At 40.5% G+C, this 72,089-nt stretch overlaps 1 protein-coding gene and 1 pseudogene across 3 annotated transcripts; one reads left to right on the top strand and one right to left on the bottom strand.

The window, feature by feature from the left end:
- Nucleotides 1-11,799: 11,799 nt before the first annotated feature.
- On the bottom strand, nucleotides 11,800-51,136 carry CD200R1 (CD200 receptor 1). Of its 2 annotated transcripts, XM_079763378.1 has the most exons (8): nucleotides 50,874-51,136; nucleotides 33,796-33,834; nucleotides 27,125-27,178; nucleotides 23,898-24,215; nucleotides 23,529-23,777; nucleotides 15,872-15,974; nucleotides 15,301-15,346; nucleotides 11,800-13,691 (listed from the first exon to the last, which is right to left on the bottom strand). In XM_079763378.1, exons 1-8 carry the CDS (start codon nucleotides 50,938-50,940, stop codon nucleotides 13,566-13,568), a joined length of 1,002 nt encoding a protein of 333 aa, XP_079619504.1. In that variant the 5' UTR covers nucleotides 50,941-51,136; the 3' UTR covers nucleotides 11,800-13,565. The 2 variants fall into 2 exon arrangements, with proteins under 2 accessions (XP_079619504.1, XP_079619505.1); XM_079763379.1 differs by lacking the exon at nucleotides 33,796-33,834.
- Nucleotides 51,137-69,315: 18,179 nt separating this feature from the next.
- On the top strand, nucleotides 69,316-69,587 carry LOC307096703 (non-histone chromosomal protein HMG-17-like; annotated as a pseudogene). Its single transcript has one exon. The product of its transcript is annotated as a non-histone chromosomal protein HMG-17-like (transcript).
- The last annotated feature ends 2,502 nt before the right edge of the window (nucleotides 69,588-72,089 follow it).

The following is a 72,089-nucleotide window of genomic DNA, read 5'->3' as shown; positions in this document are numbered from 1 at the left end:
GATAAAAATATAAATACCAGTAAGCAATTGTCTTACTCTGCAAAATTCTAACTGAATGTAATCAGCTATGCAAAAGAGCATGGAAATAGAGCTGCAGAGAGACAATTTGCATATTTGCAGTTCAGGTTGAAATAAGGAGGTCAGGCCCCTGGGAGCCAAGGACTGCACATCAATGGAAATATTAAAGATGATTCTGATTTCCTTTCACAAACCAACAAAACAAATATACTACTTTAAATCCCTTAGCACATACCTGACCCAGGGGATGGTGCTGACTGTAGAAACCACAGCGGTGGGTGTAGGGGATGTGGGCTGGTTTTCATTATTGTGATGATTGTTAGCACAATTATGCTTTTTGTTTTCATTACCATTTTTTCTTTATTATTGAAAGTACTAGAGGCCCGGTGCCTGAAAATTCATGCACTGGAGGGGAGGGGGGTCTCTCAGCCTGGCCTGTCCCCTCTCACAGTCCGGGAGCCCTCAGGGGCAGGAGGTGACCCAGAGATCAGGGGAAGGCAATGCCCCATCACACCTCTGCTGCTGCCACTGCTGGCAGTGCAAGCCTTGGCCGGCCCTGGTTACCTGAGCCTCAGGCAGCCCTGGGTGGCTGGGAAGCTGCCATCTGAGGCTTGCCTGCACCTCGGGCCGGCCCTGGGCAGCTGGGGGGCTGAGGGGACTGGGGGACTCTGGAGGCAGGCACCCCAGCGGGGCTTAGGGGACTGGGCGCTGCCATCTTGTGGCTGTGGGTGTCGCCATCTTTGAGGGTGTGGTGGTCAATTAGCATATTCCCTCCTTATTGGCTGTGGGCACCTTCATCTTGGTGATGGCATGAGGGTCAATTAGCATATTCCCTCTTTATTAGATAGGATTACAGATGCCCCTTTGTTTGCTCTCCCATTGACCCCCTCCACCTGGCACCCGCCCCTCCCAAGCCTTCACCACATATATGCATGTAAGTTCCTCATTATTCACTCACCACCAACCCCATCCATCCCACCTTCCCTCTGAAATTCATCAGTCTATTCCATGCTTCTATGTCTCTGGATCTATTTTGTTCATCAGTTTATTTTTGTTCATTAGATTCCACTTATGAGTGAGATCATGTGATACTTACACTCTCTGACTGGCTTATTTTGCTTAGCATGATGCTCTCTAGGCCCATCCATGCTGTTGCAAATAGTAAGAGTTCCTTCTTTTTTACCGCAGAGAAGTATTCCATTGTGTAGATGTACCACAGCTTTTTTTATCCACTCATTTGCTGATGGTCACTTGGGCTGTTTCCAGATCTTAGCTATTGTAAGTTGCACTGCTATGAACATCGGGGTGCATATATTCTTTCTGATTGGTGTTTCAGGTTTCTTAAGATATATTCCTAGAAGTGGGATCACTGAATCAAATGGCAGTTCCATTTTTAACTTTTTGAAGAAACTCCATACCCTTTTCCACAGTGGCTGCACCAGTCTGCATTCCCACCAGCAGTGTGCACGGGTTCCCTTTTCTCCACATCCTCGCCAGCACTTGTTGTTTGTTGATTTGTTGATGATAGCCATTCTGACAGGTGTGAGGTGATTATAGGATGCATATTTCCAGGCCACTTTGAAATAATTTTTAAACAAGTTATCCAACAATGGAATTGACTTCCCTAAAAAAAAATAGCGCTGTATTCTACAATAAGAAAATAGTCAAGTGGTATCAAAGCTAGGAAAAAAATAAGTATGGTAAGGGGGAACCTGGGGATGAGTGTTTCAGTGGGAATTGTAGCAATTTTAAATAGGATGGTCAGGTCAGGTGACCTTTGAACAAAAGTTTGAAAGAGGTGAGGAAGCTAACCATATAGATATCTGGAAAAAGAGCCAGTTATTCAAAAACCTAGAACAAAAGGGGGCTGGTAGGTTTGAAGGAGAGAGAGAAAGGCAGAGTCCAGAGCAGAGTGAGCCATGGGGAGAGTAGGAGAAGGTGAAGTGAGATCAGAGGGATAACTCAAGTGGGAAGCAGTTGACAGAGGGCCCTGGGGGACACTGTAAGTTCTGGAGCTTTTACTCAGAGTGAAATGAGGAGGCACAGGAGTGTTCGAACAAGAGGAGTGACGACATAACCTACCTACCCATGTCCGGACATGATCACTCAGGCTACTCTGTTAAGAAACTGACTGAGTGAGAAGAGGCAAACCAGTTATGAGGCTCCTGTAATAAACCCGTCCAAGCCTGGTGGTGGCTTTAATCGGGATGGTAGTTGTAGAGAGGTTAAGACGAGGTAGGAATCTGGATGTATTGTGAAGGCAGAGACAACAGGGGTTGTTGATGGATTGCACAGAGAATGTGACACAAAGGATTTAAAGATTTTTCCAAGGGATTTAGTCTGAGGAACTGAAAGAATGGCGTTGCCATCAACAGAGAAGTGAAGTATGTTTGGAAAGGGAGTTCAGTTTGGGACATGCTGAAACTGAGCTGTCTGTTAAACATCCAAGTGAATCTGTCAAGGACGCAGAGAGGCCCCGGCTGGAGGCCCAGACCCATCACTAAACTCCGAAGCTTTGATTTTGATATAAAAAGTTCAGTGCTATTCACAGCCTTTCTGACAATTCCAGTAATTGATCTCCCCTATGCAATGTCCAAGAGAAATTCATGTTACATTAAAATACTACTGTGTCTTCTTCTTCTCTTTTCTAATAAAAGGGAACAGGATAAAATGAAGGATAGATAGAAGACAATGTTTACAGCCTAACAGATAAACTAAAACACTACTACCTATAGCCTACCAACTTCTCTCAGGCTATGTCAGAACGCTCATCATGAAAAGGAGCAGAATCTAAACCTTAAAAAAAAAATAGTAAGCGTGGCCTCGTGAACAGAAGACATACTTCGGCATCAAAGAGACCACAGCTCTTCTGTTATCACGTACGCAGCCTTACACAAAGCCCTTGTCTTTTCTGGAAGAGCAGCTATGAGGATTTTAGAGGCATATGGTATAGCACCAGACAGTAGTAAACATTCAAATAATGACACCTATTGCTGCTTGTGGCTTGTTGCTGCTGCTGCTACTGTTGTAGTAGTTGTTGTTTCCACCTGTCTGCCACAAGCATTGAATATGAGGACATTAGAGGTAACACAGCAGGATCATAAACTTTGCTGCCTACAAATCCCCCACTTTAATACTTATACTTTGAGTGCACAATCCATTTTAATTAACAAACCAATACTTGCCTGCAGTAAATTTCCAGAAAGAGATGAATCTCACAACAGTCCGAACACCCAGAGGGAAAGAGAGACTTGTGCACAGAGTCTAAGGCAGGGATGGCAAACCTATGACACGCATATCAGCACTGACACGCGAGGCCATTTCTGATGACACGCGGCCACATGCCAAGGATGAAACATTTGCTGCTCCTGAGGATGAAACATTTGCGAAATAATGTTTTTTCCTCAAAGTGACACACTACCCGAGTTATGCTCAGTTTTTTGGCAAAGTTTGACACACCAAGCTCAAAAGGTTACCCATCACTGGTCTAAGGTATGGAATAAACTAGGGGCTCAAGACCTTTAAATACAAAACCAAGTAATGCCTTAGAGGTGCATGCCTGACTGACAAGTCAGTTTAACCTACAGTGCATTATTGATATTTAATAATACTTTTTGCTCAAAGTAACAAAGGAATCTGGAGAAAATTAGTTGCTTCATTTTTCTCTAAATAAATTAAGGTATTTCTAGTGAAATTTTGCCTAAATTGCCTATAAAAAGTTCCTTAAAAAAATTATCTGTACATAAAACATCAAATGTCAGCATTCTGCTCAAAAAAATTTTTGACCAAAGTGACATTTAAAATTCTTTAAAGAGTTTTATTCTTAGAAAATATATATTACATTATACAAAGTGGGGCAAAAGTAGGTTTACAGTTGTTCATATGGAAAAAGACATGCAGGTTAAGATTATTATAATAGCTTTATCAAATCTGTTTCATGTACTCACTACTGTAAACCCAATTTTTCCCACCCCTGTATAAAAGAACCTCAGTGAGGTATCTATATATATAAAAGCCTAAGTGACCATTGCAACCGAATGGATGACTGACAGGCTGTGTGGGACAACTAGGCCAGCAGGGGGGTTAGTGAGGGGCGACCAAATGACCAAACAGCAGGCTGCATGGGGCAACCAGGCCCATGGGGGGGGGGGGGCATTTGGGGGTGACCAGGCCAGCCAGGGGGGCAGTGAGGGGTGACCAGGCTGGCATGGGGGGAAGTTTGGGCCGAACAGGCCAGAATGGGGAGCAGTAAGGGGCAACCAGGCTGGCAGGGAGGGAAGTAAAGGGGTGACCAGGCTGCCGGGGGGCGGGGGGCAGTAAGGGGTGACCAGGCTGGCAGAAAGGGCAGTAAGGGGTAACCAGGCTGCTGGGGGGAGCAGTTGGGGGCAACTGGGCTGGCAGGGGGGGCAGTTGGGGGCAATTAGGCAGGCAGGCAGGTGAGCAGTTACGAGCCAGTGGTTCTGGATTGTGAGAGGGATGTCCCAGATTGGAGAGAGTGCAGGCTGGGCTGAGGGGACCCCCCCCATGCACAAATTTTGTGCACCGGGCCTCTAGTTTTAGAATGTTTTCTCATATGATTTAGAATGTTTTCTCATATGATTCATAATATTTTTAAAAGAAAAAAAATAGGAAAAGCTACCTGAAGATATAGCCCTCCCCATTCCTACATGGTGCCTCTACTGTTTCCACCACTCCTCTAATATTGCTTTTGTGACAGTCCTCAATGACCCACTGATCACCAATTCAAAGGATATTTTAAGTTCTTATTCTATCTGATTTTTTTTTAAACTTTTGCTGCTTCATTCCTCAAACTGTTCTATTAGTTTTCATTAGTTTTCTTCAACCTTGATCGCGTTATCTCTTTTACCAGTTTCTCTTTTTTTGGCACACCCTTAAGAATGTGATGTTCCCTAGATTCCATCCATTGCCTGCTTCTCTATCCAATGTAATGCCCTGCCTTGAAAAATTGCACTTTCTCCCATCCGCTTACTTATGACTCTCAAATCTGAATCCCATTCTCACTTCCTTTGCTTTAAACCTTTATTGTCCAATTCATCTCAAAAGCAGATTAAATTCAAACAAACCATCTCCACTTTTTCCCTTGCACTCCTTCTGAAATCAATGACATCATTATCTACATTGACTAACAGTAACTCCTACTTAACTCCCATATTTAATTCACACAGAAATCCTCTTTTTTTTAATATATTTTATTGATTTTTTACAGAGAGGAAGAGAGAGGGATAGAGAGTTAGAAACATTGATGAGAGAGAAACATCAATCAGCTGCCTCTTGCACACCCCCTACTGGGGATGTGCCCACAACCAAGGTACATGCCCTTGACTGGAATCGAACCTGGGACCCTTGAGTCCGCAGGCCGACGCTCTATCCACTGAGCCAAACCGGTTTCGGCCAGAAATCCTCTTGATCCCACAACTAAATATCTTCTATATATTTTACATTTATGTCAAAGTCTATCCCTTATCTCTATTCTAGACTATAAAAAATAGTCTCCAAACTGATCTCCATGTCACTAATTTGTTTTTATCCTAGTCCATGAAAACCATATAAAATCTCTTTCAGATTATGTCATTCCCTTATTCGAAATCCTTTAATGTCTTTCTATTGCCTATTTCATAAAATACAAATTCCTTAGAATGGCATACAAAGTTCTTTACAATTGGGCCTTGGTTTATTTTTCAAGCTCTGCATCTAATCCAGAGATTGGAAACTTTGGCCAGGTCTGAATTACAGATCCTTATATTTGTTTTGAGCTCATACAGTATTTTTTTTTAATGAGAAGATTTTATATAACAACCTGATGTCAAGCTCTTTTGAGAAACTTAAAGATCTGACAATAATGGGCCTTAATTTTCTAATGGAAATCATGAGCTGGACCTGAAAAGTTAGATTAGTCTTGCACATTCTCTCACCATTTAAGTGCAGTGTTGCTCATATTCACCCCAGTTCCCCATCAAGCCCACTTGGACTCATTTATGTTAGCTAGCTCCTGAAGCTCCTTAATACACTGCTCTAGTCAACACTCACTCTCCCCACACAGCGTTTTCTCCAAGGAATTTTATGAATCTCTGTCTTTGTATAATACAGTCATCTTTATTTAAAATGCATAGGCTCTAAAGTCAAATTATCTGGGTTCACATTCTGCCACAATTGATTCCTAATTTTAAACAAGTGACTATGCTTCATCAAGTAAAAGAATGAATTCATTTTAACACATGAATTATGAAACAGTAGGAGGCAAAAAGTTTCTGCCAATTACTTGTGACATGGTATCTATTGTAAGGTACATCCTGTATTCCATTTGCCCCTCCAGATCTATTCTCTATCCTTTCCTACCCTGCTCTGTGCCCTAGGAGGCTGTATTCTGTGAAATAGAAGTGAAGGAATACCAGAAGGACAAAGACCCAAAGAGATGAGAGATGAAAGAGAAGTAGCAAAAATAAATTAGGAGGGGTTCTTAATGAATATTGGTTTTCCTTCCTTTTTTTTTTTTTAACTAAAATTCCCTTTGTTCTGCAATCAGGGTAGTTGCAAATTTGGACTCGTGGCATTTCAAATTCTTGGTAATGCATCTTTATTTCATTAAAATTGTTCAGCTAGCAGCAAATGACTTAGAGAAAGATGGGTAGAGAAGTCCATCTAAGTATAAACTTCTACTAAATACTACTCATTAAAATACATTGCCAGAACGCATTAGGTAGTGATAAACAGAAAAAACTAAGTTAGCTTGAATGTAAAAATAGTCATTGTTTGTAAATATATAAACAGATTCTTCAAAAGATAAGATAGGGAAGAGGTACGAAAACTAATATTCATTGAACATCTGTGTGCAAAGCACTTCTAGACTGAAGAATAACGAATGTTCTAGGAGGGAGAAATGGCTATCCCCATTTTACAGATGAAAAATCTGCCTCTGAAGGGACAAAGCAAAGACTCATGACCATGTTTTTCTACATCACTCTGCCTCCGGAGTGCTTAAAAAAAAATGCCCCTGAAGTGGTCTACATAGCCTAAACCCACATTTAAGGACCTTTACATTTATGTGTGAATTTGTCCTTAGACTTTTTTTTTTTTGCAAATGACACAAAGATATAGTCTAAGAATTGTTACAAGTTTCTCTCCTTAAAGAACAGGACTTCCTAAAGACTTGCTACTCAAAGTGTGATCTACAGACCAGCAACAGCTGGAAGCTTGTTAGAAATGTAGAACATTGGGTCCCCATACAAGGACTGCTCTAAAATTGTTAGCCAGGGGAACTAGAAAAGAAGAATAAAATAGAGCATTTTAAAGACGTGGGAAATTCTGGTTGAAAACTAGCTAAAGCATCTTTCTCATCATGGTTTCCTTTACTTCATCTCAACACCTTTCATCATTCTCCCCGCTACTTTTCCCAACAGACTTACCAGCTATGAAAGGGAGAAAAAAAATGTGAACAGTATGTATCTTAAGAGTGAAGGCATCTTCCAAAAGGAGTTCCCTTCTGTTTATTTTTCTGTCCTTACCTCTGTATTTTACTTCCACCAGCCTATATACCTAGCTGTGCTTTTACTTCTCCTGCTCTGCCCCATAAGCACTGATGAGAAGTCCCCTTCTCTCTTCCTGCACTGTATTTCCTTCTGGTCATGAGCAATTTAAAAAGAAGCATTTCCTGTTTGGAGAGTTGAGTTGATAATGACTGAACTTTCTGGTTTGTGCTTTTATACATTTATTTCTATCCAGAGAAGCATGCACATTCGACTCAATATTCAGATCCTATTGTAATCTATTGAGCTATATGCCAGACACTGTCAAAACAATTCTTATGAGGCATGTATAATTACATTCATTTTTGTAAATAATGAAGTAGAGAGGTTAAGTACCTTATACTAAGACAGTTAATGACAGAGTTGTAGAACCAGGATAGATACCAAAATCTTTTCATGGATAGTTTCACTTCCCTTGCATTATATTTTATGTGTGTGTATCTATGTATTTTTGTTTGATAATTTGTTGTGTGATTTATGAGAGAAGCTAAACATGATCTCTCCCTCCAGAAGTATGCATTGTAATACAGAAAACACCAACATAGAAAGTGTTTAAGAGTAAAGCACACAAAAAGACCATAATACAAATAGTTCTTCACTCATATGACCCTTTTCCAAGTAGGCTTGGGCTGGGGTTAAGGGTCAGTCTGGAAACAAGAATTAAAGCAAAAGTAAAAGAAGGAGTTCTTACCATTTGCAACAACATGGATGGAGCTGGAAAGCATTATGCTAAACAAAATAAGCCAGGCAGAGAAAGATAAATATCACATGATCTCACTCATTTATGGAATAAAATGAACAACATAAACTGATGAACAAAAACAGATCCAGAGACAGAGAAACATCGATCAGAACGTCAAACCTCAGGGAAGGCAGGGGAGGGTGGGGGTAAGGGGGAGAGATCAACCAAAGGACTTGTATGCATGAATATAAGCCTAACCAATGGACACAGACAACAGGGGGGTAAAGGCATGTATGGGGAGGATTAGGGGGGTAATGGTGGAATAAGGACACATATGTAATACCTTAATCAATAAAGAAATTTTAAAAATAAATAAATAAAACAAAAGGGAAATTTTTACTTCAATCCATCAAGTACATCCAATGCACAAGCCCTGGACTTCTGTTTTGCTCAGATGGGGAGAGGATCAGGAACCAAAAAAAAAAAATGCTAGCTGTTCCTGATCTAAATGTTGGCCTGGCATTTCTCAGGCACCTCCGACCTAGCGCCACCCCTCTGCACATGCCTCTGCCTCACCTGCCTGTGCATTCACCTTCACACGTTCACATCCTGCCAGCATTTGGGGATAGGATTACAAAGAAACATAAGAAAATTTTTGGGGGTGATGACTAAGTTCATTATCTTGACTGGGCTGATGCTTCATGGGTGTAAAACTATGTCAAACAACAAATTGTACACTTTAAATTTTTGCAAAATTTAACAAGTTGTGTATCTTAAATGTATAAATTATGCCACAACAAAGCTGTTTTTAGGTGTTCATAAATAAGGCATAGCCATTAATATATGTGTGTTACAATGAGTAATTTGTAAACTACTGGAGTGAAAGAAAAGAAATTAACCATTCCAGCAAAGCAGAGTAAAAGAAATAAAACATGGTGGGGGTAGAAAACATAGTAAATAAGACATCTACCTAATAAAAGAGTAACATGCTAATTGACCGTACCTTCGTGACGCCTACCAGCCAATCAGAAGTGAGTATGCAAATTAACCCAAAAAATATGGTTGGTTAATTTGCATACACAGGCGCTGAGTGGCTGGGAGCGGGCATTCCACACCACCCCAGCTGCTGCGGGCCCCTGGGCAGAGTGGGAAGGCGGAAAGGTGGCTCCGGCCAGAGCAAAGGCGCTGCCGGCAGCCAGGGGAAGGAAGGCCCATTCTTGCATGAAACTTCATGCATTGGGCCTCTAGTATAAAATAAAATTGTAGAAATATAGCTAAATATGTAAGTAATCACAACAAATGTTCATGGCTTAAATTCTTTTATTTAAAGTTAAAATTCTCAAATAGCTAAAAAAAATAATCGGCTGTCTATATTTATAAAAGGTATAGTAAAGGTGTGCCTGAAATAAAATGTCACAGAAAAGTTGAAAATAAAAAGACAGATAAAAACATACTAGACAAATACTAACCAGTGAAAGGATGGTCTGGCAGTCAAGGTGGTGAGAAAAAAAGAACTAACCATATAGCTGCAAGGAGTATAATTAGCTGATGGTCACAAGTTGTTAACACCTTCAGGATACATTTCAGCTTTTGAGTTGAGGTCAAACTCTTCCCAGCCAATGACTAAGCCTGATCATGTATCAGGTTTTGGCCATTTCTGCACATGAAAGACTCTTCTTAGAAGAAATCTTTGCTTCAGGGCTTGTTATTGGTTTGGCCAAGACTTTGACAGTTCTATAGAGTGATCTTAGACTCTCCTTCTTTTATCCTGCTTCCTCCCCTCTTTCCTTTTAGAGGTATCATTCAGATCAGCTTCATGGTCTAAAGGCTTTCCCACCCATATCCTACCGTCTGCCCCTTAAATCTCTAACAAGTGTGATCTCTCTCCCACATTTAACCTTTATCACTCCTAACTCAATTTAGCCTCTGCTGACTGAAGATCTAATTGATACACCTGGTCCAATCTGTAGAATTTTCTGATTCAATGGGTCTAAGGTGGATTTGGGTAATCTATATACAGTAGTCCCCCTTATCCAAGGTTTTGCTTTCCTCGGCTTTGGGGTAACCCATGGTCAATTGTGGTTCGAAAATATTAAATAGAGAAGTCCAGAAATAAACAATTTATAAGTTTTAATTTGCACACTATTCTGAGTAGTGATGAAATTTCGAACTGTACTGCTCCATCCCTCCTGAGACATCCCTTTTTCCAGTGTATCCAGGCTGTTTAGGCTACCTGCCTGTTAGTCACTTAGTAGCTATCTCGGTTTTCAGATCAGCTGTCTTTGTATCACAGTGCTTTTGTTCAAGCAACCCTTAATTTACTGAATAATGGGCCCAAAGCACAAGAGTAGTAATGCTCCAAATTTAGATATGTCAAAGAGAAGCCATAAAGTGCTTCTTTTACATGAAAATGTATGTACATAGAGGAAAAAACATAGTATATCTGGGATTCAGTACTATCTGCAGTTTCAGGATCTATTGGGAGTCTTAGGACATATCCCCCATGGATAAAGGGGACTACTATAATTTTTCCCCCCATATGATTCTGATGTTCAACTACACTTAGCACCCTATAGTGGAAGATTTTAATACATTTTTCCCTGTACTATATAATTTAGCTTTTAAAACCCATCTTGAAATCTTTTCTATAGTGTCATTTGACATGGCTGTTTTGACATTATAAGGTGAAAATGTAAACACAGTTTTATTTTGTTTTGTTTTTCAATAATATTTAAACAGATGTTTTTGAACCTAACTAACTGTGAGCCTCATTCCAACTAGAGAAGATTGAATAATTAAGAAAAAGTCAAGACCAGGTTATGATATCTATTGTTTACACTGCTTGGTAATATTTATATGGGAAACTTAATGAATTAGGGTTTGGGGCCAACTCAAAATGGTATCAAAATGGCTTGGTCAAATATCATGTGCCAAGTGTTATTATATAAGTTTTTCATCCAAATAGATTAAAATTTATTTTAAAGATAAAGCCTAAAGTAACCAAAATGTCTGGAGGGAGGAAAGCATGTTAATAAGACAAAATAACTGTCTTAAATGTTTCAAATGCATAATTGAAGAATGAGTGGATTTTGTTTTTATTTCTACCATGCTGAAAATTTTAATGTTTTTCCTGCTGTGGAGAAACAGACTTAGTTTTTCATAAATAATATATATTTTAATAATATTAAAAATGATTAATATACATAGTCCTAACATTTTATTCCACAGAAAATAGAGGGGAGGGTCATGTCACTCCAGGGCCATTATCTTAGCACATAGAACCTATTTTATAGATTTCCAAGTCCTCCATAATGCATATTTAGCCACTTAAATAATCAATAAACATTTGTTATTTGATAAATACATCACAATAGAATATCCTACCTAATAAAGATGTAATATGCAAATTGATCATCACTCCAACACACAAGATGGCTTCCCCCACGTGGACACAAGATGGCTGGCAGGGGAGGGCAGTTGTGGGTGATCAGGCCAGCAGGGAAGGCAGTTGGGAGGGACCAAGCCTGAAAAGGAGGGAAGTTGGGGGGACCAGCCCTGCAGGGGAGGGCAGTTAGGAGGAACCAGGCCTGCAGGGGAGGGCAGTTGGGGGCAACCAGGCCTGCAGAGGAGGACAGTTAGGAGGAATCAGACCTACAGGGGAGGGCAGTTGGGAGGGACCAGCTCTGCAGGGGAGGGCAGTTGTAGGCGATCAGGCCAGCAGGGGAGGGCAGTTGGGAGGGACCAGGTCTGAAAGGGAGGGAAGTTGGGGGGACCAGGCCTGCAGAGGAGGGCAGTTGGGGGGAACAGGCCTGCAGGGGGGGACAGTTGGGGGGGACCAGGCCAGCAGGGGAGGGCAGTTGGGGGTGACCGGGCCTGCAGGGGAGGATAGTTAGGGTGACCAGGCCAGCAGGGGAGGGCAGTTAGGGGCAATTGGGCTGGCAGGGGAGCAGTTGGGCATGGATTAGGCTGGTAGGGGAGTGGTTAGGGGGTGATCAGGCTGGCAAGCAGAAGTGGTTAAGGGCAATCAGGGAAGCAGGCAGGTGAGTGGTTAGGAGCCAGCAGTCCTAAATTGTGAGAGGGATGTCGGGCTTCCGGGGATTGGGCCTAAACGGCAGTCAGACATCCCTCAAGGGGTCCTAGATTGGACAGAGTACAGGCTGGGCTGAGGGACACACCCCCCATGCATGAATTTCATGCACCGGGCCTCTAGTATGTTATAAAATACACATTTCTGATTTATCTGCAAAACTCTTAAGCATTAGATATTAGACATCAATACCTCTATAGAGATACAATGAGCCAAAATCTTCATACATGTTCTCATTCTCTCTCTCTGCCTATCATAAACATGATAGATATAAATCTGGTTTATTAAATAATATAATTCTTATAATTTTGCATCAGATTAGCTAACTGGTTGATTAACAATAAAAAGTGGGAATTTGTGGATATTAAAATAATAGTATGGGGACAGGAACATTCAAATACAGTTGGAGGGAATGTAAATAGATATAATTTGACAAATCAATCAATAATAAAAATACACAAACCCTTTGACCTATAAATTCCACTCAAGGACATTACTCTATAAATATACTCAAACAACTACAAAGATGTATCCAGAAGAAACATTCTGTATGATTGTTTATCATAGCAAAACAAACAAACAAAACTTAAAACAATTTAACTGTCCATCACAAGAGTTGTGGTTAGTTAAATTACAACACAACCATACAATGAAATATTATCTAACAATTAAGAAGAATGAGGTAGCTCTGCTTGTGTGGATAAAAGATAAAAGATTTACAAGACATATTATATTATTAGCTTTCTATAAGTACAGAACAGCATTGTAGCATTTTCTCATTTGTGCATCATCAAGTATATATGTATGTATACTAGTATGTAAATAGACATATAATATTCAAATATACCATGGGTATATAAATATATCATAGGCACACAGAAATTTTCTGAAAGAATGCATAAAACCTGTTAATGAATGTTCCTTCTGCAGAATTATTTATTGAGGGAACCAGTTTTCATTACCTATTGTACTGAACAATTTGAATATTTAATCATGAGCATGTGCTTTCTTTGTAATAATATCAGTTCTTCAGAGAACTAGCTATTAGCAGCTAAGATTCTAAAATTTCAATTGTATAAGGATATGAATGCAAATCCTTTAGCACATCTTTATCTCTAAGAATATTTGAAAATCTAATTTTGAAACAGGTCTTCCTTTCTACAACTCTAAGAAAATTAAAACAGTCACTGCATTGTATCTCGATTCATTTCTCCTGGTCCTAGATTCCAGTAACTTATAAAGTATGGAGATTCATCCCATCAACTTCACTTTGTAACACCTGAGATGTCTTCACCCTGTTTGTAGTATCATAGAGTGGATTGCTCTTCTCCGTATAGCTGGCATAGGGCTGCATTTCATCCTAAGAAAAATATTAAAATCAAAATCAATTCAAAAAAGCCAAAGTCATTACAGAAACTACCTATGTTTTTGTAATAGGTGCCCATAGCTTTAATATCTACCAATAGGGTTTATATTTGTGTCTGGACTTATATGAACATAGATCAAGACTTTTTAAATTTTTTTATTAAAATATTTATTACATAAATCTTGGTGTCAGATGATAAAGGTTGGGTGAAGTTAGGAATGGAGAAGAAGGAAGTGATATGAGAAATATTTCATAGGAGAGCATCAAAGACTTAGTAAACTACTGGTTATAAGAGATTAAGGAGCCCTAGACAATTTGGCTCAATGGACCAAAGGATCCCAGGTTTGATCCCAATCAAGGGCTTGTACCTTGTGCAGGCTCCACCCTGCCCCGGGCCCTGGTCAGGCTCGCACAGGAGGCAACCAATCAATGTGTTTCTCTCACATATATGTTTCTCTCTGTCTTTCCCTCTCTTTCACTCTCCCTAAAAAATCAATGGAAAAATATCCTCAGGTGAGGATTAAAAAACAAACAAACAAGAAGAGATTAAGGAGTAGGAGAGGTTTTAAGCTTGGGCTAGAGGGAAATGATGGTATTAAAAAAGGGAAGACAAGAATTAGAGAAATGGTTTCACTGGGAGGAAATGCCAATTCAGTTTCTCCACAGATTACAGTCTGAACGAAGCAAACATTGTGTGTTTTGTATGATTCAGTTCATGAAATGAAAATATGGATTGAGGGTGGTATATGCATAGTACTTGGTAAATCCTATATAATAAAGAGGTAATACACAAATTGACTATTACTCCAACATACAAGATGGCCACCCCCATGTGGTCAAAGATGGCTGCCACAAGATGGCCAGCATGGGAGGGCAGTTGTGGGCAATCAGGCCTGCAGGGAAGAGCAATTAGGGGTGACCAGGCAGGCAGAGGAGGAAATTTGGGGGCGACCAGGCCTGCAGGGGAGGACAGTTGGGGGGAACCAGGCCTGCAGAGGAGGGCAGTTGGGGGGGAGCAGGCCTGCAGGGTAGGGCAGTTAGGGGCAGCCAGACTTGCAGGGGAGGGCAGTTGGGGGTGACTAGGCCTGCAGGGGAGGACAGTTAGGGGACCATCAGGATGGCAGGGGAGGGCAGTTAGGGGTAATCGGGCTAGCAGGGGAGGGCAGTTAGGGGTGACCAGGCTGGCAAGGGAGGGAAGTTAGGAGTGACCAGGCCAGCAGGGGCAGTTAGGGGCAATAGGGCCAGCAGGGTAGCAGTTAGGCATCAATCAGGTTGGCAGGGGAGTGGTTAGGAGGTGATCAGGCTGGCAGGCAGAAGCAGTTAGGGGCAATCAGGCAGGCAGGCAGGCAGGCAAGTGGTTGGGAGCCAGCAGTCCTGGTTTGGAGTGGATGCAGGCTGGGTACACACACTCCCATACACGAATTTTGTGCACTGGGCCTCTAGTAGTTAATAAAATAAGTACACTTCACTATTAGCATTATAAAATCAGAATTTTTGCCTTTCAACTAAAACACTAATATTGATGCAAATTACAAATTATGTGGATAGATTTCCAAACTATAAGGCTTAAAATTTGCAAATATTCTATTAAATCTTATCTTACCTCCTCAACACCTGGAGTAGGTTCTGTTTTTTTCAATTTATATATTCTGTAAAAAAATATATAAGTTGGAGTAAATTACAATAAATGTTATCATTTAGATTGAAAATGAAAACACAAAATAGTATACTATTGACAATTATGGTTCATTTTGATAGAAGCGATACTAAATCAAAAATGAACATTCAGAAATGAGTGAAGAATACTGCTTGTAGTAAAAACCCGAACAAGATAATTCTGGATTTGGGAAAAGGGAGTAAAATTATGCAACAGCAGTTTGCTGTAATAGAATATATGTGACACCTCCTCTTTGGTACATGAAGTGAATTATGGTAATTCTTTTCCCAAGTAGTAAATGAGCATGCACAATCTCTCCCAAAGTCCTGCCCCAAAAGGCCTAATTCACTATGCTTGCATGCCTAGGTAAACCAGCAAATCCCTCTCATCATTCAGAATAGTCCAGGTCTAACACATTCAGAATATGGGAGAAATAATGTTAACATCTTAATTTTATTCTCTTCCTGACCCCCTCCTAGCCCAATAAAGCTGAAAAAGAAAAAATATCAGTCAATACCTGCAGTCAATGATTTTCAAAAGCCAAACGAATCCCACGATGACCAAGATAATAATAGGAAGGGTGCTACATAGAATAATTAGGGTTTTTGATGTTTTGGCACCTGTATATATAGACACAAAAATACATGCTGTAATATTATTCAGCATTTAAAAAATGAGCTATTAAGGCATGAAAAGACATGAAGGAGTCTTAACGGCATATTACTAAGTGCAAGAAGCCAACCTTGAAAAGGCCACTCTGATATGATTCCAACCATATCTGGAAAAGGCAAAACTATGGAGCCATTAAAAAGATCAGGGGTTGCTAGAGGTTAGGGTGAAGAGGGAACTGAGTAGGTGGAGCAGAGAGGATTGTTAGGGCAGTGAAACTGCTCTGTATGGTACTACAATGGTGACTACATGTCATTCATACATTTGTTAAAATCATCGAATATACACCTAGATTAAACGCTAATGTAAACTAGACTTTGGATGACAATGATGTGTTCCTGTAGCTTTTATAACAAATATACCACTGCAGTGTGTGGGTGTAGATAGGGGGCATGCTGTGCATGTGTTGGGGCAGGAGGTATATAGGATCAGTACTTTCCACTCAATTTTGCTATGAACCTAAAACTACTCTAAAAAATAAAAATCTATTAAAATAAAGTTCCTATACAATATGTTTCAAGGATGTTGCACTGTACATAAAATTCATTTCTGTGTTTTTATTTTAAACACTTCTGACCCATTAATCATTAATAATTGTTATAATGAAGTTGTTTTATCAATTAAGACTTTAGGGTTTCTAGTAAGACATCATCTTATGTCAGGATTTGTGAATGGTGAATTGCTATAGCAGAAATGTAAAATGTTGATCTCTGTGTTATAATAATAGCAGTGTTTCTCATCTCCAAGATTCAGAAGTAAACAGGAAGTTGTAATGGAGGTAGTTGGAAAAATAACCCTAATTTTGAAGTCACCTTTCTACTAGGGCATTGAAACTAAAGTGAATGTAGGGCAGCAACTTTAAGTTGTGTATTAACTGTTGGCAGCAAAGCACTGCTCAATCTGACAGAGGACAAGTCAACAAAAGAATTGCCAGGCAGTGGTTTTAAGACTGTGCTCCTGGCGTTGGGTGAATGGGCTGGGGGCAGCAGAGGGAGGTGAAGTGAGGGCTGAGCAGCCTGGCGTCCAGTCCCTCTACCTTCTTTTAACTGTTTGTTGGGGTTTTTTTATTTATTAAATTGATTGGGGTGACATTGGTCAATATAAACATATAGGTTTCATGTGTGGATTTCTATGTTACAAGATGCTTGTTTTTAAACACTGGATTTCTCAGTATTCCATTAGAAAAAGAAACATTTGGTTTTACAGTTTAAAATAACATTGTTTTGAAACCCTCTCTTTTCACTGCGCTCTCTTTCATTGGAAGTGTACCAGGAGAGGCTGAAGGTCCCCGAGCAGGGAAGACATAGGATATCCCTGTACAATGTGGGAGTGGCCTAGCCGACCCCTTCAATTCTGAGACTCTATAAATACGACATCATATTGTACTAGTGGATAGTTGTACATCATTAATAAACAGGGTGCAATTACTCTTCTCAGTAAAAACTGCTAAATGCTTTAACCTTTTGCACTCTGATGACGAGATTAAAATTACTCTTTGAATGTATCAATAATTTGAAATATTAAAAAATCTAAATAAATAAGTTTGTATGAAAAGAAACTCCAGTTTTTTATTCTACTGCCGTGCTTTGTAAAATCTGGGGTATTTAAAAAATTAAATCCCGAGTAGAATAAAGGAATCGAGAAAAAAGCAAGAGAGTGCAAAGGGTTAAAATAGAAAACAAATCGCACTTTAAGAATGGATATTGAGAGAAACCAAGATGGCGGCATAGGTTAAACACCTCACCTACAGCCTGGCACAACAATTTCAAAAATACAACTAAAAGTCAAAACGGACATCATCCAGAACCACAGGAAAGCTGGCTGACTGAAATGCCCACAACTAGAAGGAAAGAGAAAACCACAAAGAAAATCAGAGAAGCCGTAAAAGCCTGAGGTATGGAGACACGGGCAGAGACACGAGCACGCACGCGTGTGGGGAGGACGGAGCTGGAGAGGAAGGGGCGGCTGACGGCCTGGCCGGCGTTCTCTAGCAGGAAGGAGACAAAAGCTCCAGATTGTGCTGAACCCCAGCTCCGACTGCACTGAACCCCAGTTCCGGGCGAAACCCTGGGAAGCCAGGCTCATGCTGGGGGAGTCTGGGCTGTGGGGCGGAGGCACAGAGGAGCAGAGCTCCGGAGGCGCGCATGTGAATGCGCGCAGAGGACGGACTGTTGCCTGTGCCGCTGAATTGCCCTAGCGGGAAGGAGACAAAAGCTCCAGACCATGCTGAACCCCAGTTCCGACTGCACTGAACCCCAGTTCTGGGCAAGACCCTGGGAAGCCAGGCTCATACTGGGGGAATCTGGGCTATAAGGTGGAAATGCAGAGAAGCAGCGAAAGGCAGAGCACCGGAGGCGCGCACAGGAATGTGCGCAGAGGATGGTCTGTTGACTGTGCCACTGAATTGCCCTGGTGAGAAGGAGACAAAAGCGCCAGACTGCGGTGAGCCCCAGTTCCGACTACACTGAAACCCAGTTCCGGGCGAGAATCTGGGAATCCAGATTCATTGGGGGAGAGACTAGACTGTTTGGCAGCAGGCGAAACTCCAGGGCGCTTTTTTCTCAGAGGTGTTTGCAGGGAGTACAGAGGGAAACTGAGACACGGGAACCTCATAGGGCGGGGCTGACAGGAAGCCAAGGCTGTAGGCTCCACCCTGAAACTCCGCCCCATCCAAGCTGAGCACAGAGTCTTTTACAATTTGGCAAGTCTAGTTGAATAAGGCTGTCTCCCGGCATAGACACAGCTGATCCTCACAGCCAATTGGACTGGAGGTCACATCCTCCCAGTGTACCAACAGCAATCAAGGCTTAACACCAAGACTTTGCACTCAGCCCACAAAGGGGGGTATCAAGAGCGACCACCTAGGGAGATTGGGGAAGCTGAGCTATAGGGAGGCAGCCAAAAGGTGAAGACACCGAAGCAGGTCATGAATAGAAGGGATGAAGGAAAGTAAACTAATGGACGACACAGTGTTCAGAACCACATTTATAAGGTTACTTAAGAATCTTCGGGAGGACCAAGATGGCGGCATGGGGCAGATGCCTGATTGTTGCCTACCACAACAATTTTGAAACTACAACTGGAAAACAGAGCAGACACCATCCAGAACAATGGCCGGAGGAATGGCTGAGAAGGAGTTGACCGATGGGAGTTGGGATCGGGAAGACGAGGCCCCGCTGGGTCCCAGATCCAGGTGCGCTCACCCGGCGACTGGTCGCCGCTGCAGACCCGAATGCCGCCGCAGCGACCTCGGACCAGCCCGCCGCCACGCACCGGGCGCACACGAGCTTCGCCGAGCCCGCCGCCCAGCGAGTTCTGCGGCAGCCACCCCGGAGCTTTGAGAAAATGGCCGAAGGAATTGCTGACAGGGAATTGACCGACAGGAATTGGGATCAAGAAGACGAAACCCCGCTGGGTCCCGGGTCCGGGTGAGGCCGTGCCCCTGGGTCCAGGAGAGGCCACGCGCCCCGGGGTCCGGGTGAGGCTGGGTCCCGGGTCTAGGTGAGGCCGTGCACCCCTGGGTCCGAGAGAGGCCACGTGCCCCGGGGTCCGGGTGAGGCCACGCGCCCCTGGGTCTGGGTGAAGCTGGATCCCGGGTCCGGGTGAGGCCATGCGCCCCTGGATCCGGGTGAGGCTGGGTCCCGGGTCCGGGTGAGGCTGCGCCCCTGGGTCCGGGTGAGGCCACACGCCCCTGGGTCCAGGTGTAGCTGGATCCCGGGTCCGGGTGAGGCCGTGCGCCCCTGGATCTGGGTGAGGCTGGGTCCCAGGTCTGGGTGAGGTCGCGCGCCCCCGGGTCTGGGCGAGGCCGTGCGCCCCTGGGTCCGAGAGAGGCCGTGCTCCCCAGGGTCCGGGTGAGGCCACGCGCCCCTGGGTCCGGGTGTAAGCTGGATCCCGGGTCTGGGTGAGGCCGTGCGCCCCTGGATCTGGGTGAGGTTGGGTCCTGGGTCCAGGTGAGGTCGCGCACCCCCGGGTCCGGGCGAGGCTGTGCGCTCCTGGGTCCGAGAGAGGCCGTGCGCCCCGGGGTTCGGGTGAGGTCGTGCACCCCTGGATCCGGAAGAGGCTGGGTCCCAGCTCCGGGTGAGGCCGCGTCCCTGAATCCAGGTGAGACTGGGTCCCGGGTCCGGGTGAGGCCACGCACCCCTGGGTCCGGGTGAGGCCATGCGCCCCTGGGTCCGGGTGTAGCTGGATCCTGGGTCTGGGTGAGGCCGTGCGCCCCTGGATCCAGGTGAGTCTGGGTCCCGGGTCCGGGTGAGGCCATGCACCCCTGGATCCGGGTGATACTGGGTCCTGGGTCCGGGTGAGGCCGCACCCCTGGGTCCGGGAGAGGCCACGCTCCCCTGGGTCCAGGTGAGGCCACGCGCCCCTGGGTCTGGGTGTAGCTGAATCCCGGGTCCAGTTGAGGCCATGCGCCCCTGGATCCGGGAGAGGCTGGGTCCTGGGTCCGGGAGAGGCCACGCGCCCCTGGGTCTGGGTGAGGCTGGGTCCCGGGTCCAGGTGAAGCTGCACGCCCCCGGGTCCGGGCGAGGCCACACGCCCCTGGGTCCAGGTGAAGCTAGATCCCGGGTCCAGGTGAGGCCGTGTGCCCCTGGATCTGGGTGAGGCTGGGTCCCGGGTCCGGGTGAAGCTAGATCCCGGGTCCGGGTGAGGCCCTGCGCCCCTGGATCCGGGTGAGGCTGGGTCCCGGGTCCAGGTGAGGCCGTGCCCCTGGGTCCAGGAGAGGCCACGCACCCCTGGGTCCGGGTGAGGCTGGATCCCGGGACCGGGTGAGGCCGCGCACACCTGGGTCCGGGTGAGGCGTGCACCCCTGGATCCGGGTGAGGCTGGGTCCCAGGTCCGGGTGAGGCCACGCGCCCCTGGGTCCAGGTGAAGCTGTGCCCCTGGGTACAGGCGAGACCAAACCAGAGGGAGTCGGACCTGCATTACCACCATTTGTCCACTATCCAGAGCTGAAAAGTCAGTGCCGACATGTGCACATAAGGAACTGGTGGACATTGATATTGGGTCTCAAAAGAACTGTTGGTCCAGAAAGAAACTCACTACAGACTGATTCATTTGCCTGTCAGCATAACTATTATTGCTTGTCTCACATTCGGTTCTTATAAGTATTTTTCTAGTAACACATGATCTCACTCATCTAGGGGAAATGATGAACAACATAGACTGATGAACAAGAACAGACCCAGAAACAAGGAGGCATCGATCGGACTGTCGGGCCTCAGAGGGAGGGTAGGGGAGGGTGGGGGTAGGGGGGAGAGATCAACCAAAGGACTTGTGTGCATGCATACAAGCCTAACCAATGGTTAAGGACAACAGGGGTGTGGGGGCATCTGTGGGGAGGGGTGGGGGATGGGAATGGGGGGATGAGGACAAATATGTGACACCTTAATCAATAAAGAAATTAAAAAAAAAAAGAATGGATATTGAGAAGTGGCAGTTCAAACACATGGGTTTGTCCCTTCTCCCTTCTTAAAATTTATTAAAATATCAGTAAAGAAATTTTTTAAAGTATACATTGCAAAGACAAAGAAAAACATGGATGAAGTAAAGAGCAGATTACAGATTTCAAATTGTTTTTAGATTTTTAAAAAGTAAACAGAAGAATGGCAAATAATTCAGAGTAAAATAAGTAACAACCCTAGTGCCCATAGAACTTCAGGAAAATTCTAAAATAGGAAGGACTAAATATAGAGGAAAGGGATGGGCAAGTGTGGGCTAAAAGTTGGAGGCTTCTTTGAAAGTTTGCATTGAGACCAGGTCTCCCCCGCACCCTGTGCAGCAGGTCACTACACCTTCCCCAATCAGCAAAGAACAAAAGTTTTACCCAGAGAAGATGAACTGGTGAGACTCCAGAGTCAAGGATCCAGACATAATGGAGGGTGGAGATGAGGTGCCAGACTGCAGAGAGGTATTAAAGGGAAGTCTCTCTCTCTCACACACACACACACACACACCACACACACACACACACACACACACACACACATATACACACACACCTCTTCTACCCTGCTCCCAGAACACTGAAAGCAGTCAGGGTTATCCCTCTAAAACAAGAGACTGCAGTTATTTTCTGCAGAATCTGAACAGCCTCAGAAAAAATACCTTCAGCTAACTAAGGAATCCCCAATTTAAAAAAAAAAAACAAATTTAGCCCTAGCTGGTTTGATTCAGTGGATAAAGCGTTGGCCTGTGGACTGAAGGATCCTGGGTACGATTCTGGTCAAGGGCACATGCCCGGGTTGCAGGCTCGATCCCCAGTAGGAGGTGTGCAGGAGGCAGTCGATCAATGATTCTCTCTCATCATTGATGTTTCTATCTCTCTCCTGTCTTCTCTGAAATCAATAAAAATATATATTTTTTAAAAAACAAATTTACTTACCACCTTTCACCCTAATGAAATGAACTATTTGACAAGCTCAGCCACAGAGAACAGAGCTTCCAATCAGCTTTTGAATGCACGCTTTGAAATGAATGGACAGTGCAGGATTACCAGAGAGTTAAGGAATGCCTCATGTGTGAAAGAGAGTAAAACTAGCAAATGTCTGGAAGGGAGAAGGAACTCAGGTTAAACAGACATGGATCCAGCAGAGGATCCAGGGAAAGAGAACGTCCAGGACAATAGCTGTGCAGCAGGTCCAGCGGCCAATCGGGCCAAATTAGAACAAGAGCATGTAAAGCCTCAAGAAGGGATGCCTCAAGAAAAAATGGGCTGAAGGACTACCTAATAAATCAAAAAAAGAAAGTATGAGCTTATTTCTTGACTTAGCGCTTAACAAAGTTACATATTCAAAATAATGTAAACTATGGCTATTTAATTTAACCAAAATTGCAATATATTCATGCTATAAAAGATGAGGGAAGGAAGGTAAAGTGAAATCCTCATAAAAGAAAGTGGTCACATAATGTCTAAATTTGATATTTTAAGAAATATCAGTAGGGGCACATTACTTAGAAAAATGAAGTTAAAACAAAACAAAACACCTAAAGATTTGAATGTACTTGCTTTTACATAACTGAGTGAGGATGGAGACATAAAGGTGGAGTCATAAATGTGCAATAATATAATTAAGAAATTCTAGAAAGAGCCTAGAGAAGAAAATTCTACCACACTAAAATTTTGTGAAGAAAATTTATGGGTGACTTTATCTTTCTAGTAAAAGTATAAGCTTTTTGTTTAAGATTATAATTTACCCCTCTACTATAAACATAGATATTCATTTAAAAGTACACTACTCAAGCCAATTTACTACTAGATAGAAGTGAACATTAAATTCTTTTTTATTTTAATTATTAAAGAATATACCTCATTCTTTTAAAATATGGCTTCTTACAAGAAATTTCTGTATTATTCTCCTAGATATCCTACTTACTTGGTGTAAGAGAAGGAGATAACACAGAGGTGGAGAGAACATCCTTGAGAGAAATTCTCTGCACACTCCTTTTTCCTTCTTACCACAACTCCTCTTAAAGAATGGAAAATCAAACACAAAACTAGAATTACTTACTTTGATTCAGCTCTATGGACCGACTCCAGTTGCCAGTCTCATGGGAGACAGAGCAGGACACAATAGACACATTGTCATCTGCCCAGAGGCATGTACTCTGGACAGTCACTGTGCCATTGCCCCAATCTTCGTGCTCAAAGACACAATCTCCCTCTGGGGTCCAGGAGATCCGGGCAGCCGGCCTCCCTGCAGCTGCCTTGCACACAGCAGTTCTATTCTCTCTTTGAAACAGAGTCACCTCAGGGGCCACTGCAGAGATGAAGAAGTAAATGCTTTAGTCCTAACACATTAGACATGGAATTTAGAGATACATTTATTTCAGTCCCAAATCTGGTTTTCTGAAACACCACAGTGTATAATGTTCCTTACCTAAAACTCTGAGGTGATAGTTATACTGGAAATTCCCATCAGGTGTGGACAGTGTACATTTGTAATACCCTTCATGAGTGATGGCCACTGGGTCAATCTCAAGTGCAGGAATCTGGTCAGGTCTGTCGGGCCAGGTCATTCTCTTGTCAGTGCAGTTTGTTTCTGTGGTCTTATCTTTATCTCTCCTGTGGGCTCTGATGCAGGGAGGCTTGTCTCCGAGGGTTATTTCCCATGTTGTTAAAAGCACATTTGTCAACAGGATAGGAGAGCAAGAGAGCACAGCCTTTGTATCCACCAGTACAGGCAGGGAAGTATCAACTGGACACACACACACACACACACACACACACACACACACACGAAGAATAAAAAAAGAAAAGCTTGGTAAGAACTTCATGTGTTATACTTTCCACAACATATTACATAAAGTTGTATTGGCTGGTGGTTTTATTCCAAAAATTCGAGACTTAAAGAATTAAACATTCACAAGATGTATATAGCATGTTAAACCTAATTCAAGATTAACTCATTTTTTCCTATATTATGTTATTAGGTAAACAGTGTATATTACATGTGTGAGAAAATTTTTAAGTATTTTGAGATTAATTCAGAAGTTTCAATATCTATTAAAAGAAAAACAAGAAAATGCAATTCTCAACTAAAAGACAAAGTCAATGAATCTTTTGGTCAGAGACTATTATATTTATTTTATACCTCATGCTCCTTGGGGTAGAAAATGGAATAATTAGTGAGGTGGCTGTATTCTTCCAGTTTTATGAGAGATAATAAATCAGTAATGTCAAATCTAAATGCCTATCCCCAAGGGTGACACTTCAGACAAAAATAAATATGAAAAGTAAGTGTTATAAAAAATAACTAAGATGGCATTCAAGTTGAGCAAGCTAGAAATTTTTTAAGTTTTTTTGTCAGCAAATTCAACAAACCTTTCCTCCTTCCTTCCTTCCTTCCTTCCTTCCTTCCTTCCTTCCTTCCTTCCTTCCTTTCTTCCTCCCTTCCTTCCTTCCTTCCTTCCTTCCTTCCTTCCTTCCTTCCTTCCTTTCTTCCTCCCTTCCTTCCTTCCTTCATTCCTTCCTTCCTTCCTTCCTTCCTTCCTTCCTTTCTTCCTCCCTTCCTTCCTTCCTTCCTTCCTTCCTTCCTTCCTTCCTTCCTTCCTTCCTCCCTCCCTCCCTCCCTTCCTTCCTTCCTTCTTCCCTTCCTTCTAATTGCACACACTCCCAAAGAGATCAACTATAATTTTTTTCACAGATTTTGTTGCCATATAATCACTCTAATTATGGGGATTAAATATAGAAATTGACTCCTTTTGTTCATTTTTTTAAGTAAAAAGTCCTACAACCTACAAGTATTTTCCAACATGGAAGCTCACGGTTTTTCCCATAAATTGACATAATGTGTCCATGACTGGTAGGCGTTTGCTGAGAGGTGACTAGGTGTACCTGTTACAGCTCACCGGTAACAGAAGTATCAGGAATTTCATCACTTTAACATGAGCTGTATGGTGGGGCAAAATTTTTATGAGTGAAGCTTGCTTCTGCTAAACTCTGCATTAATCTCTCTCCTCTGTTGGTGTCACCTGCCTCTTCTGTGAAGTACTCAAGCCTTTGAATTTCACAGCCAAATAAAGATCACTTAACTAGATTAGGAAAAGGGGGGATTTTAAAGCAGATCTGAGAGGCAGTTAAATATGGAATTTAAAAATATATTTATTTCAGTCCCAAATCTGGTTATCTGAAACACCACAATGTATAATGTTTCTTACCTAACACTTGGCTTGTTGGGAACCACTAGAGTTAGATGTGGATAAGCTACATGTGCACAAGGGAAAAATGCTGAAGATAAAAATAGAAAAGAGAATGGTGAGGACACAAGTTTGAAGGCTCTCAGGAGTTTGAACTTTAGTTTGTAAATACTATAGGCTTAATGTTTTTGCCTAATATTTATCCTCAAGATCTGACTCTATTTTTTCCAAGAAAGTACTAGGTAATCATATAAACATATGAATTTTAACAGGGCCAAGTATCCAAAGTATTAACTCCAATGGCAAGGAATCTAAGCATGATTAGTATTCTATGTTCTTTCACCTGCCTCCATTACATAACTCTCAATCAATCACCCTCTCCTTTATAATGATAGTTCTAACTCAGTGGATTTGGCACCTGTCTACCTCTATTATTCTCCATTCACTCCTGTAATCAACTAGGGTGATTTCACCTCCTACTTCATTGAGGAGAAAGAGGGTAGATTCCCATATTTATCCCAGAACCAGCTGTCATATCTCATCTTTTCTGAATCCTTTGTCTATAAATATCTCCCAGTCTCACCCAGCGACCATCCCCTAGTTTAAGTCTCCATCACCATTCATCCAGATACTGCAAAAGCCTCCTAATTCTATCTCTGTCTCAAAACTCTCCTGTTTTCAATTCATACCTTACATTGCAACCAGGTACATCATTCTATAACATGGATGTGATTCACTCGACTCTGAGACCATCCAGGCATCTCTCACTGCCTGAAGAAAATATTTAAATGGCTTTGTGTGACTTTGAAAGCCCTCTTTTTCAAAATGACTCACCTTCCCATCAATCACTCCCTACATTGCTCCCCCACTTCAGAAAGGAAACACCAAGCACAATTGCATTTCTGTGTCTTTCCTCACATGTTCCTGTGGTCTGGCATGCCCTACACAACGTTCTTTGTCTATTATAATACTCCTTACTCTGGTGTTTCTCTTCAGAATGTGCAAATCTTTTGACTTTTTTATTCTAATACTCCTCTTCCTTTAAGACCCAGCTCCTGTGATACATCCCCTGTGAAGACTTCTCTGAGCCTTGGTGCTCACAGCTCCCTCCTCTAGACTCCTAGCACACTTGGTATGACAGCTGTGCCCATGTCTGTGTAACCCCATAAAATTGAGCTCCTTGAGGGCTCTCTCATAGTCTTACTCATCTTGCTCATCTTTGTGTTCCCTGTAAAGCCTAGACAAATACCTGATAGAGAAAGCTCCACAATTTTCAAATGGAATTCAATTGCTTTGGGGATGGAGGGGCAGGGTCTTTCAGGGTCCCTCACCCCACAGCACTGAGATCACCATATTCTTCAGCTAGGAAAAGGCTGGCCCTCAGACCAGACCATCTGCTATGTTTCTAAGGAAGTTCAACACTCCATTTCTTCAGTACTGGCCTCTAGAGAAAAAAGAAGTATATTACCTTCTGCAGGATGTGTTCCCGGTAAATGGTTCTGCTTTCTGTCCACAAATGAAACTAGAAAAAATATTTAGGAAAAAAAAAAAAAGAAATCAATTTTAGGTACTTAAATCAAGTGGGAGACACTATTCTCCACAAAATCTTATATACAACATGACTGTAAACAATCAGTTAACCATAAGTAAGTTACATTGAAAGCCTTGTAAAACAAATTAGAGTTATTTCATTATTAAATGAGAAAATATGTTAATATTAGAAAGTTACATTTGTAAGCTCTTAATGAATTATTTCCCATTTATGGGACACCTTCTTTTGTAGTTGATTAGTATTTTATATGATGTAACCCTGCCTCTACCCCTTCCTTGGCCAGAATGGGTTGGCCCAGCATGGGCATTACACATGAGCTGGGATGATTACAATCCTTCCCCCAGTTGCCACCCCTGACTAAAGTTGTTTGGTCCAATGGTAGGTACCTCACCCAGCTGGACAAATCAGAGTACTTTCTTGACTTATGGAACCAGAACTGAGAGGAATAGTTCATTTTCCTTCCTTTCCCATTTTTCCTATTCTGGTGGTCAACTCGGCTAGGCCACAGTTCCAAGATATTGAGTTAAACATTATTCTAGATCAAGCATGTCAAACTCGAAGGCTAACACAGGCCAGATAAATAAGGCATGAGGCCTGTGGACCGAGAGTTTGATATGCTTGTTCTAGATGTTTCTGTGAAGACATTTTTAGATGAGATTGACATTTAAGTTAGTAGACATTGAGTAAAACAAATTAGTCTCCATAATGTTGGTGGGCCTCATCCAATCAGTTGAAGGAAGGCCTTAATAAAAAAAAGACTGACCTCCTGGGAAACGGAATTATGCCAGCAGACTTCCTTCAGATTTGAACTGCAACTCTTTCCTGGGTACCCATGCTGCTGGACCACCCTGTAGATTTTGGACTTGGCAAGCTTCTATAATTATGTGAGCCAATTCCTTAAAATAAATCTTTCTTTCTCTCTCTCTTTCCACTGCCCTCATACACATCAAACACACACACACACACACACACACACACACACACACACACACACACAATCCTATTGTTCTGTTTCTCTGAGAAACCCTGACTAATACATCTACCTTGGAAAGAAGAAAACAGAAGCCAAATTGGGGGAGGGGGGATGAGGAAGGGAAGGAGAGAAAGAGAGAGAGAGAGAGAGAGAGAGAGAGAGAGAGAGAGAGAGAGAGAGAGAGTCTTCACCTAGCTCAATCTTCTAATTCCATAGTTCCAAGATCCCCAAGCATTTCTTCCCTTGGTTTTACAGTTTCTGACAATTAAAATAGTCCTAATTTACTTCAAGTTTGATTTCTGAAAAACTTCAGTTTTGTAGTATTTACTTAATGCAACTGAATTGTATATTTAAAAATTGTTAAAATGGTAAATTTTATGTTATGTACATTTACCACAATAATAAAATGCAATTAATTGCAAAAAAAAAGAGATTTTTAAAATATATCTTGTAATTTAAGGGCCTAAAAAAGTTCTTTCTGTGACTAACCACTCAATAAGCATTTATCTGTCCTCTGCTTATAAAAATACTAGAGTCCTGGTGCATGACATTCATGCACTGGGAGGGTGGGGGCTCCTCAGCCTGGCCTGCACCCCCTTGCAGTCCAGGGCTCTTGCAGTCCGGGACCCCTCGCTCCTTATGGACCACCTGTAGCAGAGGCGGGAGAGGCTCCCGCCACTGCTGCTTCGCTCACCAGCCATGAGTCCAGCTTCTGGCTGAGCAGTGCTCCCTCTGTGGGAGTGCACAGGGGGCAGCTCCTGCATTGAACGTCTGCCCCCTGGTGGTAAGTGCACATCATAGCAACCGGTTGTTCTGCTGTTTGGTTGATTTGCATATTAGGGTTTTATTATATAAGATACCCTTGCTCCCCATTCTAATTTTGTACCCAGATCTACCATATTTAAAAATAAACAAAGAAATTCAGTAAAGATCTTAGAAATGAGAAGCAAACAGGCATCTGAAATAATTTGGCTTCTGTAGGCAGCTGTAATTGGGATGAAGGCAGGCTATTATTGAGATTCTATTATATTTAGTTTATATTAGGCTCAAGAATCTACTCCAGAAACAGATAAGAAGTCAGAGCTGACCTCAGAGAACTTATCCAAATCAAGCTATGACTTAGATATTCTAAATTCTAGAGCTCTAAAATTCATAGTATGAAATATAGCTTAGCCTTCCAGACCTCTCCCATCCTACCACACCCAGCTTCCTAGGGTTCTGGAGTCTGTCATTTTCTTCCATTGTCAAATTCACCACCAACCAAGACTGTGTGTTTATAATGGAAGAAAATTTAGGATGTAGGTACTTTTGATTATGGTATTGTTGGAGTTGCCATTTGGAAGCATCAAGAGGAAAATTTAAAGTTTTATTGGGAATAAGGGGTGTAAGTAAGGTGGGGTAAAATCCGTATCTGCAGACATTTCCATAAAGGGCAAGAAGGAAACATTTGAGGCTTTGTGGTTCATATGGTCTCTGCTGAAAGTATTCATCTCTGCTGTTGCCTCAAGAAAGCAGCCACATATAATACTTAAACAAATGGATGTGGCCTTCTTCCAATAAAGTTGTATTTATATGTTTTATTGGTAATAAATGCTTATTTTTTAATTTAAAATATTTAATATTGACATAATTACAAGTGTGTCCCTTTTCCCCACCCTTTGTGACTGGTTGGATTTTGCCCATAGGCCATAGTTTGCTGACTCTTGATTTGAAGTATGGTGCTTTGTTTCTTCTAATTTCTTACATATGCCACAATTTAAAGCAATAAACATCTATTGAGTATTCTACTTTCTTCTGCTTACTTTGTCTTTTAAAAATAAACTAAACTCTACTAACAACTGCAAGTTCTCCCTCAAATTAAATAAATTTCTTATTCTGTCTTTACCATAACCAGCAAATTTCCTTTCCTTCCTTCCTTCCTTCCTTCCTTCCTTCCTTCCTTCCTTCCTTCCCTTCCTTCCTTCCTTTCTTCCACCCTCCTTTCCTGCCTTCATTCCCTTACCCTAAGTAAAGTGTGCCAAGTACCGAGAGCACCCAATAGGATTCTCACAAAAAGAAAACTACCATGTGCCCTGCTCCATTCCCAGCTAAGGTAGCTGCCTGGTCACCAAGAGACGACAGCCAGGATAGACAAAGGTTACTGTAGTAGATGAGGGCTTTCTCTTGAGGCATTTGGACTCGGAAGCCCTGAGACCTGCTCTCTGTTTTAAAGGCATAGGCTCTTGTCAATGGAAAGTTTAAAAACTCAGCCTTGATTGCTATCTTTAAAAGGATAATTAAAGCTTTTCTTCTAACCTTTGGATTTTACTTCATATGCCCCACAGAAATTATTATTTTCGTGACAAAGCAAATATTTTCCATGCTCTAAACTGTTAAGTTGTTGGCACTTAAGTAGATTCTCATTTTGGCAAACTTGTCTGGGAATATTAGCAATTTGGCCACGTTAGTTCTTAGCAGATGTAACTAAATAAGTGTCCAGAAACTAACAGGAGTGTTAGAAGAGCCTGGTCTTGCATTAAGTGGTGTCTTCAAAATTGTCTTGAAGTCTTCAAGTCTTCAAGCATTTTGTGTCTCAATGATCTCCCAAGGGGCTGGAATGTGAACAACATCTTCTGTTTAATAAAGTTTTTCCAGTGAATGGAAACCCATGGAGAAATTTGCCTCTCAAATCAGATACCAAATCCTCCTACAATCAAGCAAGATCCACCTCCTTCCAAAGAATACCCTGAGAAGGAAAATTAATAAATTATCCTTGCAACTTCTCATACCAGAGATAAAACTCACAAATTAAAATGTACTCTTAAGTAGGCAAAAATGGTTATTTTTAGAAGAGAAAAAATAATCATGCTTATTTTCACAAATGTTCCTCTGATTATTTTTATAATAGTGGATATGCTTTTTAAGCTTCATTAGATGTTAATATATGAGTCTTTAGTTTTGTGGTCTCATTTGCCAGCTAGTTGCTATAGATACCAATTTCATATCAAGTATCATGACTTCATTGAAAATAGAAAGTATCCTTCTTATTTGAAGCTTTGTATACAGTACCAAAGTAGAATAACAAACATTTAAAGTTTCTGATCAGTGCTCCTGTGTTCTTTCTTTCATTTCTTCATATGAAACTAAATTTTCTTTTAAATTTAGGAAGATTACCCTATATAATAAAAGGCTAATACGCAAATTGACCAAAGGGCAGAATAACCAGTTGCTATGATGCACAATGACCACCAGGGAGCAGACACTCAACACAGGAACTTCCCCCTGCTGGTCAGTGCCAGAAGCCAGGATCATGACTGGCAAGTGTAGTGGCAGTGGCAGGAGCCTCTCCCGCCTCCACAGCAGCGCTAAGGATGTCCGACTGATGGCTTAGGCCCGCTCCCCATGGACTGAAAGAGGGCACAGGCCAGGCTGAAGGACTCCCCCCAAGTGCACAAATATCATGCACCGGGCCTCTAGTAGTTTTATATTATTAACATCAGAAGTCTAATTAACTCTTTTACCCTGTACCTGTATATAGACTGAAACAGTGTAAATTGTGTTTTTTAAAACATATTTATAGGGGGTGGGAGAGTGGGGAGAGATTAATCGGGGAATTTATATGCATACTAGAGGCTCGATGCATGAAATTCGTGCAAGAGTAGACCTTCTTTCTTCCGGCTGCTGGCACTGGCTTCCCTCTGGCACCCGGGCCCCAGGCTTCCCTCTGGCACCCAGGACCCGGGCTTCCTTCCAGCTACCAGCAGGCACCAGGGACCCAAGCTTCCCTCTAGCCTCTGGCAGGCACCTGGGACCCAGGCTTCCTCTGGAAGGTCAGCTGGAAGGACATCCAGAAGAATGTCTGGTCTAATTAGCATATTATGATTTTATTATTATAGATATGCATAGCCCATGGACATAGATAATGTGGTGAAGGCTTGGGAGGGGCAGGTGCAGGGTGGAGGGCATCAATGGGGAAAAAAAACAAAGAGATATCCATAATACTTTCAACAATAAAGATAAATTTTAAAAATAACAATAATAAAACATATTTATAGTAGAAAGGTAACTTAATTACTCATTATATTCATTTCTTTGGCTGCCTTAATATATATAGCTGCAAATTTTATCACTTAAAACAACAAAAATGTATTCTCTCATATTTCTGGAAGCCAGAAGTCTGACATCAAGGAATCCTTCCTTGCTTCTTTCAGGTTTTGATCACTGCTAAAAACCTTTGGTTCTTGGCTTGTAGATGGATTATTTCAGCTTCTACCTCCATATTAATAACCTTCTTCCCTGTGTCTTCTCTTCAAAGGACACTGGCCATTGGATTTAGGGCCCACTCTAATTCAAGAACCTTAACCTAATTACTTCATCAAAAATTATTTTTCTGAATGCAGTGACATTCACAAGTTTCAGGTAGATATATCTTTGGGGGGGGGCCACAATTTAACCCACTACACTCATGCATTATCCCCACCCCTGAAATTTATAGTTATATAATTTTTATTTACTTTATTCTGTAGTTGATTATAAATATAGTTTATTCTGTAATTTTTCTAGATAGTGAATAATTGAGTATAATTTATGAAGATATTTATTGAATCCAAGAATGTATTTTGAAATCATTGGAATTATTTTTCCATGAAATGCTTAATGCAACATATCACAAAAGTAACCTTTCAAAATACATACAAAGAAAAGGTTAACTATAATGGCAAACAAAAGTTTTGGAGACTGTAGGGCTGGGTAGGGGGTACAGAAAATAAATTAATAACATCTACTAAGACCTATTTTTTAAAGTTTCTTATGTTTTAAAAATTAAATGACAAATATTTTGGAAATTGTTTTGTTTAGTGATCACATCTACACTGATAAAAGAGAAACATGCAAATTGACCATCCCTCTGCTACGCCCACCAGCCAATCAGGAGCAAGTATGCAAATTAACTCAACAAATATGGCAGTTAATTTGCATACATGGGGGGAAGCGAAGACTGAAGACAGCATAGAAGGAAGCCAGGTGCTGCAGAAGGGAGCGAGGCAGCAGAGAAGGGAGGGACTAAGGCAGCTCCCTTCTCTGCTTTGTTCCAGCCACAGGAAGCCCTATTCTTGCAGGAACAGGCCCAAGGAAGCCCTATTCTTACAGGAATCTTCCTGCAGCGGGCCTCTAGTTCTTGAAATAGTAAATAAGCACAGAAATAAATTTCAGAATGAAAAATTTACCAACTATCTTAAACATATGCAGTATTTTTTTTTTTAAATCCTTACCTGAGGATATGTTTTTATTGACTTTTTTAGAGAGAGAGGGATGGAGGGAGAGAGAAATAGATCAGTGCAAGGGAAAAACATCAATTGCCTCCTGTACACATCCCAACTAGGGATCGAACCACAACCTAGATATGTGCCCTGACTGGAATCAAACCCAAAACCTTTGGTATACAGAATGATGCTCCAACCAACTGAACCATCCGGCCAGGGCAAAAAAGCAGTCTTTTTTTTTAGACAATACAGTCTATAAATGCGTATACAGCAATTTAAATTCCTAAAATGTAAAATCTATACAAGTATCAAATACTCTCCTATTAAAATTATCATTTAAAAATGAGCATTGCCCAAACTGCAATTGTTCTTACCTATTTGCTGTGTTGAGTTGCTTGATGCATTTATGCGCTCTAAAATGGGGCGAAGAGAGAAATATATATATTAGCATTTCTGACTCCTAGTTAAAACCACATTTTCCCCCCACATTCTTGAAGCCATCTTTGGATTGCAGTTGCCAATGAAAGCACAAATTATGACAGGCAAACAAAAGTCTCAAAAATTTACTCCAGTATGAACTTTTTGACCAGATCTTCCTGCCTCTTTGTTATACTCCTATTTTAGGCCCAGAATGCCTCTCACTACATCCTGTCTTAATATTCAAGTCAGAGTATGTCTTCTCCCAGGTTTATATGCATTTAGTCTATCTCTGTGGAAGAAAGGGCTTTACTATCTATTACAGACTCATTAGGAACCAGTGACCAGGCAGGAAGAGTTTAGAAGGGCTATATTGACTATATGCTGGTATGTGAACAACTTTCTATCAACTTCAATTTTTGTAAAGCAAACTCTAAGTGGGGATTGCTATTAACATATTTTGAGCAACAACTACTGGCAAAGTACTTGCTAGACATAAAAACACCCTAGTAAACAATACCTCTTCTCCCCAAGAGCTTAAAGTCCAGGCATGGAAACTGCTATGTAAAAAATTATAATGTAGCCCTAACTGGTTTGGCTCAGCAGATAGAGCGTCGGCCTGTGGACTGAAAGGTCCCGGGTTCAATTTCACTCAAGGGCATGTACCTTGGTAGCATGCACATCCCAATGGGCGGTGTGCAGGAGGCAGCTGATCGACGTTTCTCTCCCATCGATGTTTCTAACTCCCTATCCCTCTCCCTTTCTCTCTGTAAAAATTCAATAAAGTATATTTAAAAAAAAAAAAAATTAAGCCCTGACTGGTTTGGCTCAGTGGATAGAGCGTCAGCCTGTCAACTCAAGGGTCCCAGGTTCGATTCTGGTCAAGGGCATGTACCTTGGTTGCAAGCACATCCCCAGTAGGGGGTGTGCAGGAGGCAGCTGATCGATGTTTCTCTCTTATCAATGTTTCTAACTCTCTATCCCTCTCCCTTCCTCTCTGTAAAAAATCAATAAAATATATTTTTAAAAAAGAAAAAATTATAATGTAAAGTTTTCAGTTTAATGATAGAAGTATGCATAATGTTTAGAAGTTAAAAAGAAGAGAAGTTTCATCTAAGAGAGCAAGGGTGAAAGATTAGGTAAGACCCCCTATAATAGATAATATTGGAGCTGGATCTTAAATGGGTAGTTTTTCAGGAAGAGAGAAGGGAAAAGAAAATTGCACACAGAAAGAATAGCATTTACAAGGATACATAAAGTCACATGAGACTTACAAGAACTACAAACAGTTCATATTGCCATAAAGTGAGGAAACTTGGATGTGGGATTCAAGTTCAGAATGTATATGGCAGGCTCTAACTCTGAAAACTCCTAGAAAATGTTCACAATGAAGTGACACACTTCTGGGGCATCTACAGTGAGTGTTTCTGACCAGAAATGGAAAATATTTTAGGGTAAAATTTAATGTACAGTGTTTTTATGGATACATTTTGAATACAGTGGCCCTCTTGGTTGCTGTTTCTTTTGTTTGTTTGTTTATAGATTTACTAGAGGCCTGGTGCACAAAATTCGTGCATGGAGGGGGTGTGTCCCTTAGCCCAGCCTTCACCCATTCTAATCAGGAACCCCTCAAGAGATGTCCAACTGCATGTTTAGGCCCTATCCTGGTGGGATTGGGCCTAAACGGGCAGTCAGACATCCCTCTCACAATCCAGGACTGCTGGCTTCCAACCGTTCACCTGCCTGCCTGCCTGATTGCCCCTAACCACTTCTGCCTGCCAGCCTGATCATCCCCTAACCACTCCCCTGCCAGCCTGATTGATGCCTAACTGCTCTCCAGCCAGCCTGATTGCCCCTAATTGTCCTCCCCTGTAGGCCTGGTTGCCCCTAACTGCCTTCCCCTGCCATCCTGGTCATCCCCAACTGCCCTCCCCTGCTGACCTGGTCCCCCCCAACTGTCCTCACCTGCAGGCCTGGCCCCCCCAACTGCCCTCCCCTGCAGGCCTGGTCCCCCCCAACTGCCCTCCTCTGCCAGCCATCTTGTGGCAGCCATCTTTTGTCCACATGGCAGCAGCCATCTTTGACCACATGGGGAGGCCATCTTGTGTGTTGGAGTGGCAGTCAATTTGCATATTACTCTTTTATTAGATAGGACTTTATTTTTTAATTTATCTTTATTGTTGAAAGTATTACAGCTGTCCCCTTTTTATTCCCCCATTGAACTCCTCCATTCCCCCTCCACCCCCAAATCCCCACTACCCCTGCAGGCCTTCACCACACTATTGTCTGTACCCATTGGGTGTATGAATAAATGCATATAAATTCTTTTATTAATCTCACCCCCCCTTCCCTCTGTCCCACCCCCCACCTCTGAGAGTCATCAGACTGTTCCATGCTTCTATGTCTCTGTATCTATTTCTCAGTTTCTTTGGTTCATTAGTTTCCACATATGAGTAAGATCATGTGATACTTGTCTTTCTCTGACTGGCTTATTTTGTTTAGCATAATACTCTCCAGGTCCCTGGTTGCCATTTTCTTTAATAAAACATTCTTTTAAAATAATAATTTTTGAGCACTTACACTAGAAACAGATTTTTTTATAATTTCATATGTTTTTTATTTGAGTCTCTCCATCCTACATCTATTATTATCTTCATTTTACAGATAAAGAAATGTAGACTCAGTGATGAAACAATTTGGCCAAGGCCAAATTGCCCAGTTATTCTTACACAAGTAGGTCTCACTGCAGTGAGTAGAGACCAAGGTATGGATCCTAAGAAATACACTAGAATAAACACACTATCCAAATCAACAGAAATTGAAAGAGCTGGTGAACATGCATTCACACAGATAAACACAAAACAAAATACAAACCCAAGAACGCTTAACTCTGGAAAAAAAAACTTTTCCCATCCAAGTCAAAATCATCATCAGAAGTAAGGATGTTTTGTGATCTTACTACTAATGAAACCTCTTACTCACTCCGAGCACCAGAAGTTTCCTTTCCCAAGTCATCACTGTCATATGCCTGAGCAAGCATATACCACCCACGCAACAGACATGGTCTAGGATGACTGTGCAACCCATACTCCCTAGGCTTCCTCCAGTAAGAGGGGAAAAGGCTCTCGAAAACAGCACATGCTTTTCTTGTGATGTTAAACAGTTTTTATCTATTGTAAAATCCTGTGCTGTGCTGTGCTGTGCTTTACTGACTAAAATAGTTAGAGATAAGCATTTCTGCCATTTTACCATTCCCAATAACCATACCTGATTCAGTAACTGTGTTTAACTAAAATAGAACATAGATTATGCCATACTTTAAAAGTTAATAAGCCTACTTAGATTTATTTATTATTTCTAATGCGTAGAGATGGGAAATAATTTTTTTTAATTTCCTGCCCTTTCATTCATGTATGGGGGAGAGAAAACAAAGCAGTCAAGAGTATGAATTCTAAGGTAAAATAACCATTAAATTGGGACAAAACTGTAGCATAAAGTATTTGACTGTGCTTTAATAAGGTGACCATATAGCTGTGAAAGACAATAATGTAGAACATTATTTTTAATGTGTTTCTCTCCTGGACTCGAGGCCTCTGAGCTAGTATTGAACTAATTAGAACTCATTCTTATTGCTTATTACGGTCTTCACGTCCTTATTTGTCATCTTTATTGTTATTTAACTTTTAATGAACTTATTACTTTAAAACACAACACAGACTACATTAAAATACATTTCAACACATTGAAATCTGTGGAAATATCTTGATATTTTACATCAGGAAAACCACACAATAGAATTATTTCACTCTTCATTTGGTGTTATAAGCTTTCAAACTTCAAAAGTGTGTAAGTTATAATAAAAAATACAGAGCTGGACCATTATGGATTAAGTAATAGCAGAAAAATATGAGGAATATGAGTTTTACTTCTTGTTCTGCTGCTTCTTTACGAAATCATTTTAGGTAGCCAAACGAATTTACATGGTCCAGTTCTGCCCTTTACAAAACTCAGACTATCATTCTCACTTAACAATTAAGGAATAACTCGTGAAAGGTATTCAAAACATTATAAATGGAGGTTTTAAACCCAGTAAAAATGAAGCAGTACATTTCTCTTAAAGATTCAAGGTTTTACTTAAAAATGAATAGAACTTTGTGGCTGAGATCTTAATCACACAAAGACCCAGAAATTCAAACTACATTGCCAAAACAACTTTTATTTAGTTACACTGAGCACATGACTTTTTCTAATCACCGGTGTGGTAAAAGCCAATATAGTGCAGAGAACTTTAAATTTCTGGCTCCAGAAAGCTAAAAATATCAGCCTTAGCATTTTATTACTGAATATTTGTACTGTATTTTCTAAAACTGCATATTGTAGATGTAGGGTAACATAAAAGTATTATTTCCCAGTTAAAGTTGTGGAAATAAATTGTCTACTTTTTTCAGAGGTTCTGAAAATAAGATGAATTGTAATCTAGATAGGCTAACTATATGTCTGACTCTAATGTAGTGGTTTTCACATAGTGATGTGGAAATTAGTAGAAATCTATGATAGCCAGAATATCCATAAACTTTGTAACTTTGGGGAAAGTGGGTCTAATTTATCATTTTATTTCTCCTATATAAGTAAAAAGCAGTATCCTGTAGGAATGAATAACTAAAAGCATCACCAATTTTTCTCCAATTCTGTTATTTTCTAAATAGCATATAGGAATTTCAATTGGAATAAAACACAGGATATTTTTCTCTACAAAAGCTACTTGAAGATTACTGCATTAATTTAATGACAAATATTGGAAGTAAAGAAAATGTTTTGCTTTCTGCCTTAGATGGTGATCAGTCTCCCAACTAGTACTTTTCATTCATATGGCACTTGAGTAAAAGATCTATCACATGTTTTAGAGAATTTTAAATCATGTTTGTTCTTCCCCCAGGGAAAAACACTGTTTTGCAAACATCTAAAATTCTAGGATAAAAGTTATTTATATTAATATTGAACTACAACTACAAACTTAAACATGGATAAATCTCAAACATAATACTGAGTAAATAAAAGCAGTTATAAAGTAATATACACACTATGATTTCATTTATGTACAATACAAAAAAGTCAAAACAAATGTTATTATTGCATACATGGTAAAATGTAAAGAAAAACAGGAATTAATTATCTCCCAAAGAGAATGATTGTCTCATAAGATAATGGCTACCTTTAGACCAAAGGTTGAGGGTATAATTGGAGAAGAACTGTCAATAGTTTATTTTTTAATTTACACAGATATTCACTGTGTAATCATTCTTTGAAATGTATGAATATCATACACTCTGTAATATGTTATTTATGTTAATATAAAAAACTTAAAATGATAAATGCCAAGAAACACAAAAAGTACAATTAACACCTATTTTTTAAACAGTGTCAACAATTGATCCTGGTATCACAGCATATATTTCATGTTGGAACACTTTAATTTATGAAAGTGATTTACATTTTGAAAGACATTCGTTTAGTAGAAGACAACACCTAGTTAGGTGTTCAGTAAACAAACAACACCAAAATTTTTAGAGTAAGAAAATCGACCTTTTGGCTCCTCCATTTATTACCTCTATAATCTTGCAGAGATTACTCTCTGAACCTCAGTTGCTTCATCTACACATGTTGAAATTTAGTATCTGATCAAAGTGGTCATTCAAATTTGTAAGGGAAAGGAAGGATGATTATATCATTGATAGGAGATATTAGGGGGAACTAGCTAACCATTTGGAAAAATAAGAGAAAATAAAACCAAATTTCTGTCTAATTTTTCACATAAAAATATAACAAATAAATCAAAGATTTTAATATAAATAAATAAGTAAACAATTACTGGAAGAAATATAGGTGGTTTTTTTTATGTTAAACACTGGGTAAGGTGATAGAATTCCGGTTTGTCTGGGACTGAGGGGTTTCTTAAGACGTAGGAGCAGGAAAGCCCCAGGAAAAATGGGACAGTTGTCATCTTAAGTGAAGAAACCTTTGCAACCCTGGCACAAACATAGAAACTATAAAGAAAAATATTGAGAAATTTAACTGTACAAAGAATCTCAAACTTTTGTAGGCAAAAACATGCATAAAATAATGTTGACAAGCAAAACTTTGTGGAATATTCACAACAGTTATGATAAACAAAAGGCTGCTTTACTTAAAAGAAATATACAGAAAACATATAAATGAATTTTTTTAAAAAGAGATGGACAACCTAATTGAAAATATTGGCCAAAGATATGGAAGGTTGACAAAAGATTTTATATATATGTTGAAGTGTGACTTAGCTAGTATCTATAATTATACTCTTCAGATACAACATAGAGAAATAAAACACCCATCAAGTTTATGAAAAGGAGAAATGTTTAAGAAAAGTAATAAGTTCTAAAACACAAGCATTCAATAATGATCAATGAATAGATAAAATTTTGAAAACAAAAAGAATTAAGATAAGTAACAAATTCGATCTTTTCCAAAGCAGTATAATCACAGAGTCTGTATCAGTTGGTTAGAACACGGTGCTAATAAAAACCATATTGCTGGGCCTAATTTTTTTTTCCTGAGGATAATCACAAAGTCTGTATCAGTTTGTTAGGACACAGAGCTAATAAAAGCCATATTGTTAGGCTAGATTTTTTGGTGTTTTTTGTTTTCTGTTGGCGTTTTCTTTTGTTGTTTTTTGAAGGGTTTCCTTGGGGAATTACTATCACATAGCCCAAAACTAATTGTTGGAGATAGATTTTTTTGTACAAATATATACTAGTGGTAACAAGGATCAAGGTGTTTAATGAATATATGGTGAATATATATGCATATCAAATATGCAAAGATTTATGCACAAGATATTAATTCCAGCATAGTTTTTCATTCCAAAAAATGTAAACAACCAAAAAGTCAATCTGTAGGGGCTAATTAAATATTATGAAATAATATCTATGCAAGTGCTTTGAAAACCACAAAATGGTAATTAAGGTACCATTTATTGAATGTTTGTAAAATTAAAACACAGTGCTAAGTGTTTTATATACATCATTTAACCCAATCCTCATAGCAACTCTAGACATTAAATCAAGGCTTTGGGGTAAAATCTCCCAATTTAAAAAAATTAGAAATGAGTTCACATTTTTAAAAATATTACATGAGCCAACTAAAAGTGTCAGCAAGCCAGATCTAGCTCAGGGGCTGCCAAATTGCACTCTCTGATGTGGAAATTAGAGGGGAAAACAAAGCCAGTCTTGAAAACACTTAAAATTAGGAATCTTTTGGAGGAAATGAAGTTAGCAAAAGTGATGAAAAACATAGAAAGTAAATGCAATTCCTTACACCAGGGAAAGAGGAAATTTTAGGATAGGAATTATTATGTAAGAAAAGTCTTAAAATAAGGACTAGGGGCTTTATGATTTGCTAACAAGAAGGTGGTCAGAGACCTTTCAGAGCTGTAAAAGAGTGGTGTTAGTACAGAGAGAGGAGCAGGTACTATAAGGACCCAAGCAGAAGCAATTTTCAACAAATGTAGACTTACTCTTTCAGGAATTTTGGCCTAGAAAGTATTGGAGAATGAGACAATGTTGTTGTTTTTGCCTTTCATGTCAAACCGGAAAGAGATGGGACAAAGCTGGAACTATGAAGACTGAGAGGGTTATCTGAGAATAGAGAACACAGGAGATTGAAAGAGGGTGAGCTGCATTACAAGAATGAAGGAGGCTAAATGGTAAAGCAGGATCCTAGAGGTGCTGGGAGCAAAATGGATGTTAGCTTTTGAAAAGACTGATACTCGGTCTCTGAGAGAGGAGCAGAAAGGGAAACAGTGGTTAGAGACACAACAGACATTTTGAAGAAGTTTAGGTTGACAGACATTTTCTGAGTATACCTACTCAGCATCAGGTAGCTGTGCAGAGCTTTGGGAATGGTAGGCAAGGTCTCTGCCCTAAGAAATCTTATCCTCTGGGGGAGTTAGAGATGCCTACACTGGACGATGGATAAATCAGAAGGTGAGCAGCCATGTGCTGAGTATAAGGAACAACAGTGACGGTGTGGGTGATAAAGAAAGACCTAGGACAGTGTTCTTAATCCTGGCTCCCATTAGAATCATCTGCAAAGATGCCCAGACTCTATACTCTGAAAAGTCCAATTAAATAGACTTGAGCAGGCACCACAGTATAATATTTTAGGCTCTACAGGCAACTCTGTCTGTCAACCTGCTTTAAATTACTGGTTTAAAACAACCTTTGGCGAGGGAGTTAATAAAGAATAAGATAGAATTATTTTTCTGGAGAATAAAAATAGCTAGATTTCATTATTTTGAATCTATCAAGTTTTACTACTTGGATATCTTTTCAAAAATTTGTCAGTACTACAAAATGCATCATATAATTAGATATTCTTATATTACGTAATAGGTAAAGCTTTGGGAAAACATAGTATTTCATGGTAAATTAACAAAATGGCAAGGACAAAAAGAAATCACTAAGCAATTTAAAGCTACATATGTACACACCCAGTTTGGAAAAATACTTTTACCGAATTACTGAATGTTTTCAAATGATACTCTGAACACACTCAGGTTTCTCCTATGTTGATGGGGGGCGGGGAGGAGGGAGGAATTAGATGCTGCTTTCTCCTTCTAGCTATCCTTAATCCATTCTTTGCTGCCAGACTTCTAGAACAAGTGGTCTGTGCCCACTGCCTCGATTTCCTCCCCACCCCCTCTCTCCTTGAGACCAGCAATCTTGTGGCTCCCACACCCTTCCAATTCAAACCACAACTTTGAAGGGGTATCGTCACACGTTCAGTCTTTCTTCAGTGCTTGTGCTCCTGGATTCCTTGGCACATTCAGATGCTATTAACCACTTTCCTCACCTAAAACCCCTTCCTGCATGACCACCACTACCCTATGCTTTTTCCTGTTTGCCTCCTTCTCTGCGAGCCTGCCTGTTTCCTCGGGCATCTTAGTGTAGTATTTCCCCAAAGTCTCACCTGCTCTTCTTTCTCGTTATTCTTTCTTCTTTTATCCTACCCACCCCCAGAACTTCACCTGGCCCTCTACACAGTTGATTTCTCCTTGTTTTACCACTTTAATCACAATTTAACTCCCTCTGTTCTTCATACAGGCTGTTTAACCTGTCTGGAAGGTTTATCTCCCCAACTCTTCTTGCTGGCTGTTTCTGTTCATCTTCATCTTAAACAACACTTCCACAGGTAAGTCTTCTTTAGCCCTCCGAGCAGATTAGATATACCAATTATGTATTTCTATGTCACCCTCTACTTCTCTTTGCACAGTATGTATAATTTAATTATTTGCAATGATTTGTTATGTATCGTTCCTAGAAGATTCTAAGCTCCATGAGAGCAGGATCCATGTCTGTCTTGCTCAAGTATCCTAGCATGAAGCACCGTGTCTGACACATGACAGACACTCCCTTACTTATTGACTAACAGAACAACTGACCCACATTTAACTTTGACTTGTTTTTCCTAAACGGGAATCTTGACTCTGTAGCTGTCCTTTCTTTCTATTCCAATGCCTTCTGTCATTTTCGGTGCATCAGATCTAAAAGTCATAGTTTCCCCACATGCACTTGCCACGTCTCTTTTCCTTGCTATTTTTTGGTGCTATGAAGGAGTTTCAAGCTCAGCTCATCCATTAAACGTTTGGTAATATCTTTAATAATTCCTTGAACACTCCCGGGCTTTATTTGTCTATGTATAAAATGAAAGGATTAATTTGAAGGTTTCTAAACTTCTTTTATGAAAGCTCTATACTTCTCAATAGTTTCACACATTTCCTTCACTTCACAAATGAGGATATTACTGTCTACAGAGAGTAAGCAATTTGTTAAAGATGACACAATTATATCTCATGACATACTTTTAAAGCCAACAAAAACATACAAATCTAGAAATTGGGGGAAAGAGGAGTGAGATTTTGTTGAGGAAGTGAAAAATACCAAGATATTCAATGCATGAATGAAATTTAGAAAGCAAAAAGGCATTTAGTAAAATAACACATTTGATCTCAATGTCTAAAAACAGTATAACCAGACAAATCAATATCAGTTGATTAAAGCACAATGATATTAGCCTTAGCTGCTTTGGCTCAGTGGATAGAGTGTTGGCCTGCAGACTGAAGGGTCCCAGGTTTGATTCCAGGTCAAGGGAACATGCTTGTGTTGTGAGCTTGATCCCCAGTCAGGGATGTGCAGAAGGCAACTGATCAATGATTCTCTCTCATCATTGATGTTTCTATATCTCTCATTCTCCCTTCCTCTCTGAAATCAATAAAAATATTTTTTTTAAAAAAAGCACAATGATTTTAAAAATACATGAATTTGAAGAAAGTTCTACTTATTTTATAACAAAATAAGCTCTCACATATAACAACTATAAGTTCTGTAAAAATATAAAAACAACTATCTGAAGCCACTGTAGAGTGGAAAAAGCAAGAAGATTCTTGAAGAATGTCAATTATTGGAAGAAGGAAGTGGTTCAGGGTTGAGGGTATGGGTTCCCATTTTTTTCCCATTTTTACCACTTTTAGTGTCAAGAAAGGCTACAATTGGAACCACATTGAACTTTTTAAAGCTCTAATAGAAAACCCACAGTTTTCTGAAGAAGAGAACAAATTTTGGGGCAACCTTGGTCTCTGGAAATTGAGAGAAGCAGAGAGAGAAAGAAAGAGTTCCAAATTCTGTGTGAAAGAGTTCCAAACTCTTTCTCACTGACTCTACCAACATCTCTCTCATTGACTCTAAGCCATACGTGGCAGGAAACACCTGAAGCCAACTAGCTAAATGTAAAAGCACTGTTCAAGAGGAAGACTTAGCCATTGAGTCAAACCAAGTTAAATGTTTTCTGGAGGAGGGGGTGGGGTCAACAAAGCAATATGACAAAATCCAGAGTCTCTATGATGCAATAGTCAATATCCAAATAAAATTGCTCAATATACAGAGAACTAGGGAAATGTGGCTCATTCTTTCTTGGGAGAAAAAAAAAAACACATTAAAGGAAAACCAAACTTAAGATGATCCAGATATTGGGATTATCAAACAAGGACCTTAAATCAGATATTAAACTATGCTCAGTGATGTAAAGGAAAATATTCACAGTGAATGAAAACACAGAAAAATCACAACAGAGAAAAATAAACTAGTTAAAAAATAAATGGAAATTCTAAAATTGAAAATACAATATCTAAAATAAAATATTCCATGAATGTGCCTAACAGATGAATGGAGATAAGACAGAAAATTGTTGGCAAACTTTAAATATATCAATAAAAATTATCCAATCTGAATGAGAGAAAAAGAGATTTAAAAACATAATAGCCACAGAGACCAGTGATGAAATAGCAAAAATTCTTTGAACATATGTGCAATTTGAGTTCTAGAAGAACAAGAAAGACAAAGTTGGCAGAAAAATTATTTGAAGCAATAGAAATTGAAAATTTTGCAAAATTTGCTGAAAAGCATAAATATACAGATAGCTGTATAAATATTCAAATAGCTCAGTAATCTTCAAGCAGGATAAATATGAAAATAACCATACATAGACATATAACATGTACTAAAAACAACAATAAAGAGAAAATCTTGAAAGCAGCCAAAGAAAAATGACATTATAGCCAGGGAAACAATAATTTGAATGCCTGCTGACTTCTCATCAGAAATAGTGAAAGAACATTTTTAAGATGCTGGAAAATGAAAGTCAAGCCAGAGTTCTATATCCAGCAAAAATATGCTTCAAGAATGAGGCATATTTAAACAAAAGGAAACTAAAAGAATTCTTCACCAGCAGGCCTACACTACTAATAATGATAAAATAAATTACTTAGGCTGAAGGGAAATAATACCAGACAAACTCAGAAATTCAGGAAGCAATGAAGAACATGGAAATAGCAGCTCTGGTGGACATAGAGTATGCACTCAGAATCTCCTTGAAGGAATGATGGACGCTTTGCTGTTACTGCTAAGAGCACTTTCGGCAGACAGCCTTCAGTTATCAGCATCTTCAGAGACCAACTCAATTACTTTGCCCAAGTCAGACCCTTCTCAGGGTATCCCACATTTAATGACTGACTGAGATGAAGGTATAAAGGCCCAGCCACATTGATAAAATGGAGGGCCTCTCTAAGACTATTCTAACTCAACAGCTTCCCATGGGTGGGGATCAGATAAGGTGTCAAGGACTGAGATTGCAAATAGACTTCTCCCTCTGCAAACTCACCCTTCCAGTTGTTTCTTCCAACTGTCCTCTCCAATAACATTCTCTACTCAAACCTCTATCTCAGAGTTTGCTTCGTAGAGAGCCTGCAACAGCATCAACAACTCAAAGGAGCAGATATTTTTAAAGAAAATGATTTACCTCTAAAACCTTTCAGTTTAGTTTCTAGTACTTTTCTATACTGCTTTCCATAAACACACATAGGATTATGTTGTTCAGGTTGTTTCAAGGCTTTTTGAACCGACAAGGCATATAAACTCTAGCTATGAAAAAAAAAATTCAAAATTGTTTGCTCAATGTGCATGCATGAACAATGTTGTTTCTTCCTGCAAACAATTAACTGATTGTGACCCTTAGGTAAGTTTTGTTAGAACATACAAAGCTGTTTCATAAGCATAGATCTCCCTAATCCTAATCAGAAGTTACCAGTGTGTCACTGATAACCAGGAGGAAAAGTGTATCAATGATTACTGAATTTTAGTCACTGTGCAGTCTGATTGTTTAGATAAGTCATAAAACCAAATGACAACTGAGTTATTTTATTAATTAGCAACATTAACTGAAATACTCATGACTTATTGGGAGGCAACTTATCTACTGTGAAACTGTGCAACTGTCTCATCTACTTATTTCTATTCTCAACTTATTAGAATCTCTATATTTAACTTTTCATCTTATTCCTCAATTTCAAAAGAGTTTTCTGCCCTATCTGGTTTGGCTCAGTGGATAGAGTGCTAGACTGCGGACTGAAGGGTCCTGGGTTCTATTCCAGCCCAGGCCCTGGTCAGGACGCATGCAGGAGACAACCAGTCGATGTGTTTTTCTCACATCCATATTTCTTTCTGTCTTTCCCTCTCTCTTCCACTGTCGCTAAAATCAATGGGAAAATATCCTCGGGTGAGGATTTTTTTTTTTTAAGTTTCCTCTTCTTATTTAAGGTTAAAAATTGCCTTGTCTTCTCTTCTCAGATCTTGCTCTCTGTTATTGAGAGGAAAGAAATAATTATTGCTCCTAGGACTCAAATACAAAAGTATATAGTGCCTATTCACCATTTTTTTTATCTCTATGAAGACTCCCTTTGTGGGATCCTCCACTCCATGAATGATTCACAAATCCTAGATTGTGTTATATTTCCAGGTACATATAGGAATTTTCCTCCCATTTCTCCTCCCTCCCTGCATTGAATTTAACATCTTCCTCTGCAAAGAAACTTCTCTTCTCAGCCACCAATATCTCACAGCAGAAACATAGGACTTTCTAAAATAAAACCCAAGGGTAGGAGCTCTTGACTCCTTCTGCAAAATTAGTCTTTTACCAAATGCCACTCCCACGGAAGGGGACACTGCTGCCACATTATTCTCTAAAAATATCGCTTTAGTATATTATTTTCCTGTTCACAACACAACAGATGGCTCCTCAATGCTTACTGCACAGTATCCAAGTTCCTCTGTTTAGTTATCAAGGACTCCTGAAATTCAGCCTTATGTCTATGATCATTCCACACACAATCTCCATTCCATCAGGCAAGAGTTCTTTCTCTTCCCAAAACAACTTGCTTTTTTGTTCATACAGCACATCTGCTCCTCCTTATTTCTATCTCTACCTTTCCACATCGACCCAAACCCATCATTCAAGATCCAGCTCAAGACCCATCTCTTCCACAAAATCTTTGACAACTCCATCCCACTGTAATTTCTCTCATGTTTTATTAGATTCATAGACAATTTCTTGCCCTGCCCGGGTAGCTCAGTTGGTTAGAACAGCATCCCTTTATGCCAAGGTTGTGGGTTTGAGCCCCAATCAGGGCACATACAAGAATCAACCAATGAATGCATAAATAAATGGAACAACAAATTAATATTTCTCCCTCTCCTTTTGTCGGTCTCTTTCTAGAAATCAATAAAATTTAAGAAATAATAAAAACAGAAGGCAGAAAAGGGAACAAGAAGAGATTAACCAAAGAACGTATATGCATCTATGCTTTACCTGTAGACACAGAAAATAGGGTGGTGGAGGCAGGCAATGGGGGGTGTGGGGGGGTAGGGGGACATCTGTAATACTCTCAACAATAAAGATTTTTCTTAAAAGTTCTCTGAAAATGTCATCTTAGCTTGATTTCCCTAATTTATTCTGCTAATAACTTTTAGGCACTATTCACAGATAATACATACCCTCCATACACACTCAGTGTTCTTAACAATGGCTTTTGATTCATTTATTAATTGCTTAAGCATGGATGTTTAGAGAAAACACACCTAAAATTATTGTAATATGTAAATTTGCAACTATCACAAACCAAGAAAGGAAGATAGAACTGAAATTAATGAGGACAAACCCCTTCTTTTTCGCAATTTTTTTTAAGTACCATATGATTTCGCAATTGCTTTTAATCCCTGTTCCATCTTTTGCAAACCTGCTGAAGCTATCAGTCCTGTCTTGATTATAACTCTTCTTCTTGTTACTGCCTGCCCCCTAGTGGAACATAATGATAACTGGTCAAAATTAGCCCAAGGAAGGAAAAACGGGAGAATTTATTTTCAGGAATTCACACATAATCTCAGCATCAGAGACTTTTATAAAAGGTAGAATTGTATTAATTGGAATAGCAAAATATAATTTGAACACAAGAAAAAACTAGAAGGTAACTTGCAAAAATAAGGAGGAAGAAGTGGTGTGGGGTGAAGGGAATACAAAGAAAGGAGACCAGACAAAGTTGCAGGTTTGGACCATTTACGATGTTTTAATCTTTCCCCTCAGGTATTTTCTGAATAAACTGAGTCTACCAACAGCCACATTGCTTGAATTTATAAGCAAATTAGTAAAGATGAAAGTAAATAGTTTTTTTAAAATGCTATGTTTTACATTGAAGACATTAGCTGAATTTATGTTGTATATTAAAGTGAGTTATTTATGTTTGGCAGTATTTCTATGTTTTTTGAACAGAGAAGGCATATAAACTCTACCTAAAAAAAACTTCAAATCTGTTTGCGCAATGTTCATGAGTGAACAATATGGTTTCTTCCTGGAAATGATTAACTGATTATGACCCTTATGTGAGTTTTGTTAAAACATACAAAGCTATTAAAGTAGTACCAGTAATAAAGGCAAACTCATGCTCCAGGTGGTTTGCTTCTCATTATTCTAAATTATTTCATGGTGAATCTATTATGCTAAATCACTGCATAGAATTTGCTTTCCATAACTTGATTCTAAACATTTTGATAAGTTTGCAATTATTGAAGCACAGACTTCAGGTATTTTATGTATCTAGTATCCCTAGTTGTGCTTAGAAATAGTTTTAAAACTCAAACCTTTAAACCATTAAAATTCAAAATTATCAATTATGTTTTAATCTTTTAAGGGGAATGAAATATTTATTACTTAATGTATAGTTGACATACAATATCATATTAGTTTCAGGTGTACTTGGCATGTATGTATCTTATAATGTGTTTGCTATACTAAATGTAGTAACCATCTGTCATCATGCAAATGGCTTCTCTGACAAGTTGGGTTCTGCACAGGTTTCTGAACTAGATTTCTTCAACAAGATCTCAACTATAGAAAGATTCAGATCACTGGATTATTTTATAAATAAATATACCACTAAATTTATAACCAATATTGGCTTAACTTTTCTTCAGTGGTGCTCTTAATAATGTGAAAAGTATAATGGCTAAATATTGAGGGAAATTGCCTATTCAAATGTTTATTGATGCTTATAGTTGCACCCACCAATAGTATATGGTGTGACTCTGCCATACACTATTAGTGTTGGGCAAATCTTGTCACCTCTCTAAGCTTCAGTTTCTATCTTTGTAAAATGGAGAAATGTTTTTTGTGCCTATTTCGCTGAGTTGCTTTGCAGATCAAAGGAGAAAAAGTATGTGAAAACTCTGCACAGAAAGGTACAGTAGTAGTACAGTATGGTTATTTTGTGTGTGCTCACCAGTAAGATTATCATGTGCAAAACGGATTTTTTTGCTGGAAGATAAGCAATACTTTGAAGTCACTCATATGAGGAAAAAAAATACCTTTTCTTCTTTCAATTACCAAATTACAAAATTTAAAACCAACTACACTGTTTCCTTGCCACTGCTCCCTTTACTAAAAGCGAAACCTAAAAGCTCCCTCCCACATCAACTCCTACCAACCCTCTACGGTGAAACCAGGACACCCCCACAATAGTCCCAAGTCCTCTACAACACCCACAGCAACCTAGGCATGAAGTGTGTCCTCTAGCACAGAAAGTGTCTTTTACAGCCTGCACCTCTTAAAACTAAACACAGACATACATTGCAGATGCACCACAAACTCTGAGTATATTATAATTTAAAAAGCACCTGGTCATAGAAAGTGCTAGAAAGCAATAAAATTTCCTAATTTATATTAACAATATGGACCTAAATAGGTTGAAATTATTATTTTAAAAAAAAAAAAAAGAGAATAAGATAAAGAGGACCCAGATGACTTGGATTGCTACTAGAAAGTATTTAATGTATTCAGCTTCATTCAAAAAAAAGGGAGGGGAAAATAAGAAAATGGGCAATGAGGCAAATCATAGAAATGAGTACACTGTAGTCAGATACGAAGTAAAATAAGTACAACAACGAGGAAAATAAGGATAATAAAGTGAAATAAATCTGGGAGCAACCCTATCCACCATATCTGTGACTATATTTATCTTGTATTGCTCCATAAGAAAGGCAAAGAAAGCGCCGGAAAATCTGAGACCAGGTTTCTCACCAGTCATTCTCTTGTCACTCTTCCAAAGACAATTCAAACTTACCAGCCGCTAAGAAGACAGTCAACATCAGTAGTAACTGTAGGTCAGAAGTTCTCCAAGAGCAGGGCATTGCTGTTCTCTTCTTTTCCGCCCTTCACTCAGCCCTTCTCCTCCACACAGGTGCAAAAGGAGCTGTGGGCATGGTGAGGCTCTCTCTGGCCGACTTCTCCGAGCTGAATCCTCTTAGGCCATCAGCAGCCGGGCACTCCTTTCCTCCTGGCCCCTTCCTTCAACTCTATGTGTTTTTGACTGATTAGTAACTTGGAACAGAAGAAACTCTTCTCTGGAACTTGACACAGCAATAGATTTCCTGTATGAAGCACTGAAGCAAAGACGGAGGAAGCAGATTGATTGAGTTATCTTTCAGCTCATTGGTTCTCCTCTCACTTCTGCTGTACAGAGATAAACCTTACAGTAGGGCATTGACCAAGATCAACGGACTTGTCTGAACTTGGATTAAAAAGCAAAACAGAATATTTATCTATTTTTGGCCCATCCCATTAAACTTCCCAATCATGATAACTTTCAGAAGCTCTCTCCAAATTGAAGGGATGGACAGCCTCAGTAATAAAGTTTGTAATAAAACATTTCCCTTGAAAAATTTTGCATAAAATTGCTGTCTACAATATTTACAACTCGAGATGCATCGTAAGTGTATTACTTGCCTATCACTACTGTAACAAATTACCACAAACTGAGTGACTTAAAATAACAGGAATGAATCTAGTTCACAATGGATCTTCTGGGGCTAAAATCAAAGAGTTGGAAGGGCCGTGTTCTTTCTGGACACGTGGAGAGAATCTGTTCATTGACTTTTTCAGCGTCTAGAGGCCACCAGCATTTCTTGGCTTGTAGCTGCACTATTCCCAGCCCCTGTTCCAATGTCACATTCTCTTACTGTAACCCTCCTACTTGCCTCTTATAAAAACCCTTGTGATTACATTGGACCACCCAGATAATCCAGAATAATCTCCCTATCTCAAAATCCTTAACTTAATCATATCTGCAAATTCCCTTTTCACATGTAAATTAACCTATTTACAAGTTTCAGAATTTAGGTCACAGATTTTTTTTGGGGGGGTGGGGTGGGGAGGAGAGCATTACTCTATCACAATTTCATACTTATTTCCATTCATTTTAACTTTTGAAGAACTAGACTGATCATTTGAACCAAATTACAAATAAGCACTCATCTTTAGTTGTCACAGAGCTGTAATTGAGAATTACAAAAAAACAAAACCAACAAGAAAAAAACCTCTGCCTTAAAGTGCTAGTTCCTGTGTATTTGGATTGTTTGGGGGAAAGAAATTCTCTATGCGCTAAGAACTTCCTACTCCAAGGCAAAACTCTTCAGGAAGGGGAAGAAAACACTGCAAACAGGAAAAAGACTAAACAACATGCAATTTTTTTTCCTGTAAGTTAGCAGTTTCATCTTTCCTCTTGCCAAACAGTAAACTATATATATTCTCCCCCTTCCTCTTCTCCAGCTTTCCTTTCAGTGAGCCAATAATACACAGTGAGATCGGGTGCTTGAGGGCATGGAATACTTGAAGATATGGACTATGTGACAATGGTGGACTACAGCAAAAACAGCTTCCTGATGTCTAAAATTGTACCATGTGTCAGAAAATCAGTGATGAAATGTCAGTTCAAATATAGCATTCTTGTTTCCACCACACTGATGTTAAAGTTCATAGTAGTTATGACCATGAGTTTTGATATCAGATAGACCTAGCATTGAGTCTCTGCTGAGCAAGTACTAGTCGGATGATACTGGGCAAGTTTCTTAATCAAATCAGTAGCCTGTTTTTTTCCATTTATATTAAACTTACATGAGTACTTTCTTATGCCATCAGGACTTCTTGGTGACCATTTATTTTAATGCCTGTTCAATGTCAGCCAAAACTAAAGCACAGAAGGGCTACGTGGCCTGCTTAATGTCTCAGAATGACTTGGTGACACAGCTAGGAGTAAAACTCATGTTGCACGTTTGCCAGCTTTGTGTTTTTCCCACTCAACTCCTCTGGTTTGAAATTTCAGGCAACAACTTTCACAGACATTCTCCCATGCACTTATCTCAGGTCAGACCACAATCTACCATCAGCAGTTTAAGAATCAAATGAATGGTGTCAAACACTATAGAATTCTAGAAGTAGATTTGGCAGGATGAGACTTCCTCCCCCCACCCTTTATCCCCTTCACCCCAATTCTTAACCCCCACCTTTACCTCTTAAGGAGAGCAGGTGTTTGGAAGAACAATGAAGGGACCAAATGTTTGCTAGCATAACCATCCACCAAAGATATACCATGAGAGTCAATATAATAAGAGAAAAAAGTGCTTGTCTAGTTAATGCACGTCTATGAAAAATCTAAAGGGCCCAGGTTCTCCTTAGATGTGCCCCTGGGGCCCCGGGGCCCAAAATGCCTAGCAGAAGAGCAAGACAAGACCAAAAGAAAGGTGCACCTCAAACCAGAAATCGAAAATCTTCTAACTCCTCTTCCATACTACCAATTATGAGTCAGGGGATAGAAAAGAATAAAGAAATAATGTTATTGCTGGTTAATGTTGTGGTGGTCAAAACAAAAAAGCTTGGTAAGCTTTAGTAATTTAGAGCTGGAGCTGCTTTAAAGCATAATGCCCCCAATTTTGCACATTTGACTTACTCACAAGCTGGTTTAAAAGCTTTAGAAGTAAATTTTTCCCAGTCAGATGTGTTTCTTTGTCTTCAATGTCAGGTTCAGACTTAGCCGCAACCTTAAACCAGTTAGAAGACATTGCTTATATGCATGCATACAAGTCCCGCGGTTGATCTCTTACCCGCACAACCCTCCCCTGCCTTCCCGCTGTAGTTTGACAGTCTGTTCGATGCTTCTTTGCCTCTGTATCTATTTTTGTTCATCAGTTTATAATGTTCTTTATATTTTACAAAAGAGATCAACCGAAGGACTTGTATGCATGCATATAAGCATAACCAATGGACACAAGACACTGGTCGGGGGGGCGGGGAACGGGCATGTGCTGGGGGGTAGGGGAGGCCGGGGGGAGGTCAATGGGGGAAAAAGGAGACATATGTACTACTATTTGTAATACTTTAAACAATAAAATAAAAAATAAAATATTTAAAAATTGTAAAAAAAAAATACAGTGGTATCTTGCCATTGGTATACTTCCCTTTATGTAGAAGCTTTGCATGGATCTTGAATCCTTACTGCTCAGACACTAATAACCATTTATTCCTGGCCTCTTGTTCTCCATTGCCTGCTCTTTCACCTCCTGAATTTGAGTCTTGACTGCCTAGAACTCAAGTACTTGCCTGCCTCTGATACCTTAGCTAAATTTTCTGAGTGTATGCCTTTGCAAAAAAGGGGGCAATACCTACTTGCCTTGTCATTTTTACTTGTTGTGAACTTTCTTAGGTGTGTGACCTGACTTAGCCTCCCATAGCATGCACACACATGTATGTCCACATGCACTACTGCACACTTGTCCCAAGTCCCTCAATCTACCCTGTCCTTAAGCTGCCCAAGTCCTAATGGAACATTTTCAAAGAGGTGAAAGATCAATGCCTAACAATGTGAAGAATTTCAAGGAGCTCACACTTGACAACACTCCACTCTTTATTTCGCTTCCCTCCCTGCCCTCGTAGCACAACGATTAGAGATATGAAACTAATGATTTGCCGCAGAGGCATATAATTCAATGACTGCATAAAATGGCTGCTCTCCTGGCCAGGTCTTAGTTTCCTGTTCTCCAATTCACTTCTCTACAATCTTCATAGACCCACGCTCCGAAGACATATCTGAAATCCTGGATCTCCTACACAATCACTAAATGTACTAATGAGTAACTTAAACAAGCCTCACAAAAATGTATATATCTATTTTTATATTCTACTATATCATTGATATTTACCTTGAAATTTTTCACTTTCAATATACAGTTGATGCCATATCACCTCCATAACTCTCCTTTGAAAGTTAGACAAAATATATATCATATTTTTCAGTATGAATTCACAGATTGTATAAAAAGAACAAATTAGAAATAGGTGCTTAAAAATAAAAATGTGTGCAATAACAAATAAAAAGTAAAATCGGGGAAAAGAAATTATTAACCACAGTTTATATTTTACCTAATATCAATTTAGGACCTCAGTGGTCATATCCATATTAAATAATCAAGCCCTTAGCTTAACACCCAGGCCCTGTTCTAAGCACTTTATAAATATGGCCTCATTTAATCCCCTCAACAAATTTATGAAGTAAACATAACTGTTGTCCTCATTTTAAAGTTGAAGAAACCACCTGACCAGTGTGCCTCACTGGTTGAGCATCGACCTCTGAACGAGCAAGTCACGGTTCGACTCTCGGTCAGGGCACATGCCTGGGTTGTGGGCTCCATTCCCACGAGGAGGGCGTGCAGGAGGCAGTCGATCAATGATTCTCTCTCATCTTTAATGTTTCTATCTCTCTCTCTCTTTCTCCCTTCCTCTCTGAAATCAATAAAAATATATTTTTAAAAATTTAAACTTGAAGAAACTAAAGCTAGAGAGGTTAAATAAAGTGTCCAATCATATAGCTAATAAGTGATGGAAACAGGATTCAAGCCCAAGAAATCTCACTCCGAAGTTTCTTTCTTAGTTATGTGGCTAATTACTAAGTATTTTTTTAACTGTCTTGTCTCCGATGCATGTTTCACACTCCTCACCCCTCCTAAATCTGTTCATCTATTCACTCACTCTTTCTTCTAGTTGAGCACTCTTACAACTCCATAGTTTGTTTTGAAGACAGAGAGACAGAGAGAAAAAGATAAAGAAACTGCATTTCTCTCCTTATATTTGCCTTAGGAGCATTCTCTGCTGCCCCCTGCAGATAATTTGGTGAAACCAAAACTAATGTTTTCATAAACTCATTTAGCAAATTCAATAACAGCTGCACTTTGAGAATTTGATCACCAAGTATGCTGACATGCTAAACATTGCCCATTTATTTATATCTTTTGGAAACTAGTTAAACACCTGGCTACCTGATAAATAGTGTGGATATTATAACTTGAAGAAATATTACTGAATAAGAAGAATAATGAATCGTCTGAAATGCCAGGATGGTTTAATAAAAATAATAAAGAGATAGACAGGTGGGTGGATAAATGGGTAGATAAATGAATGGACGATAGATTCAACGCCTCATTTCAGATAAATTTGAAGTAGATTGTCATAAATTGTGTACCCTGTGAAGCAAACCCTGAAATGGAGTATAGTGTGAAGGGTGGTTATTAAGGAGTAATCTTAGATCGTTTCTTATAGAACTAAAGAGACATATACTAGAGTGGGCAGAGGGAGAAGTCAAACTATAAGGGTGACGACAGGCTCAGCTAACCCTTGGGGAGATCTGGAGTTTGAACTACCCTTTAGAGATGTCCTCTGTTGAGCTGAAATGGCCATATCTTAATACTCCTGAATCTATTAGTTATTAGATATAGCTCTGGGAAGGAGCATGACCTTGGGTGAGGCAATCCATAGAAGTCTTTCTGAACTGCCAGCAATACTATCAGCACTGGAACAAAGTCCTTCTTGAAGGGAGTCAGGTGGTACCTCACAATATGGATAAACATTGGAAAATGAGCCACTCTAATTCTGGTCTCGAGTACTGGTACAGTGGTATCCCAGTCAACCAATTATCTTTCATTGCCAAGACCAAATTAATAAATAGAAATCTTGTTAAAAATTTAACTTTGGAGGAGCTCTGCATTGAGATGCATGAGGACCTGGGAACCCTTGCTTCCACTCCAGCACCCATCCCCCTCCTGGGGCCCACTCACACTACATCCTCTTCCAACATCCTCCAACCCCACCAAAGAGAAACTGGGCATGGGAGATGGGGAGGCGTGCTGGCCAGAGAAGAACCTTCTTCCTGTAGAATTAGAAAGGGGAAGGACAGCCTGGCCAGAGTGGCTCAGTTGGTTGAGCATTGTCCTGTGTACTGAAAGGTTACAGGTTTGATTCCTGGGTTGCAAATTCAATCCCTGGTTGAGGCACATATATAAGGCAACTGATTGATGTTTCTCTCTCATGTCAATCTCTCTCTCTCTCTCTCTCTCTCTCTCTCTCTCTCTCTCTCTTTCTCTCTCTCCCTCTCTCTCATCCTCTCTATAAACATGACCTCAGGTGAGGGGAAAAAAAAAAGAAGAAGAAGAAAGGGAAGAGCAACTGGGAGTCCCACCACCCATTTCTCCATTTCCTCTTCCTCCAAACTTATGTTTGGGCCTCTTCATTACTTTTATAGACACCCCCCAAACCCATGAATCTTTGGTAGTGATTTGGCAACTTCAGTAATAAATGGCAATTCTCTCTCTCTCTCTCTCTCTCTCTCTCTCTCTCTCTCTCTCTCACACACACACACACACACACACACACACACACACACACAGAGGAAAAAAAGCTTTAGAGGCAGTTATATTATTTTCATCTCTGAGTGTCAACTGGAAAGGGGAAGTCCAAAAAAATACAGAAATGAATTTAAAAGAATAAAAAGCCAAGTCATGTACCTTGGCTAGAAACTAACATTCAGGCAAAGTATTCTGAAAAGAGACAGGTATCATCTGATCTCCAAAATGCCCTAATTACTAGAGTCAAGAAGGAAATTTAAAAAAAAAAATCCAAATGGAATCACCTTAAATGTTTCAGACAGTATTAAACTAATAAAATGGTTTTTGTGCAACTTTCTAGTAAAAGAATATGAAGCATGAAAATTATGTCAGTCATAGAAATTATCTGTCTGCAATTTCGTTCAATATTCAGTGGACATTTTATTTTGGTTTTATTATATCAGTTGCTTAAAAATTTTGTTCCCAAATTATATATTTGACCATGGTGTCTTTTATAAGATTATTATGTTTTTAATAAATAACTAGACAGTAGTTTACATTGGTTCAACTCTAGTTAAATTTGGAAGTTTAAGAATGTCATAATTTTTTCCTAGTTTTGAAAGTAACTATTAATGCTATGGCCCCTAAAGTTGAACTTCCTGGGTTCAAATTTCAGTTCTGCCACCTATTTTTGGTTACTGTATATCTTGTGTGTGTTCTAGAATATATATTTGATTCTTTTTTCAAATCTGATGTCATTTTTATAATTTCTATTCTTCCATCAAAACATTTCCCTTTGTCTTTTGTCTTCTTTAACATAAAAAGAATACTTTAAATTCTCTAATTCCAAAAGGAGACATATGTAATATTTTCAACAATAAAGAATTTAAAAATAAATAAATAAAGTCTCTAATTCTAATATTTAAGGTGGCTGTGGGTAAATCTCTATTATCTATTATTTCCATTAGTTCTTTCTGTGAAGTCTGCTTTTCTCTTGTCCCAGGCATTGTGTTTTGTTTTTTCAAATAATAGAAATAATTTGAGACCAGGTAATTCTTCATTATCTTGAGAATTTCCAGATACCTTCCAGCAGATTTTATTTATTTACTAGAGGTCGGGGTGCACAGAAGTTGTGCACTGGGGCGGGAGGGGGGGGGAAAGGGGGAGGGGAAAACGGGTCCTGGGGCAGGTCCCTCAACCCAGCCTGCACCTTCTTGCAGTCCAGGACCCCTTGGGGGATGTCTGCCTGCCAGCAGTCAGACATCCCTCTCCCAGGTCAGGACCCCTCGCTCCTTACCACCCTCCTGCTTGCTGCTCCTTACAGCTCGGCTTGCCAGCCGTAAGCCCAACTTCTGGCTGAGGAGTACTCCCCCTGTGGGAGCGCACTGACCACCAGGGGGCAGCTCTTGCATTGAGCATCTGTCCCCTGATGGTCAATGTGCATCACAGCGACTGGTCGTTCTGGTCATTCCACTATAAAGTTCACTTAGGCTTTTATTTTATTTATTTATTTATTTATTTATTTATTTATTTATTTATTTTAGCTTTTCTACTTGTCTGGGAGAGTTGTTCTAAATGTCTATCTGATATAGAAGCCCATCCTTTGATTCTTTACTTTTTTTCTCTTCACTCACAATCCATCAACAAATCTTTTTGGTTCCTCCTTTAAAATACTCCCTAAACTTGATCATTTTAGTAAACTCCATTGTATTGGGTTAGGAAAAAAATAAAAGTTATTATTTCAAAGCATGGGTTTAAAATAAAGCACTATGTCGTTTAATTTGTGGGCAGCAGCAAAAAGATAAACAGATACTAGAAGCTGAAGAAACCTTGCATTTGGTAGCTGCTCCCTTTTGTAACAACTTTCTTCCATCTGTTCTATTGAAATCCCTGTTTATTTTGGTCACTTATAACACTGATTATGTTAATGCCACATAAAAGCTCAGATATTCTATACATTAAATATAAGAACTTTAAAAGTTAGAAGTCTTATATTAATATAGTTTTCCTTAAGCTAGTTCATGCTGCATTAATATCTATCTAAAGTATGTTTATGTGACTATTTTTCTATTAGCAATCTTTCTTCCTTATATGCTTTAATTCTACTTACTTTTTTTAATATGCTACTAATGATTTTGGAGTGGTTTCGTATAATTTGAAAGTGTGTCTAGGGGAATTTTTTAAAGAATACTGTTATGATTATTTCACCTTTGGAAAAGAAAAAGGGTTATAAGACTGTTGAAAATGTTTACATGATCAATGCTCTGTATCGAGAAAAGGAAGTAGATAAGATCTCTTTTTCTTGATTTAGTGTTTCTATATTTTACTTGGCTGAATATGATAAAGCAATCAAACCTATAAGAAGTGGTGCCCTGCCTCTAACAAATGTGTCCTAAAGAAGGAAAAAACAGTTATGACTGAGTTCCTGCCAGCAATGCAGCAACCAAGGTAAGAATGAACCAGGAATGGGCTTGCACCACAAGTTGATCTGTAAACCCCAATTCTTCAGCAGGAGAACCCCAGAACCAACGGCAGTGGGAACACGAGCAGCCGTGCCTCTACCTTCAACAGTAAATCACTATCAGTCTGTTCAATGCTTCTGTGTCTCTGGTCTGTTTTTGTTCATTAGATTCCATATATGAGTGAGATCACGTGACTCTTACCTTTCTCTGACTGTCTTATCTCGCTTAGCATAATGCTCTCCAGGTCCATCCATGCTGTTGCAAATGGTAAGAGTTCTTTCTTGTTTACAGCCAAGTAGTATTCCATTGTATAGATATGCCACAGTTTCTTAATCCATTCGTCTGTTGATGGGCACTTAGGCTGTTTCCAAATCTCAGCTATTGTAAATTGCACTTCTATGAACATAGGAGCACATATATTCTTTCTAATGAGTGTTTCTGATTTCTTGGAATATGTTCCTAGAAGTGGGATCACTAGCATATCCCATAGACACAGACAATAGGGTGGTGAAGGCCAGAGGTGGGGGGAGAGGGCGGGTGGGAGAGGTCAATGGGGGAAAAAGGGACATATGTAATACTTTCAAAAATAAAGATCTAAATAAATAAATAAGAAAGAAATCCTCAAACAAACAAAAGGTAAATCACTATAAGGGCACCTCCACCCAAAGGGAGGACACCCAGACCATTAGAATTTTGGGGAGCTACTTCTGGGAGCAGGGATGTGGGCCGCTATGTGCAGAGTAGGCTGCTTTTATCTTTGTCCATTGGATATGTATTAAATAATTTCTGTTTTAAAGTGATGCATTTTATCTTTCTCCGACTGGCTTATTTAGCTTAGCATAATGCTCTCCAGTTCCATCCATGCTGTTGCAAATGGTAAGAAATCCTTCTTTTTTACCGCAGAGTAGTATTCCATTGCGTAGATGTACCACAGTTTTTTAATCCGCTCATCTGCTGATGGGCACTTAGGCTGTTTCCAAATCTTAGCTATGGTGAATTGTACTGCTAAACTGATGAACAAAAACAGATCCAGAGACAGAGAAACATCTATCAGACCATCAAAACTCAGAGGGAAAGTAGGGGAGGGTGGGGGTAAGAGGGAGAGATCAACCAAAGGACTTGTATGCATGCACACAGACAACAGGGAGGTGAGGGTATGAGTGGGGGGGATAGGGTATGAGTCGGGGGGGGGGGATAGGGGATAGGGGGAGTAATGGGGGAATAAGGACACATATGTAACACCTTAGTCAATAAAGAAAATTTTTAAAAAGTGATGTATTTTATGACTGCTAAAATTTGGTTTGCTGATACAAGAGGATCAGGAAAAGAGATCCTCTTTTAAAAGGAGTAAAATAAACTATTACTACTGGCCAATAGAGTTAAGTTCTCCTAGGAATATTTCATCAGGTATTTAACTTAATATTTGTCTTAGGTCCTAATATTTGTTATTAGGAAGCAAATAACAACTTAACTCCTTGGCCCCTGGGATATCAGTATTAATAAGATTCAAGGCCCAGATTGGAACTAGCTTTTTGGAAGAGACATGATGAAATACTTCCCAAGTCTTGTTTGTTTGTTTTTGTTTTATTTTTGTTTTGTTTTGCCTTATTTTCATTCTTTTATTCCACTGTTATACTTCCAAAAGATTTCCCTTTACTCAAGCACAAATATTAGGTAACACAATTATGCTCTACATATACCTATTTTTATGTCTATTAAATGGGATTATTTAAACAAATGACTTTAAAAAGCTATCAAAATAATACTTCTACAAGGCAAAGAGATGCATGATGTAAAATTTGCCTTCCAAAAAAATAAATTTAAAAATGACTGAGGGATCAAAAAATATTTGTAAATAGCTGTTATAAAAGTAATATCTTCTTGGCAAAAACAGTTTAAATGGTAGCACAAAATGATACCTTGGGAGGGGCAGGTACAGGGCCAGAGGGGGTCAATGAGCGGGGGAGGGAACATCTGTAATACTTTCAACAATAAATATAAATTTTTAAAAAATTAGTTTAAAAAATTTAAAAGGTATATACAATTTACTTCTTTATATTCTGTTATTTTAAATTTATCACCTTCTATTTTAACAGATATCACTGTCAAAATGAATTTATGAATGAAGGGTAATCTAAAGAAAACACTAATTTTAGGCTCATACGCATTATTATTTTTTTAAAATATATTTTATTGATTTTTTACAGAGAGGAAGGGAGATGGATAGAGAGTTAGAAACATTGATGAGAGAGAACCATCGATCAGCTGCCTCCTGCACACCCCCCACTGGGTATTATGTGCCTGCAACCAAGGTACATGCCCCTGACCGGAATCGAACCCGGGACCCCTGAGTCCGCAGGCCGACGCTCTATCCACTGAGCCAAACCGGTCAGGGCCGCATTATTATTATTACGGTTTTTTAAACCAAAACTATAAGAAACTGGACAAACATATCAAGTCATCTCCAGAGAACCTATCACCAGTAAGAAGCAGCCAACTAAGAAATGCTATGAGTTTCAGTGTTTTTTAAAAGTGTCTGTGTGCTTTGCTTTGACTGAGGCTTCTATTATCTAGTCCTTCTTTAATTAGAGCAGTAATAGCAATATGTTATCAACTTAGTATAGAGCTTTACTATCTTAAAGAAATTCCGCACACATCAACTCATTTAACCCTCACAAGGTAGACAAGAAGGGTAACATTTATTATCACTTTTCTGCAAATCAGAAAACCGAGTTTAAGAAGCTTAAGCAATTTGGTGGTGTTGAGGGTAATATATGAACTGAAAACTTCAGATGTAAATTCTATGCAAAAACATCAGAAATTTAAAACTTAGAGCTCATTTTTAAGTGTTATTAAAAATTCAAAATCTCTAAATTGCAAGTTGTCTATAGTCCTATACCAAAGAATGGGTTTATCTTAGTGTTTAAATTTGTTGTCATTTATTTGTTTTATGGTGAAAGGAAAGAGGGAAAGTGGAGTTCAATTAACCAACATCAAACAAAAAAATTAAAATCAAACAAGAAATACCCATCAGTTAAAATATATTTACCAATTTCATCTGTAGTTCAGCCCTCTATATGAAAAGTCCCTGTGCCTCAGTTTCCTTCTCTAAAAATGGGATATCAAATAGTAATTTCAAAAACTAGCAATTTATTTTTCAGTTGTCATGGTGCCTTAAAAACTGCTAAACCAAATATACAACGAGAATAATATTAACATGTGCCCAATCCCAAAAAAAAAAAAGTCAAAAGTACTTTAAGATTGCCCTGTCTGGTGTGGCTAAGTGGTTAGAGTTGGTTGTGGATTCAATTCCCAGTCAAGGGCATGTATCTAGGTTGTAGGTTCCATCCCCTGCCCAGATCAGGGGGCATACAGGAGGCAACCAATTGATGTGTCTCTCTCTCCCTTCCTTTCTCTCTCACCCTCCTCCTTCCCTCTCTCTAAAAATGAATGGAAAAAATATCCTTGAGTGAGGATTAACAACAACAGTAAAAAGTACTTTAAAAGTGAAAATATTTTTCTAAGTGCTCTGCTTTCTACCTGCCTTTCCCCTCCCACGCTCCATTTGTGATAGACAGAATAATGTCCCCCACCAAAGATGTCCCTATCCTAATCCTTAGAACATGTGACTATGTTACTTTACATGGCAAAAGGGACTGACAAATGTGACTAAGTCAGTGAGCTTGAAATGGGGAGATGATTTTGGAGTATCTGAGTGGGCCCAATATAATCACAAGGGTCCTCATAAAGGAAAGAGGGAGGGAAGAGAGAGTCAGAGAGAGAGCTGAAAGGTGCTGCACCTCTGGCTTTGAAGATAAAGAAAGGGGCCATGAACCAAGGGATGCAGGCTGCCTCTAGACACTGGAAAAGGCCAGGAAGATGTTTCTCCTCTAGAACTTCAGCAGGAACACAGCTTTGCCAACACCTTGATTTTTTAGCCCAGTTAAAGCTATTTTGGACTTCTGACCTCCGGAACTCTAAGATAGTAAATTTGTGTTGCTATAAAGCCACGAAGTTACAACAGCAATAGAAAATTAATACACCATTTAACCATTGCTGTACTTGTAGAGTCTTCCAAATATGTACAAAGGCCTGCTGTGATATTCTTTTATTCTTCTTCCACCTTTATCAGGCTGTCCTTTAATATTTGTGGGGCCAAGGTGAGAGTGTAGATGGAATATACCTAAATATGTTAAAGTTAACAAGACAACAAAGTAAAATTCCTTCTATCCTCCTACCTTAACGAATACAACTTCGAAACAAAAACAAACAAAAAAAGACTTTTGATGCAAATCTAGGATTGTATAAGATCAAATGTTGGCAAAATATTAAAGGTGGCCAAATGTAATTACTATTACATAATTGTGGGTGTTCTCTTGATGGTGCATCTGGTTTGGAAGAGTCATATGTAATTCATAAGTGATTATATAATCATATCTTATAAAACAGTAATATGCAAATTAACCATCACTCCGCGACAAAAATGGCGGCGCCCATGGCCACAAGATGGCGGCGCCCAGTCCTCTCATCCCTGCGGGAGTCCCACAGTCCGCCCAGCCTTCGCAATGCAGGTTGTCCAGCTCAGAGGCGCCTGTGCCCCCACACCACGATCACGCCCAGCGGTGTCAGCCTGGGCTGGGGTCTCAGCCTGCGAGGGCACGCACCCCAACGGCATGATCCCCCTCGCAGCGGCCATAGCCTAGGCTGAGCCTAAGCCTGCGAGAGAGGCGCGCACCCCCATGGCGCAAACCCCTCCCAGCGGCCTTAGCCTGGGCTGAGTCTAAGCCTGAAAGGGCTTAAATCCCAATTGCACGATCCCCCTCCCAGCGGCCATAGCCTGGGATGGGGTCTCAGTGCGAGGGGCGCGCACCCCCACAGCCCGATCCCCTCCCAGCGGCCATAGCCTGGGATGGGGTCTCAGTGCGAGGGGCGCGAACCCCCACAGCACGATCCCCTCCCAGCAGCCATAGCCTGGGCTGGGGTCTCAGTGCCAGGGGTGCGCACCCCCACAGCACGATCGCCCTCCCCGCAGCCATAGCCTGGGCTGGGGTCTCAGCGTGTGAGGGGCGCGCACCCCCACAGCCCGATCCCCCTCCCAGCGGCCATAGCCTGGGCTGGGGTCTCAGCGTGCGAGGGGCGCGCACCCCCACAGCGCGATGCCCCTCCCAGCAGCCATAGCCTGGGCTAGGGTCTCAGTGCCAGGGGCGCGCACCCCCACAGCGCGATGCCCCTCCCAGCAGCCATAGCCTGGGCTGGGGTCTCAACGTGCGAGGGGCGCGCACCCCCACAGCCCGATCCCCCTCCCAGCAGCCATAGCCTGGGCTGGGGTCTCAGCGTGCGAGGGGCGCGCACCCCCACAACGCGATCCCCCTCCCAGCAGCCATAGCCTGGGCTGGGGTCTCAGCGTGCGAGGGGCGCGCACCCCCACAGCCCGATCCCCCTCCCAGCAGCCATAGCCTGGGCTGGGGTCTCAGCGTGCGAGGGGCGCGCACCCCCACAGCCCGATCCCCCTCCCAGCAGCCATAGCCTGGGCTGGGGTCTCAGCGTGCGAGGGGCGCGCACCCCCACAGCCCGATCCCCCTCCCAGCAGCCATAGCCTGGGCTGGGGTCTCAGCGTGCGAGGGGCGCGCACCCCCACAGCCCGATCCCCCTCCCAGCAGCCATAGCCTGGGCTGGGGTCTCAGCGTGCGAGGGGCGCGCACCCCCACAGCCCGATCCCCCTCCCAGCAGCCATAGCCTGGGCTGGGGTCTCAGCCTGTGAAGGGTGCAATCCCCCTCCCAGCAGCCATAGCCTGGGCTGGGGTCTCAGTGCGAGGGGCGCGCACCCCCACAGCGCGATCTCCCTCCCCGCAGCCATAGCCTGGGCTGGGGTCTCAGTGCGAGGGGCACGCACCCCCACAGCGCGATCCCCCTCCCAGCAGCCATAGACTTATCTGGGGTCTCAGAGTTTGAGGGACGTGCACCCCCAAGGCGCGATCCCCCTTTCAGCGGCCGTAGCCTGGGCTGAGCCTAAGCCTAAGCCTGTGATGGGCGTTCACCCCAACAGCCTTAGCATGGGCTGGAGTCTCAGCATGTGAGGGGCGTGCACCCCACGGCCCGATCCCCCTCCTAGCAGCCATAGCCTGGGCTGAGTCTAAACCTGCGAGGAGCACACACCCCCATGGCACGATCCCCCTCCCAGTGGCGGCAGCCTGTGGTCTCAACCACTGAGTCACACCAGCCAGGCAGATATGGAGAAGTCTTAAATGTTACTTTTTTGTTACATATATTTTATTGATTTTTTACAGAGAGGAAGGGAAAGGGCTAGAGAGCTAGAAACATATATGAGAGAGAGACATTGATCAGCTGCCTCCTGCACACTCCCCACTGGGTATGTGCCCCTAACCAAGGTACATGTCCTTGACCAGAATCGAACCTGGGACCCTTGAGTCTGCAGGCCGATGCTCCATCCACTGAGCCAAACCAATTAGGGCTGTCCAATATGTTAAAGAAAAAACCCTATATAATAAAGAGGGAATATGCAGGGGAGGGCATTTGGGGGTGACCGGGTTGTCAGGGGAGGGCAGTTGGGGATGATTGGGCTGGCAGGGGAACAGTTAGGCATCGATCAGGCTTGCAGGGGAGTGGTTAGGGGGTGATCAGGTTTGCAGGCAGAAGCGGTTAGGGGCAATTAGGCAGGCAGGCAAGCAGTTGGGAGCCAGCACTTCCAAATTGTGAAAGGGATGTCTGACTGCCTGTTTAGGCCCGATCCCTGTAGGATCGGGCCTAAACAGGCAGTCAGACATTCCCCGAGGGATCCCAGATTGGAGAGGGTGCAGGTTGGGCTGAAGGATACCCCCTCCCCCAGTGCACGAATTTCGTGCACCGGGCCTCTAGTTATACCATAAGTCCTTTTCTTTTTTCTACAAAATTCCATTTCTCCCTCAGTAGATTGACTATTCATATACTTTGCCTAGCCTTTTCTCTTTCTACTTGGGTTAATTATATTTTTAGGTAATATATGAAAGTTCCTTACATTCTGGATATTTATTCCCTCAGCTGCCTCTTGCTTCCAATAAGTAGTTTGTAAGAAGAAGTTAAAGAGTTACATATTTTTATTTTAAACTTTGTCTCAAAGACAGCATATAGAATTATCTGCTGGATTTGAACCTTGCCCCTTCGTTGTTTCATTTGGTTTTGCTTTTTACCAATATAAGAAACCTGTCATTTGTTAGTTTAAACTATTTACACTTATTGTGTTGCTGTGATAGTAGGCTTTATTTTAGCCATCTTATTTCCAGTTATCTATTTACCATACTTTGTAAGTTTGTTTACTTATCCTTGTCTATTACCGTCATTACAAGTATTCAGGAACTCCTGGTCAAGATGACAGTGTAGGTAAAGGCAGTACTCACCTCCTTCCACAACCACATCAAAATTACAACTAAACTACAGGACAACCACCATTCAGAACTGCCTGTAATCTGGCTGAATGGCAGTCCTATAACTAAGGATATAAAGAAGAAGACACATAGAGACTGGTAGGAAAACAGGCTGGTCCCACACCCACATGTGGCAGATAAAAATTGGAAGGAATATCTCAGCTGCAGAGGTCCCCCTGAGGAGCGAGGGCTCCCAGCCCCACACCAGGTCCTCCAGCCCAGGGTTTCAGTGCCAGGAAAAGAAGTCCCTGTAATATCTTGCTGCAAAAACCAGCAGGGTTTGAGGCTGAGGTAGATGGAGGGTGTCTGGAGACCCAGGCAGATCCTCGTAAGGGTCCACTTAAGGACTTACTTTCACTCCCTCCCTCTGAGCTCCAGCGTTGGGATAGCAGCTTGAAAGGCACCAGAGACATATGGGGGGAACTGAATTGGGTGGCATCAGGTCAAGAGCTGGGGGGCAGCTTTTTCCCAGACAGAAGTGCTGGCAGAGTCCATTGGTCCTTTGATAAGCATTCCTACAACTAAGGCAGCATGTGGGTGCCATATCTGAGACTCCAACAACCTAGCTCACACTGTTAGCCTTGGTATTTCCCTGAAGCCCTGTCCCCCCCACCCCCACCCCCCAACTTTCTGCCTCACCCAAGCTGTTTCCAGTGGATTTTCCATATAAATGGCCTGTCTTGGCTCATTATCTTGACTCTCTATTATCTTCTCCTTTGCTGTTCCTCTTGGAAAGTTCAAGGCCATTTTTTTTTAATCAAGAAGAACAGACTTCATTTGAACATGAGTTCTAGTGTGTGTGTGTGTGTGTGTGTGTGTGTGTGTGTGTGTGTGTGTGATCAATAAGTATTTTTTAATATATATTTTATTGATTTTTTTATAGAGAGGAAGGGAGAGGGATAGAGAGTTAGAAACATCAATCAGCTGCCTCCTACACACCCCGCATTGGGGATGTGCCCACAACCAAGATACATGCCCTTGACCGGAATCGAACCTGGGACTCTTCAGTCCCTAGGCTGATGCTCTATCCACTGAGCCAAACTGGTTAGGGCATCAATAAGTATTTAGATATAGGGAATACATAACTACACAGGTAACAATATTCACCACCATTGAAAATGGTGTTTTGTTTGGGAAAATTGCACTCTAAAAAGATTTATACAGCTTCGATGGAGATGAAAGATACAGACTTTTAAAAAAACATTATATTCTTCAATAGGATTGTATAAATAAAACATGGTTCGGGGCTGCTCTGTTTATGAATTTAGGCAGAGTAAAACTTATACCATCAAGAGCAGGTTAAGTATTTTTAGCTTTTCTAATGCAAATACAGCACTTCCATTGGTTTGGTTTTGAGACATCAAAATCCCAAGCATTAAGAAATGAATCTTAAGTTTAGAATAGTACAGTAAATTCAGTAGTGACCATGTTTCTTTTATTTCCATTAACAAAAGAAAACCTTGACAACTCAATTCTAGTTTATAAATTCTGTCATTTTTATACTTTCTTCCAGTAAAAGCCAATCATTAAAAAGAAAAAAAGCCTGTCTTGTTGTCAGTTATTTTACAGTTAGCAACAGCACCTTCTACAAGGCTGCTTTGGCTTGTTGTGCATGTAATTAATATTTTAAACAAAATGAAGAACCTAATTCAAAAATAATTTTGGCATTCATGCTCACCATATTGACCACAACGTCTAAATAGGTATGTTTTAAACATAATTGCTCACAAAATCCATGACAATAGACTTAGTCATTAGCACAGACAGTAAATGTGCATGTTTTTTATCATCAGAAGGAAGAAGTTGTTTAAGGGTAAAAAAAAATAACTTAAGACTGACAAATTGAATAACTTAAGACTGACAAATTGAATAACCACAGATAAGCTCCTTTTGCTGAAATGTTCATGCCACCTACATCTTTCTTTTACTGCAATGGAAATAGTTTTTTATTTTAAATTTCCATTGAAGTTATTTTAATGTATTTATCTCTGTACAGTTTTCTGCAGAATAACAAGGTAATTATGGAATGTAATTTTAGAAAACAATATTATGCAGTCTATTGAGACCCATTAAAATATCAATCACCGGGAACAGAGTGAACAAGAGGCAAGAACAATCCCAGGATGACCACAGCCCTTGCGCCTCTGCATCCCTGCATCCAGCACCTGTGGCCCGCCATGGTGACCTTCCTCCTCATGCCCAGGAGAAAGGCTGAAGGGGATGCTAAAGGAGATAAAGCCAAGGTGAAGGAGGAACCACAGAGAAAATCTGCCAGGTTATCTGCTAAACCTGCTCCTCCAAAGCCAGAGCCCAAGCCTAAAAAGGCCCCTGCAAAGAAGGGAGAGAAGGTACCCAAAGGGGAAAAGGGAAAGCTGATGCTGGCAAAGGTGGGAATAACCCTGCAGAAAACGGAGATGCCCAAACAGACCAGGCACAGAAAGCTCAAGATGCTGGAGATGCCGAGTGAAGTGTGTGCATTTTTTTTAATATATTTTTTTATTGATTTTTTACAGAGAGGAAGGTAGAGGGATAGAGAGCCAGAAACATCGATCAGCTGCCTCCTGCACACCCCCCACTGGAGATGTGCCCGCAACCAAGGTACATGCCCTTGACCGGAATCGAACCTGGGACCCTTCAGTCCGCAGGCCGACGCTCTATCCACTGAGCCAAACCAGTTTTGGCAGTGTGTGCATTTTTGATAACTGTGTTCTGGTGATTGTACAGCTTGAAATACCATTTTTATCAAGTTTTATAAAAAATGCAGAATTTTGTTTTATTTTTTGTAAGCTATGTTCTTAGCGCAGAGAACATTTTACTGTGTGTTTTGTGTGGTTGTTTTTTTGGTTTTTTTTTTTTTTTTTGGAGAAGGACATATATTACTAATAGAATGTTTCCAAAGCTGAATTGGCATGGGGAAAAAACACCTTTCCCTTCTAGTTTTGAGAGAGTTCCTCTTGGTTCCTGGGAGGAGGGATCCCTTGATGATGTTGACACACATTAGCCACCTTGGCACAAACACTTTGTGGTGTGGAAAAACAATATCCTTTTCTCCCTCTCCACTTTAAGAATAGACTTGACTCCCTTAAGCCCAGAGACCTATTGGGCCTGACCACCACCACCTCCCCCCCCACAAAAAAAAATTGGTTACTAGTATGATGTGTAATCTGGACTTCCCAATGTCACCATGGCGATGGCATCCCTCAAAAGAGCAGCAGGTCCTTTTTAGAGTGTGGATCTACAGATGGATAATTCTGGCATCTTCATCTCATTTCCTGAAAGTCAAGATTGGCTTGTGTAAAGTTGTTAAACAACACGCTTAATGTGAAATGTCAGCCCTCACTCTAAACTTGCCCTGTTCAGACATCAGATGAAGACTTCATTGGATTTGATGATGGCTTTCTGATTTTGGTAGTCCATTGAAGAAAGAAGTTTGAAAGTTGTATACTGTTAATGATTGTCTGCCCATGCCCTGCCTGAAATACCATGACTGTTTATGACAAGTGTCTTTAATAAAACTGGGGTGGTCCCAGGGCCTGTGTTGGACCTGGGCACGAAGCTCCCTGCCCTGCAGCCAGGTCCACACCTATCCCAGGATCCTGTTCCACTCGCCAGCATTTTGTTGGATTCCATCTGGGCCGTGGCCGACCTGCTCTCTCCTTTGATTCTGTTGGGACTCACAGGTACTTCTTAGATGCCAGTAAGCATGCATAGTAAAGGGTCTCCTGTCCCCTCACTCTAGGGAAAGCCTAGCCGTGGTCCTCTTACTGCTCAATCTGAACCCTGGACCCTTTACCTCTCCTGAGGGAGGTGTCAGTCTCAAAGCTGGACTCTCACGGGTCTTGAGTATTGGAGCAAATGTTCCCATGACTTGGGCTCACTCGCTCTGAGCTCCAGCACTGGCACAGCAGCTCGAAGGGCACCCGGGACACACAGGGAGGAATCGCATTGTCTGTCATCAGGGTGAGAGCTGGAGGGGCAGCTTTCTCCAGGACAGAAGTGCTGGCAGAGGCCGCTGTTCCTTTTCTGAGCTCTCCCCTCACAGAGCTGGCAGGTGGGCACCATAGTGAGTCTCCATCAACCTGGCTATCCAAGAATTCAATGTTCTTATTCTATTTTAAAAGATATACATACTATTTTTATTCCTATGGTGGAATAGCCCAGTTTAATAAGATTCACATTTATGCTTACTTTTCACCATAAAGTTTTAAAATTTATTATATCTAAGTCTTCTCTCCACCACAAAACTGAGACAGATACCGACGTTCACTGCCATGTCCCTATGGTCTTGTGCACCTCAACCCCACACCCAACCAATAATGATACCATCTGGAGCAGTGCTACTCAAAATTTGGTCTACAAACTGGTGTGTGTGTGTGTGTGTGTGAGAGAGAGAGAGAGAGAGAGAGAGAGAGAGAGAGAGAGAGAGATGACAGCTTGTCCTAGTGTGAATCTACTGAATTAGTAAGCACACCGTTTAGTCCCGCTGACTCTTTTTTCTTAGCAAGATTTTCTCAATAAAAGAAGCAGTGTATTGATTTGTATTCTTGCACAAGCTCTTTATCTCATCTAGATAGATAAACTATTCTTGGACTAGCACTTGGACTAGCAGTGGTCTAGAGTTTTAGTTCTAGATTGTTAGAATATGTTTTTGTATGTCATTGCTTATTTAGTCAACAGTGAATTTTACTAAGCTTAATGTTTCTTCAACCATTTAAAAATGCTACTTTATTCTTTTCATTCATCCAGTGCTGTTACTCAGAAAATTTAGTCTGACTTTTATTGCTTGGTAGTTGACTTACATTTACCCTCTGGAAACTTTTAGCATTTGCTTTTTGAACTTAGTGCTCTAAAATGTTAATTTAATATGTCTAGGTATAGTTTCTCTCATCTATTCGGTTGTATGATTCCTTCCAAACTAAGGTCTCACATCCTTCATTCTGGAAATTTTCAATAATTATATTTTGAAATC

Source organism: Cnephaeus nilssonii, assembly GCF_951640355.1.
Source record: "Cnephaeus nilssonii genome assembly, chromosome: 3".
Lineage (NCBI taxonomy): Eukaryota > Metazoa > Chordata > Mammalia > Chiroptera > Vespertilionidae > Cnephaeus > Cnephaeus nilssonii.
Note: the sequence above shows the minus strand (reverse complement) of the source record. Positions and strands in the feature narration are given on the sequence as shown.

Coding starts and splice junctions, on each gene's coding strand:
- CD200R1 (XM_079763378.1), bottom strand. CDS start 50,940: ATGCCCTGCTCTTGGAGAACTTCTGACCTACAGTTACTACTGATGTTG. Junction 33,835..50,873: donor GACTGTCTTCTTAGCGGCTG/GTAAGTTTGAAT, acceptor GCCCCATTTTAG/AGCGCATAAATGCATCAAGC. Junction 15,975..23,528: donor GTCCATAGAGCTGAATCAAA/GTAAGTAATTCT, acceptor CTATATATACAG/GTGCCAAAACATCAAAAACC.